This window comes from Bidens hawaiensis, unplaced genomic scaffold, assembly GCF_021521415.1.
Source record: "Bidens hawaiensis isolate Kalapana, Puna unplaced genomic scaffold, B.hawaiensis_p1.1 tig00020030_1, whole genome shotgun sequence".
NCBI classification, from domain to species: Eukaryota; Viridiplantae; Streptophyta; class Magnoliopsida; order Asterales; family Asteraceae; genus Bidens; species Bidens hawaiensis.
The window spans coordinates 9,441-81,127 of NW_027493045.1; the positions used below are offsets into that span (position 1 = coordinate 9,441).

General features: G+C 34.9%; 7 protein-coding genes across 7 annotated transcripts; 4 read left to right on the plus strand and 3 right to left on the minus strand.

Annotated features, from left to right (window-relative positions):
• Positions 1–5,284: 5,284 nt before the first annotated feature.
• On the plus strand, positions 5,285–13,164 carry LOC143559746 (protein VAC14 homolog). Its single transcript, XM_077048226.1, has 20 exons — positions 5,285–5,400; positions 5,465–5,578; positions 5,645–5,710; positions 8,156–8,245; positions 8,322–8,441; positions 8,537–8,565; positions 8,655–8,797; positions 8,877–8,971; positions 9,058–9,144; positions 9,273–9,380; positions 9,493–9,584; positions 9,778–9,859; positions 10,209–10,274; positions 10,379–10,494; positions 10,600–10,720; positions 10,816–10,977; positions 11,068–11,196; positions 11,305–11,373; positions 11,798–12,019; positions 12,822–13,164. Exons 1-20 carry the CDS (start codon positions 5,308–5,310, stop codon positions 12,924–12,926), a joined length of 2,109 nt encoding a protein of 702 aa, XP_076904341.1. The 5' UTR covers positions 5,285–5,307; the 3' UTR covers positions 12,927–13,164.
• A 2,840-nt stretch (positions 13,165–16,004) lies between these two features.
• LOC143559748 (ubiquitin-conjugating enzyme E2 variant 1A-like) lies at positions 16,005–18,237 on the plus strand. Its single transcript, XM_077048228.1, has 5 exons — positions 16,005–16,046; positions 17,385–17,524; positions 17,599–17,724; positions 17,799–17,925; positions 18,041–18,237. The coding sequence occupies exons 1-5, from the start codon at positions 16,019–16,021 to the stop codon at positions 18,097–18,099; spliced, it is 480 nt and encodes a 159-aa protein (XP_076904343.1). The 5' UTR covers positions 16,005–16,018; the 3' UTR covers positions 18,100–18,237.
• A 146-nt stretch (positions 18,238–18,383) lies between these two features.
• On the plus strand, positions 18,384–19,994 carry LOC143559747 (plasmodesmata-located protein 6-like). The gene is made up of 3 exons (XM_077048227.1): positions 18,384–19,289; positions 19,586–19,693; positions 19,835–19,994. Exons 1-3 carry the CDS (start codon positions 18,572–18,574, stop codon positions 19,843–19,845), a joined length of 837 nt encoding a protein of 278 aa, XP_076904342.1. The 5' UTR covers positions 18,384–18,571; the 3' UTR covers positions 19,846–19,994.
• Positions 19,995–44,273: 24,279 nt separating this feature from the next.
• Positions 44,274–44,693, plus strand: LOC143559738 (uncharacterized). The gene has a single exon (XM_077048219.1). It carries the CDS (start codon positions 44,277–44,279, stop codon positions 44,667–44,669), a length of 393 nt encoding a protein of 130 aa, XP_076904334.1. The 5' UTR covers positions 44,274–44,276; the 3' UTR covers positions 44,670–44,693.
• A 1,287-nt stretch (positions 44,694–45,980) lies between these two features.
• Positions 45,981–53,077, minus strand: LOC143559745 (mediator of RNA polymerase II transcription subunit 23-like). The gene is made up of 19 exons (XM_077048224.1): positions 52,879–53,077; positions 52,774–52,811; positions 52,279–52,378; positions 51,238–52,206; positions 50,919–51,153; positions 50,618–50,835; positions 50,337–50,544; positions 49,976–50,253; positions 49,817–49,900; positions 49,637–49,731; positions 49,142–49,550; positions 48,880–49,050; positions 48,694–48,807; positions 48,483–48,608; positions 47,793–47,941; positions 46,724–47,703; positions 46,467–46,648; positions 46,276–46,379; positions 45,981–46,199 (listed from the first exon to the last, which is right to left on the minus strand). The coding sequence occupies exons 1-19, from the start codon at positions 53,062–53,064 to the stop codon at positions 45,998–46,000; spliced, it is 4,848 nt and encodes a 1,615-aa protein (XP_076904339.1). The 5' UTR covers positions 53,065–53,077; the 3' UTR covers positions 45,981–45,997.
• Positions 53,078–55,888: 2,811 nt separating this feature from the next.
• LOC143559751 (uncharacterized) lies at positions 55,889–60,320 on the minus strand. The gene is made up of 6 exons (XM_077048231.1): positions 59,723–60,320; positions 58,633–59,072; positions 58,131–58,577; positions 57,328–57,998; positions 56,382–56,448; positions 55,889–56,269 (listed from the first exon to the last, which is right to left on the minus strand). Exons 1-6 carry the CDS (start codon positions 60,318–60,320, stop codon positions 55,889–55,891), a joined length of 2,604 nt encoding a protein of 867 aa, XP_076904346.1.
• Positions 60,321–63,154: 2,834 nt separating this feature from the next.
• Positions 63,155–67,077, minus strand: LOC143559752 (cysteine-rich receptor-like protein kinase 43). The gene is made up of 6 exons (XM_077048232.1): positions 67,011–67,077; positions 66,754–66,890; positions 64,950–65,157; positions 64,634–64,868; positions 64,388–64,538; positions 63,155–63,832 (listed from the first exon to the last, which is right to left on the minus strand). Exons 1-6 carry the CDS (start codon positions 67,075–67,077, stop codon positions 63,371–63,373), a joined length of 1,260 nt encoding a protein of 419 aa, XP_076904347.1. The 3' UTR covers positions 63,155–63,370.
• Between the last annotated feature and the right edge of the window lie 4,610 nt (positions 67,078–71,687).

Consider the following 71,687-nt stretch of genomic DNA (forward strand, 5'->3'; position numbering starts at 1 on the left):
ACTCAAAGGTTGAAGGTGGATTTATTTCTTTCAAAGCTGCCAAGTAAGACCCAAGTTTACTGTAGTGCTCCCTCATTGACCCATGAAGCATCTTAAATGCACATTTCCTGGCATTGTAAGCCAACCGTTTGCGTTTAAGCACCTCATGTTTCTCTTTAACTGCATCCTGGATATCTTTACCACTCTATCGAGGTTTAGCTTTGAATAATGGCAAGAAGTCTTTAGCTATAAACTTAGCAGTCAGTTGCCTATTCTTTGCCATGTTTCTCTGACAATTGTGCTTACTATTAACAGTCTTAACCATATAGCAACTCTTGCCCTTGTGAAATGAACAATACAGACTAAATGGACACCCTTTCACACATTTAACACCTACACGTCCTCCTCTACTCCTGTTGCTTGTAGCAATGTAAACATTTTTACCATTTGAGACAGCATACTTTCTAACTGCTTCTTGAAAGCATCCCTAGTGGCAAACTTTATCCCAACAACCCATTTAAATTTTGACCAGTCAGTTTCTTCACTTACAACTGGAACATCTTGTTTGTGTTTCTTACCTCTTATGTCATCATCTTCACTCTCTCCAGGTGTGTCAATATCAGCATCAGAATCTTCATAACTACTAGATGCTTCTTTAATTGCATCAGCAGATTGTTTTGGACAGTCTTCAAGTAACTTCTTTTGTGTTTCAACATCTTGCTCATTCATCTGTTGTAACTTAGCAACTGAACACCTCCACTCTTCATCATCTTTGTCAGATCCATCATCATCATCATCATCATCATCATCATCATCCAAATCACATATATAAGACTCATCATCAGAATCATCATCTTCTATCTGAATCTGACCCACCACTATCTATTTCATCTTTATTTGTGTTAATTGGTGGTGATTTAAGTGTTGTGTCTGTAACCTTAACTGGTGATCCAAGTGATAAACTAATAACCTTAGCTGGTGATTTAAGTGGTGTACATGTCTCCTTAGTTGGTGATATATTTATGTCAATTGGTGGAACTTGTTTTCTAGCTGTGAGCTTAGAGTACCTCCTAACTCTTGAACTAGGGCTCCTAACTCCTGAACTAGGGCTCAAGTAAGCTTCTGGTTGGCTACTTTGCTGGGCTACATGGATAATGGGCTGGGCTAGAGATATAATGGGCTGGGCTTCAGGGATAATAGGCTGGGCTGGAGAGATAATAGGCTGGGCTTGAGGGCTATTGGTATTGTTTGTGGGTTTCCTTAACTTATCAGTTTGAACGTATAAAACCATACGTTGTGCAGACCCGGAACTGGAACCAATCAAAGACAACACCTCAAAGACTTCTTTATCACTAACTAATAGTTTTAAACGACCATCATCTGGAATCTTGCAATACAACCAAAGACCAACTTTCGATTCGTATGAACCAAAATCCTTTGCATAATCCAGTAGCTCGAAGTATGAAAGCTTGTCAACATCTAACATGAATGAAGTTTTTTTTCCACCAACATACCTTAATATCGGTGGTGCAACGTCAAATGCCTCATTGGTGTGGAAGGAAATCCGTATTTGATTATCCATTGTTAAAGATTAGGGCTTGCTGCTTTGTTCGTTGTTAATCGATTGGAGTGGCATGTAATTAGGGTTCTGGACATTAATTGGGGATTTGATTTGGGGATTGTAATTGAGCCGTTGAAGAGTTAAGGATCTGGATATAAGAACGTTATAAGTTATAAGTATAAACCAATAAATCACGGTGGCTGCCACGTAAGATGTTTTTGACAACTTAGATTGACACGTAAGCAAAAACATAACGGAGCAACTGCTCCGTCAGTCGCGGACTGGTGGAAGAAACGAATGTTAAAGTTGGGACCGTTGCCAACCAAAATGAAAGTTGGAACCGACGCCGGCAAAAATGAAAAAGTTGGGACCAATAAAAACCAATTTTTCTATATAAAAAGACGCAAATGCAATACTAAAGAATTGAATTTCGTGCACCAAAGAAAGAAGGCAAAATAGGTTAATGTGACGGTCCATCATTACTGTAGCAGTCACCAAAGAATAACAATTAAAAAAAACTATGAAAATTACTAAAATGCTCTCGTTACTGTAGCATGCCATTCTCCTTTAATATATAGTATAATACTTTTAAGCTTTAGTATATCCTTTAATAACAAAACGATAGTATATGTTACTGATATACGATGATTGAATTAAGCAAATCAAACTTTAAGCATTTAAAATAAATTAAGAAAATAATATATTGAAAAAGTTCGGACTATTAGATTCGCGAAGGTTATCTAGAAGGCATTGGTACTAGAGAGAAACGATAACTCCAATAGTTTCTTTGTTCTCAACGCTTCTAAAATTCCAGAAATAAGTCAAATTACTACAATCCCTTTTTTAAAAAGGTGGCTTAACTAACGAAAGAAAAATGGAACCAGCACCATATTCTGACTTTTTTGGACAATATCCAACAAAAGGTTTAGAAGACCTCTGTCTTATCCATTAGACAAATTCCTTTTAGTTATCACCTTGTTCTAGCCGATCTCACTATTGGTGTTTTTTAATATAACATATTATATGAAATTTATATATATATAGAGCAATGTTCAATGTTGAATAAGTATCGAAAAAGCTTTACATGAGTTCAATTGCAACAACTCTAAAATTTTGTTATTGCAATCTAATTGAATTTTTGAAGTTAAGTTTATTTAAACATTCAATTGCCAAGTATATGCAGTGATACGTTGTTTATAATTTGGATAAACAATAGGTTACTAATGTAATTAACAGATAATGTAAATATTATGATTTTGTTATGGAAATCATCAAAATTTTAAATTTAAAAAACAATCCATAAAAAGATTTGGATATTCTTAAATAGCTTACAATACTAACAACAATAATCATACTCGGTGTAAAATTTTCTTTTAAGTTGTATGTTGTTTTGTTGTGACCTCTAGCGGCTTGTTAGTTTTGCCTTATAATGAAAGTTGTTAGAAAAAACTTTAAAATCTCACACATAACATCAGTTTCTTTATACATAACATCATCAGTTTCTTTATATTTGAAGTTCTTACATTCTAAAGTCATTATTCAAAACAAAAACACGTCTTTGCTATACTTTTTATCCGCATAATCTTATAATATTTTTAAAACTATGACAAGCGTTTCCTATAATAGAAATATAAATAAAATCTTGTCATAATTGCTAAATGAGTTATTATACCTTTTTTCAATTAAATCCTCATATATCATTTTTTGTACCACTGCATTCTCGGGTTTAAAATAAAAGGAAAAGAAATGATAAGATTGGATAGGGAAAGAAATGAAAAGAAATTATATATTTAAAAGACATTCTCGAGTTAAAATAAAAGATAAGAAAAGAAAGTGTTAATTACATTATTGAGTTGGATAGAAAGAAAAGATAGGAAAAAATTATAACTTTACAATAATGTCCTCATTATTGAGTTAGATAGGAAGGAAAAAATAGGGTAAATTAGTAAAATTGTCATGACTATAAACTTTCCTTCCGAATCCGGCCATATTTGGCTGGAAAGTTTTAGAGGAAAAAAACACTAACTTTTCTTTCAATTCTCTTTCTTTTCTTTTAAACCTTTAAATAAAAAACTCAAGAATACAATAATAATGTAATGGTCAACTTTTTTTTTAGAGATATGGCATTTAGTTGTACAAAAAACGTGACATTGTATCTTAATTTACTATGAGTTACCTATTAATATTGCCGCTGTTATTATTTTGATTTCAAATAAGAGAATGCCATCTATCATTATCAGCATCTCATCTAGTTGGCTAATCCCAAATTATGATGACCACAAACCCTTCATTCCTCATCACTGTCATCAATTACGGCCTAGGCTGAATTTTAAACGGACTTTGTGTGACACCTTAGGTAAATCCTATGTTTTTATACAACAAAAAATAATTTTAGGATTGAGATATTATGCCACAAGGGATATGTTATCTTTCGGCCTGTTTGGTTATAAAGGAGATGGCAACTCCATAATTAAACGCAGCATGAATGAGAAAAATTTCATGATACAGATAGTAATAGTAAATGGCAAACAAAGTTTTATAGATATTCTAGGATAAACTAAGTTTTGAGCTCTTGATAAAAAAAATGAATAATTTTTGTTTTAAGGTTGGTATCAACATCACTTCCCTTTGTTTGGGATGGTGATGCAAATCATCAAGGACATCTCGATCAAGTGGAGGATGACTACAACGTCTTAAGCAAATCTCAAATCATTCATATAGAAGAGAGATACATTGCATCGAACTTTGGATGAGAGAAGAACTTAACAATTTATATATTCAACATGTAAAATATTAAAATGGATAAGCTCCTACTTATTCCGTAAGCCATACACATAATAATTTCAATTCATTTCTATTAAACATTGGTCATATCAAAATTCCAAGGCACTAATCGGCATGCGCTATTCTCTATAATAGTAAAACTCGCATACGTCTAAATAAATTTGAACTGTTATTATTAAATAATTTTTTTTTTCCAAAAGTGTCTGATGTCAATTTTCTTATTATACACTTTGGGATGTAAACGAGCCGAGTTGCTCGCGAGCTAATTGAGATCGGTTTGTAAAAAAGCTCAATTAAACCGAGCCTAAACGAGCCCGATCCTAATAAATGAGTCTGAGCCCGAGTGGCTCACAAGTCTATATGTTCAACAATTATAAATTAATATAATATATAATGTTATGAAAAAATAACTGAATAATGCATAAACATATATTATGCTATGTATAAAATTATAATTGAAAAAAATATTAAAATAATTCTAAATATATAAAAATTATTTAATAAATAATAAACGAGTCACGCCTAAATAGCTTAAAAAACTACTCGAGCTTTATATATATAGTTTGAAACGAGAAGAGCTCAAACTCAAGATCAGTATAAGTTAAACAAGCTAAGCTCGATCTTTGCCGAGCTTGGGCTCGGCTAATAATAATAATAAAAATAAAATTATGAGGAATTTACATAAGTGGCCTTGGGTTGAAAGAAAGAAAGAAAGCAAGCTGGCAAAGGTCTGTGATCAACTCCCAAACTTATCACGCGTTACTCCTCTTTCTTATTCATTACAATTACAATTACAATTACAATTACAATTACAATTACAAACCCTTGCAGATCTCCGGCCACGGACTCTCTTCATTCAGATCCTCCAATTCCATGACGGAGATGTTCCGATTCCAGCAGGAGAAGATCAGAAAACGACTTTAATTATTATCATCCGCGACTACACAAACCATTTCATTTTATTTTTCCTATTATTATCTGATATGGCCGCCGATCCTTTAACAGCCATTCCGGCCGTCGTCTTACGAAACCTCTCCGATAAGCTATACGAGAAGCGGAAGAATGCAGCCTTAGAGGTTTATTTATTTTATTTTATCCAAGTGCCATTATTGTTTACATTTCTTAGGGTTTTGCGTTTAGGTTGAAGGAATTGTGAAGCAATTGACAGCTGCTGGTGATCATGATAAGATTACTGCTGTCATTAATTTGTTGACTCATGAGTATACTTACTCCCCTCAAGCCAATCACCGAAAGGTATAACCATACTGTCACTAGTTGTGATTAATTGCATTGTTTATGATTTGGTGGTGTTGTTTTTAGGGAGGCTTGATTGGCTTGGCTGCAGCTACCGTTGGTTTGAGTTCTGAAGCTGCACAACATCTAGAGGTTTTGATTCATTATTTCATTTCTTTCTTGCAATGCCTTTTCGTATGCTTTATTTACACAAGTATAGGGTTTGAACTTTAGTGATACACTAGTGACTAGTTAGATTTCTGCACTCGGTGTATCACTTATGCTAACTGCGTCATCACATCAATCGGATTGACGACCCAATGATATGCTGATGGTCTGGTGTTCGAGATGTTACTTGTCACTCTTGATTGATTTGTGTGAGCTATTTTCGTTATTAGATTGTATTCGGTTTCTAATTTCACCTGAACAGCCATGTGTATTTCTTTAGGCTGTGTATTTACTTTGTTAAGGTTCCTGAAGAATAACATACATACATATTGGCACATTATAGAGGTGACTTAGTTTTGGAATGCCCTTAAGCATTACCTAGAATCTAGGATCTCTTTGGCTTAGATCTTGAAATGAATCGCAACAGTGGACTTGTCAGATTATGAAATATGTTCTAAGAAAATGCACGTGAGCTAGTGAATAGTCTCTCCTAGTTATTCCTTCAAAGAACGAAGTTTGTAACTTGTATGGTACCTATGGTGGCTTTGTAAGTTGACTTATTGGTCTATAACTGGGTACAATTAATAACTTAGATGATCAGTCAACTTACTTTTTTCTTTTTTGTATATCTGTGTTTATTTGCTAATTCCTTGTTTTACTATTTATTACTAAAACAACAGTCTTTTATTTAGATTTAGTTGGGTAGGCTCAATTGAGACTATAGAGGTGAATCAGTAATGGTTCCAGGAAGTGTCTTAACATTAAGTGACTGTGCATGCCAAAGTCTACATTGTAGATAATTTGTATATGATTATAGCATACACAAGCTTTATTTAGATGTGATTAAAGTATTAAACTTATATACCAAATTCATAAGCAGAATTCTCCAAATTAATTGAAGGGCCATCTGGTTCAACTGTAGGTGTTTCATGTCCAGTTTACATATGATGGTCAGAAGTTGATTCATTCTTTGTTGTTGTTCTTGAAATGCCTATTGTCTCTTCACCAATGTAGACTTGCTTACTCTAATGAAAACTTTATCAATATGGAGGTTGGTCTACTTTGGATCTGGGGTTTGGTAATTGGTTCCTAAAACTTTCTTAATTTATACTCGAGCACATGCAAGAATTTTGTCTGAAACGTTCAGTTCATGATAAAACAGTGACGTTTACAAGTTTGGTTGATGGAAATCTACTTGAAAGTGTGTCGTTGAATTCTGAACTGTTTTGACATCTCTTTTACATGTGAATGTGCAAGATTATTCAGTCTTCTCAAATTCTTTTAGCCCCATCACATTTAGTTTTATAGTGTCCAATATTGATATATGCTTTTAGGGTACGATTTGTTAATTTCTTTGCCATTTTCGTGCATGATAACAAGGTGAGACACAAAGGTCGGTCAATATTTTGAAGAAATCATAATATAATGGTGTTATACTTGTACTAGACATTAAGTTCTCTATGTATGTTCTCCAGTTCTTCTTACTAATTCATTAATTTGTGTGAGGCATTAGAGGCTATGGCTGTTATATTGTAGTTATATGTCTTTGATAAAATGTTTATGTACTAATTACCTTACTATTTTTGTAAGCTAAAATTTTATAGGTTTTCTTTATTATAAGGGATCATTGCTATTTCAGATCATTATTTCCTAGAAAAAGGACCAATAGGTTTGGGAATTTTGTTTTCACATGATTGACTGAACCATATAGAAGTTGCTTCAGCAAGCCATATATTAACTACCAAAATAAGAAGTCTGTTTAATTATATCTTTATAGACAAATTAATATTTCAGCGTCTGAACCATCCGTCCACCATCTTTTATTAATGTGCTTAGTAATGTTGTAACCAGCCTGCCACTTGTTCAAGCTGTGTGAAGAGCATGCAAATGAAGTCATTTTTGGTAGCTATAGCATGTATTTCTCATGGCGATTATAACAAGGCACTTCATAAATTTAGAGGTGACCCTGTGCTTAGGCCTTTTAGATATCTAAAGTTCAAAACTCAGGTCATCTATATTTTTGTAACACAAATATTGATATGAGGTGGATTAACAGTATATGACCAAGCTCCATAAATGTCACTTAAATAAGTAAATATATGCTTTGGTTTAACCTCTATGCTGCTGCTGCTAAGAATAATTCTGCCTATGGTTTCCCTTATGGCCTTATTTCTCTTTAATCCATTTGAAGGATTAGAAAATTGCAATTTGGATCTGTTTTTATAATATCAATATAATTCATTTTTTCTCCAAAAGACACTGTCATCATAAGCATATTTCACATGACTTGATGATAGAATTCGTTCTTTATTTTATATATATTTGCTTACTTAATAGTAACTAGTTAATGCGAACTTTGCATAATATTACCGACTAATTTGATAATGTCTATTCTTCTGTTCTCTGTTACTTTTCAAAAAAACCTGCCAGCAAATTCTACCACCAGTGATAAACTCTTTTTCTGATCAAGATAGCAGAGTTCGTTACTATGCTTGTGAAGCTTTATACAACATCGCAAAGGTGAGAATGGATTCAAATTTCATCAATCAAGCTTTCTTGATATGAGACATTTCAGCTAATCTCATGCCTTTTGCAGGTTGTTAGAGGAGAGTTCATTTTTCACTTTAACAAGATATTTGATGCATTGTGTAAGCTTTCAGCTGACTCAGATCCTAATGTACAAAGTGCTGCCCATCTGTTAGATAGACTTGTGAAGGCAAGTATTGTCATCATACGTTATAAGTACTGACTGTTGACCATGTCTTATGAGGCTCTAACTACTTATTTTCTGTTTTACTTGTTGGGATACAGGACATTGTTACAGAGAGCGACCAGTTCAGGTGACTATTTTTGGTTTTATGTTCGCCTGTTTGGTTCTATTTTAAATTTGTTTGGAAATTTTGATTTAAGTTTTGTTTCTTTTTATCAGCATTGAGGAATTTATACCGTTGTTAAGAGAGCGGATGAATGTGTTGAATCCTTACGTCCGCCAGTTTTTGGTGGGATGGATTACGGTATTGGACAGTGTTCCAGACATAGATATGCTGGGCTTTCTTCCTGATTTTCTTGATGGTAAAGGGATTTCAGTTTAAAGTTAATAGGATGCTATTTGTCACTTCACTTGTCCTTGACTAACATGATGTTTTTCCAGGTTTGTTTAATATGTTAAGTGATTCCAGCCTTGAAATCAGACAGCAAGCTGATTCAGCACTTTCAGAATTCCTTCAAGAGATAAAGAACTCTCCAGTTAGACTACTTTCTGTTTTTTATTTCAAATTTTGTGATATGATAAACCGTATCAATGTTAATCTCACATATATTTACACTTGAAGTCTGTAGACTACGGTCGCATGGCTGAAATACTTGTACAGAGAGCAGCTGCTCCTGATGAATTTACTCGTTGGACAGCAATAACATGGGTAAGGATGAAAGATATTATGACGATTTATATTCATAGTTTACCTTATAGTTGAACTTGTATATGGGGATTATAGGAGTTACTTGTTCGTATGTTTGTTGAGGGTTGATTAGAAAGCTACTTGTGCAGATAAATGAGTTTGTAAAACTTGGTGGAGACCAGCTTGTGCCTTATTATGCTGATATATTGGGAGCTATCTTACCTTGCATAGCTGACAAAGAAGAGAAAATACGAGTTGTAAGTTTTCAGCCTTGAAAGTTTTTGCGTTGAATTAAATATTTGACTGATTTCCATATATATGGTATGATATTCTGTATATTTGTTTAATATACTGAGTTATGACTATCAGGTAGCCCGTGAAACAAATGAAGAGCTTCGTGCAATCCAGGCAGATCCTGCTGAAGGATTTGACGTTGGAGCAATTCTCTCCATTGCGAGGAGGTTGGCTTTAGCACTAAAGTTACAATGATTTGTTATTGAGAATATATTAACATAAAAACAAATACCATAGTAAAATTATAGTGATGTGGTTATCTTGCAGTATGGTGATGAATATGTATGCATTTAGAACATACTAGAGTGTTTGTGTTGGATATATTATCTTGATTTTTGTTTTATTATATCAATCTATCAGGCAGTTATCTAATGAGCACGAGGCTACTCGAATTGAATCATTGCACTGGATTTCGACCCTTTTAAACAGACATCGCTCAGAGGTAACACTTAATTATCATTATATGGACCTATGTTACCATGTTGGTTTAGATCTTTTAATTTTATACTCTTTAGTTTGTCCTTTCTTAAGAGTTAATAATCAGTTTATTTTTGCTGTACTTTTAGAAGTGTACACTAGCTGACAAGTTTTATGCGTATGTGTGTGTATTGTATTGTATTATACTATTCACTTTTTAGCATTGCCGGTTCCTTGACTATAAGTGAGTTTAAATTATATTTGAATGGGTCATTTTACATCAGGTTAATTAGTGCTCTTTCGCTTTTACACTTGTCAACTTTAGGGATTTTATTAAGGAAGTAAGTTCATATGTGATCTCATGTGTTTAACAGGTTCTCACTTTTCTGAATGATATCTTTGACACACTTCTGAAGTCACTATCAGATCCCTCTGATCAGGTAATCTTGCTTTTCTTTTTTGTCTGGCTTCTTTATCTGTTTATTATTACATATGCATCACAATCTAAATATGTTTTTTTTACTGTTATATTGTACTTCTGCAGGTGGTCCTCCTGGTGCTTGAGGTGCATGCAGCCATAGCAAAAGACCAATATAACTTTGCGCAGCTTCTTGTTTTCTTAGTTCATAAGTTCCGGACGGATCACACTCTCCTAGAGAGGTGATCTATGCTTATTAATATATATATATATATATATTTCTTATGTTTTTACTTTTCATTTTGTGATGGATTTCTTTGCTGACCTATTATGTTTTGCTCTTTCAGGCGAGGTGCTTTAATTATTCGCCGACTTTGTGTGCTTTTAAATTCTGAAAGAGTTTACCGAGAGCTCTCTAAGATTCTTGAGAAGGAAGCGGACCTGGATTTTGCATCCACTATGGTTCAGGTTCTTGTTAGCTTTTATATTCTTATAGAATGTTAACGTGACCAAGAACTTAAAATTATTTTTAACATATCCGGGTTTTGTTTTACGTATTGCAGGCATTGAATTTGATTCTGCTTACGTCTTCTGAGTTATCTGACCTACGAGATCTTCTAAAACTATCACTAGTTAATGCTGCTGGAAAAGACTTCTTTCTTTCACTATATTCCTCATGGTGCCATTCATCAATGGCCATAATAAGCCTCTGCTTATTAGCACAGGCAAGCCCCAGAACTTTTGTTGTAATAACATAACCTGATAGCCTACTAGAATATTGTTCATGCTAAATAAAATCTTTTGGTTTTTGACAGGCTTACCAACATGCAAGTGCAGTTATCCAATCTCTAACCGAGGAAGATATTAATGTTAGATTTTTAGTCCAGCTGGACAAACTGATTCACCTCTTGGAGACTCCCACTTTTGCTTATCTTAGGCTACAGGTGCTTTTTCTGCTGTTTATACATCTTAGAATTTTTTTTTACAGTTGGTTCATTAACTCTCCTTTTCGTCTTTTCTAGAGTAATTCAGTTTTTCTATCTTACATGCAGCTTCTTGAACCTGGAAGATATATACTGCTGTTAAAAGCTCTATATGGTCTTCTCATGTTACTTCCTCAGGTTGGTTTAACTATTTAGAGCATTCACATTGGAATCCTTATATTTATCCATATAGTTTAACTTATATTTCCATAAAGTTTGTTTATCTTTAAAAAACCCCCTACATCCGATTCCTCATATTTATACATATTCAGTTAAATAATGCTTATTTATCCTTTATTATATTTTATCTTTCTTACACTTACAACAAATATATCGAATGAATGTATGGAGTCTGGAATCACTATTCAGTCAATATATTTTTATCATACTTTCGGGAATCGGATGTAGCGCAAAATATGATAAAATCCTTTTTTCTTAAATTATATGTTTGGGATGATATACGCTTTCCAATGTGAATGCTCTTAATCATTAAATCCAATACAAAACCAGATCTGTAAATCCACAGTATCTGATCTTTACTCTTGGTGCTACTGGTGTTTAGCAAAGTGCTGCATTCAAGATTTTAAGGACTCGTTTAAAGACAGTACCTTCATATTCCTTCAACAAGGAGCAACCGAATCATTTCTCAGAAGATGGTAGCATGAATGCAGAGAATGGCATAAACTTTGAATCTTGGCTGCAACGATTTCAACAGACACAACAGCAGCATCACCTGCATTCAAAATCACAAGCACTGTCCCGCAACATTTCCATTTCTGCAAAGGTTTCTTTCTTCTCCATTTATCTTAAAAACTTGCTACAAAACCTGCATATATGCCCAATATTGAGCTCGGCTCGTTCATTGTTTTCTTGTTATTTAGTTATACACACACATATATGGTATTAGGAGAACGTTTATTTTAAAACCAATTGTATGTTAAGAACTGCGATAGCCACATCAACTCTTGTACAATTTATTATGTAAATTGACTAAAATGTATGTAGATTTCAATATTTTAAGATCTCGTTTTAAAAAATATAAAATTGATAGTATTTCATCTAAACGCATATATGCACATCTATATGCATATGCACACATTTTTATTTAATATATAAAAATTCAGATAAATCAAAGAAAGAATGAGAGATAAATAAACATCTATATTTCAGTAATTAAATCTTTCAATGAAGCAAAATATGCAGATCTTAAAAATCAAAGGATGGCTGCACTTGCGTTTCTTGTGGTTCTCAACATACTATTGGTGTTTAAATGAGCGTGCCCTAACGTATTGTAGTTTTTATATATAACATAATGATATTGGTTATTTATTTTTATCGTAATGTTATATATAATAATAATTATTATGTAAATATATATTTAATACGAAACATAAAAGTTATATATATATATATAATAGGCTTGTTTAGGCACGTGAGCCTAGTAACGCTTGATATGTGTAGCTCTTTCTTGAGTTCATTTATTAACTGAACTCCATTCGGCTTGGTGCGAGCTTCTAACGAGTCGATCTCGAGTAGCTACTGAGTGACTCGGTTCGTTTATACCAGACTTATGTGATTCTCTGTAGGAGGTACAAAAACCGGAAGAAGTGAGGGGACCCGCACCTGGGGCAGAGATTAGCAGGCCTCCTTCAAGATCATCTCGTAAAGGTCCAGGACAACTACATCTATGAAGGGTTCAGCATGCAATGGGTATTTGTTTGGGGGGGGGGGGGGGTATAAAAGTGTAAATTGTATATCGTAGCAGTTACTCTTTATGTTCAACTTCATGAATGGGCGGTGGTTGTTTTTTGCTTTATCTTTCCCCATTTCCAGAACGATAATGCTGGGACGTTGGAGCTATTTGTTTCTCCAGATGTTTGGCCTTTGTGGTTGTGTTATTTTTATTGAAAACCACAGGGCTTAAAGGCATTGCAATGTGTTACTGTTCTTGTATTAAATAATCTAGTCATCTTATGTTTCCAATGGTTTTTGCAAGGTGGCGTTTGGTTTGTATTTAAGACTTTACCATGGGTATGGATTTGATGATATGGCGGAATGAGAATGGGTATGGTTCGTATGGAAATGTATCTGAACAGACCTTTTAGGTGCGTATGTAGGATACCCACTTGTATGTGTATCAACTCCGTTTTGTCAAGCCTGACCTTTAATGGAGCATTTCATCGATCGATTCTACCAGTTGTTTCGGTCAGCTTTTGATCTACCTGAATCCAAATCAGATGGAAATTTAAGTTCATGGGCTTGAAAGGTTTGTTTCACTGTATGAGGCTATGAGCTCCTACATCTGTGGGAAAATCTGTTTGATATCATAAAAACGAGTTGATCTAGGCTGTAGAGTTGCATAATGTTTTAGGCGGTTCAAGGAGACTGCACGATTGCAGAGTGACCAAAGCTAACCAACCATGTATCGGTTAGGTCTTCAGTTTTGAATTTTAGGAAATTTTAGGTTTGGGCTATGTTCGATCTGGTTTTGACCCGGCAAACACTCTACATGTGGAGGTTAAGTACTTAGCCTCCTTTGATTATGAATCTTCTTTTGTTCTTTTCTGAATTTACTCACCACAATCGCTGCATAGTACTTTACCTAATTTGAGAGTTGTACATGAGTCAATTAAATTACTCAGCCCACAATTAGAAAGCATATGAAAACCTACAAATTTCTAAAATAACTTTCGGAATTTTCGTTTTCAATGCGCATTTCTTGTTGAATATTCATGTGATGATCACATGACTTATTTTAACTATTAATGATTTGGTTTCTCTTTTTTTTAAATATTTATTAAGTGTTCATTAGCAAACTACATCTAATTACTTGCAATTCCAACAACTGTGGAGTTTTTATTTTACATGACTAAAATAATTAAGTATGCTAACAGTGGTTTTATAATAATATTCCATTATAAAAGGAATATTGGTTTTAAATAATCCCAACTATGGTCTATTGGTAAATATCAGTCCCAACTTTATACTTGCCTGCTGACAGTCCAAACTATTGATGCATTTGTTTTTAACAGGCCGTGACTAACGGATGACTAACTCCGTTAGTCTAATGCTTATGTGGCACGCCTGGTTGTCAAAAAAATCTACGTGGCAACATTGCATGGCATATGGTGCTGAGTAGGTTGCCTTGTTGGACTTATCACTAAACATGAACTTCTCATCTTCATAGATCGTTATCAACCCACAACAATCATCAAATCAACCCCCAAATCATACATCTCCACACTAATTTAGGGTCTAGATCGTGCCTCCTTCAAGATCGACATTCATTTCCCCTTTTTTAACCCTAATTCGGAACAGGTTTTTGTCAAACTAATTTTTGATCTAATTGTCGCTTTCTTTATGATCTTCGGCGACGATTTTAGTTTAATTCCGGAGATTCAGTTGAATGGGTAGGAGAGGGTGGTGTTTCCGGTGATGGTTGCAGACGAGGCGGTGGCGGCGGTGACACAGAAATCGAGCGGGTGTTGCAGGTACAAAAGCCGAGCAAAAGTTGCAGGTGATGGCCGGAGAACATGGTGGTCTCCGACAATTTCTGTTCGAATCTCCACCGCTGGTGGCCAACGAATAAGATAATGGTGGGGGTTGTGGGTTCCGGTGGTGGTTGTAGGGAATGGACATGGTGGTGGTCTTGTGTTCCGGCAATGGTTGCAGGGGTGGTGGGTTAAGAGTGGATCTAATGAAGATAATAAGTTTGTGTTTATTGATTGTCCAACAAGGCTGCCTACTCAGCATCAAATGCCACGTAATATTGCCACGTAGATTTTTTTTGACAACTAAGTGTACCACGTAAGCATTAGACTAACGGAGTTACTCATCCGTTAGTCGCGGCCTGTTAAAAACAAAAACACCAATAGTTGGGACTGTCAGCAGGCAAGTGTAAAATTAGGACTGATATTTACCAATAGGACATAGTTGGAATTATTTAAAACCAATATTCCTGAAAGATGCTTTGTAGTACACAGGGTAAACCAAACCAAGCCAAACCACATGGCTCTATGATAATTTACTTAATACGTCCATAAGTTACTAAACTAATATTGAAAGAAATACTAGTTTAACCCTTGGTCTAATTACTTAGTCCTTAGGTTAAGGTTAGTCTTTCCCACGAGAGTTAGAGTATAATTCGGCTGATGAGAGTGAAATCACCTACAAAACAAAACACCGAGAGCTCGTTACGAGAAGGAAACGTGGGTCTTCTCGTAACCGCCCTTCGGCGTGAGAATCAATATTAGGGACTGAATCGCGGAGTGTGAAGAGTATTCTCGCGCCAGAATCTAGATGGATTTACCGTTGGAGGTGGAGAGTTATTTATAGCCGGATAGGAGGAGAGAATGTATGTGTCACCTGTCATGTAGCTGAGTGATTGTGACGTTTGTACTATATAGTACTATTGACAACGCGATGACTGTCATGCTATTGTCTGGAAGTTGTTTTATCCAAGATACTTCCTTTTGCCCCAACCTAGAAAGATCTTTAGAGTCAACTTTCCAAAGATGTGAGGAAATGTTTGACGCTAAGTTAGACTCCCAATTCATTCAGTCGTATTGAAAACAATAACATTCTTCATGAAGGACCAAAAGTGTCAAATCTCTTGAGATCAAATTGTACAACATCCCAAACTCCAGGGAGTGAGTATTACCAAACCACATACGCTTGACAGATGGTACAAGACGCATAACAACACGTACCCTATACAATCAATGAAAACCCAAAGGAAAGGAGGAGTGAAAGCTGTTGCCTGCCAGAAACCCTAGGCGCAGAAATGGGATCGGAGGGATCAACGGTTATCGGTAACCTTCTTCTAATTGCTGCTAAACCTAAACCTCCTTTATTATTATTATTATTATTATTATTATTATTATTATTATTATTATTATGCGATTTGATAATTTGTTGCTCATCGATTTGACTTGTTTTCATATCACTCCGTTGTTTAGGTTATGGAATTTGTTTTTTAGATGTGTTAGATTAGCAAGTTATATGGTTATTAGATGTGTTAGAATGAAGTGTTTCAAATAATAATTACTCTAGGTAACCTACAAATAACTAGACTTTACTAGTTTACTTTACATTACAAAAAATGAATAATTACTCTAGTTCCAAAATAATAAATACTCTAGTTCGAAATCTGTAGAATAATAATAATAATAATAATAATTACTCTAGTTAAACTACTAATAACCAGTAGTTATTATTACACTACATATTTGAACCAGAGTATAATTGCATTGAAGCAGTGCAATAATAACTAGTTCAATAGTTACTCTAGTTATTTGTAGGCTTCTCACGTTAGGAGTTGTTTGTGTTTGATCCTAACACTACTTCAGGCTTATTAGACTCACTAAGATTTTCTATTTCCTATAACTATCTTGACCGACTATTTTTATTCTATTGTTGCTACTTGTTAGATTATAGTTCCTCTCCTCCACTTCAGAATTTCCTTTATGAAATGATTGATTGGAGTTTAAGACTATAGTTGTTGCAAATTGGGCATGGTTGTTGTGAAAAGGTAAATGCACAAAAGCCATAGTAGGTCAGGTTTTGTTAAAACCACAATTCTTCAAAGAGTATTATGACTCGCTTCTAATGGAAAGCCAAGTACCATATTTGGAAAACTCAACTGCTCATAAAGTTTTTCACGAGTGGCATGCTAGATGATGTCTGCTCATTCTAAGCAAGATGTGACTTTTTTCAAGCAAGTTTTCTTCTATTTGTAGAATGTATGCTAGTTACTAGTTTTGATATGGAAACATATACAAGTTTTTGAGTGTGTGTATACATTTTAACAATTTAACTAGTGGATGGTAAGGCCTTGATTCCAGGCAGAGAGTTACTGTTTAATTGTTGATAATAAATGTTTACCACTAGCATGGATTTATAACGGTTAAAGTGGTTGCCATTTTTACCATCAGATCTGTTAGATTGAACCTCTGTTTTAAACCTTAAAAGCAGGCTATTTGGTCTCGAAAGTCAGGATTTAGCATGATTCTGCAGATTAGAATATTGATAGTATCTGCATAATTTAATTAGAAAATATACAAATTCTGTTATTATTTTTTTTTTGTCAGCTGTTATTATTTGTTACTTCTGCTGGCCATGATGTTTAACATATATTCTATTCAATCTAGTTCCAAGAAGCTTTAGATTACTAGAAGAACTCGAACGAGGAGAAAAAGGAATCGGTGATGGAACTGTGAGCTATGGGATGGATGATGCTGATGATGTATACATGCAATCATGGACAGGAACAATCATCGGTCCTCCTAATGTTAGTTTTCTTAAAATGTCTTTCTACCATCAAACATATTTATTTTAATTAATTTCATTGATGTTACATGCCAGACCGTTCATGAAGGACGCATCTATCAGCTGAAACTATTTTGCAGCCATGAGTATCCAGAAAAACCACCAAGTGTGAAATTTCAGTCGCGTATAAACATGACCTGTGTGAACCAGGAGACGGGTGTGGTGTGTAATATTTTCCTTAATAATATTTAGGATATTTAGACAAGAATAATTTCATGGTGGCGTATATTTGACAGGTGGAGCCGTCTCTTTTCCTGATGCTTGCTGATTGGCAACGAGAGTACACGATGGAAAACATATTGACTCAACTCAAAAAAGACATGAGCTCCCCACAAAACAGAAGGCTCACTCAACCTCCCGAAGGTGCCTTTATTATTATTGTTATTGTTACTGCTATGCTACGCTACTTGCGAAACCTTAAAATGCATGGTGATAGATTATTTAATTTTTCTCGGTTTTCTGTTTGGTATTGTTGCAGGAAATGATGAGGGGAGGGTGGACCCGAAGGGACTAGTGTTGAGGTGTTGTATTATGTAAGTAAAGCATCTTAGATGCAGTGATTATTACTACGTATATATTTTACCTAAATTAACCGAACCCTGGCTGTTAAAACAGACTGGGACGTTGGTTAAATGTAATCTTGAACATGATCAATGTCAGAAGAATGCATTGGCTACTAATTAATATGTATTTGATCATCTGTGATTCGTTGTGTTGCCTCATTTGACTAATATAATTATTGCATCCGGAAAGTAGGTGTAACACATATCTATAGGTTCCTATGAATCAATTATACAAGTTTAAATATAAAATTACTTAAATAACCGTATGTATTTATTTGTGGATATATAATAGGAAGTCAATCATAAGTCTTTAAATTTTAAAAAGCAAACATTAAACTTTATGACAAATTCAATCAAAGTCACTCAATTATTGCCCATCACCTACAAACTTCCACAACAAAAACATACACTTGTATTCTCTATCCCACAAACAAAACTTACTAAAAATGCATCAGCCAACTCTCTGCCTAATTTCATCCATGATCATCTTCCCTCTCATCATCCACATATCATCATCTGCCACTGACACATTCATCTACGGTGGATGCTCACAAACGCGGTTCACACCCGGTTCACCCTACGAGTCCAACGTCAACTCAATACTCACTTCCTTAGTCAACTCAGCTGCTTTCTCCTCCTTTAACAACTTCAAGATCTCGGTCCCAGGGTCCACCCAGTCTGACATTGTCTACGGCCTGTTCCAGTGCCGTGGTGACCTCACGACATCTGGCTGCCGAGACTGCGTGGCCCATGCTGTTAGTCGACTAGGGGTCATATGCCCTGAGTCGACTGGTGGGGCCATGCAGCTAGACGGGTGTTTTGTGAAATTTGATAGTTCATCTTTTTTAGGAGTTGAGGACAAAACCGAGGTGTTTAAGAAGTGTGGGCCGTCAGTTGGTTATAACTTGGATATTATTAGTCGTCGAGATGGGGTGTTGGCGTATATGGCGGCTGGAAACGGGCAGTATTTTCAAGTGGGCGGGTCTGGCAGTGTGCAGGGCGTGGCGCAGTGCATGCAAGATTTGAGTTTGAGTGAGTGTCAAGATTGTCTTTCAGAGGCGGGTGGACAGTTGAAATCAGACTGTGGGGCGGCCGCTTGGGGCGACATGTACCTGGGGAAGTGTTATGTAAGATACTCTGAACGCGGGTTTCACTCGAGAAGCGGTAAGCGGTTGCGACATCACTTCCACCACCATAGCGGGTGGTTTGTGGTGGTTGTATTTTCTTTATTTGTATGAGCATAATAAATAAAACGTATCAAGTAATATCTCACTCATAGAATAAGGTCTGTCTGTCTAAATACTGATGCAATTAATGATATCTACTAATTTAATTACATGTTGATCATCTATAGATTATCATGTTTACATATATATGTAAGATTTAACAAAGATTCAAGGTCTGGATTAACTTTATATAATATATTGATCCAAAGTGAAAGTATAAATATATATATGCAGATGATGGGGATGTGGACAAAACATTAGCAATAATAATTGGAATTATTGCTGGAGTTGCAGTGATCATTGTGTTTCTATCTTTCTTAACCAGACTTTGTGACCGAAAAGGTACTCGACAACTTCGAATAATTATTAACATATTATACACATATGTTTAAAGCATGCAAACTCATGTTATACATGTGGATGGATCAAAAAGTGTAAGCTAAGCTTGGTTTGTTTTTGATACCTTGTTTTCTTTGTATACAGATGGCAAGTGAATTAAAGGGTGCATCCATTACTGAAGATACACAAGATCAAGTTACTTTGCCTTTTTCATCTTTATTTTATTTTAAGTGGTTCTTTCATGGTGATAAAAAGATACACATTGAAGCAAGTGAAAGGAGAGTTGAGATAAGAACAAAATGTACAAACTATCGTAACATGATAGAGAGGATTTAGGGTTATAATCTTGTACTTATTTATCAACTCATGTACTTATTCACATGATAGAGAGGATTTAGGTTTATAATCTTGAATTTGTCATGGACACCACAAGAAAACAACAAGATGCAGAAAGAGTTGAATGTGTTCACCGTTCACTACATCTATCGTAACATGATCGCCATGGTAGTATTGCTGCAACTATATCATTTTTTTATGTTGCCAAGTATTTGCCTAAATCGCTATATATTTGACAAAGCACGCATGTGACCGTTTGGATTAACATATGTATATACCAAGGCTAGCTCCAACCAAAGAGATGTTAGGTCATAAAGAATGACTGACTTAAATATCATCAACACGTTTTGAATGTAAATATAATAAATGACAGAAACTTTTAGAGTTAAATCATATTCTTGGTGATGAGAACAAATAAATCCATCTAAAAGGGGTCTTCTTTAACAATAAAAAAAATTGTGGTTAGGTTACTCATTTTCGTAATATACTTGTTACCTTGAAGATAAGGTTGTTTCCTTCCCTTTATTTCATTTCTTTCAAACCTAACTATAGTCTTGGAGTCTTGGGTTTTTATTTCTATAGATTATTCAAATGTCATTGTAATACTTAAAAAAACGAATAATATGCATATGATGGTGCTATGAATTATTTGGTTTTCAAGTTTGAGTTAAAGTTTTATTAGGTTACTTTAAAAAAGATGTTTTTGCTTTTTGTTTAGTATTCCAAATGAATCTTTTTAGGTCCATTCTCTTTTTATCCTCTTTTAATTCTCTCTCAATTTTATATACACTTTTCAACGTATTAAACAAACTTAATCGATCTTAACTTCGTATTATAAATGCAAATTCGATTACTTTTGAAGATCCAAAAGTTTTCTTATTATATTTTGGTCTTGGTTATACCAAGCCGGTTCTAGTCACCAAAATTAATCAAAATCAAATAAAATTGTACATGAGATGCTTAAAATTGTAACTACATATACAATACGCCGACATAGCTAACGCTTAAAAAGTATAAAACGAATTCAAAATCAGCTTCTTTATCATTTGACTTACTGTGTTATCATTCAAAAATATACAATGTCATTCAACTGTCAAACACACTAGAACGTTTTTTACCGGTGTTACGTACTAATTACCATATCCGCTTGCTGAGTACTTTGATGTTCTCTTTTACCAGACGTCGTGGGATTAGTAACTAGTGAACATGAATATATATATATGAAATAAAACTACAATAGTATTTATTTTTATTTTTTTTATTGTTTTTTGTTTGACATAATTTTAACGTACACTCGTGTTTGTTTCAAGAAAAAAAAGATTCATAATTGTGTTGTACTCATTTCTAGAATTAATTATAAAAGTAAGAAGATTATGATGTTAATATTAAACCATTAGTTTATATAGGATTAATTAGAGACAATACATGTTAGTGTTATGTATAAATACTATGATGCAACCTTATTTGTACTACTAGTTTGAACTCCGTACACCATACAAATAATTCATGAAAATACAATATCTAATAACTAACTGATATACAATTAACAATAAACCTATCAAACACAATTAATACACTATCATTGTGCTATAGCTTTTCAAACACTATTAATACACCATTATTGTACTATAGATTTTACAACAATTTTAGAATTAACAATACACCAGTAGACTTGTTTGTCATTATCGATGTACAATAAACAAAAAACCTATCAAACACTACTAATACATCGTCGTTGTACCATAGCTTTTTTCAACAATTTTAAAATAAGCAATGCACTATTAGACTTGTTTGTCATTAATTTAAATAGACTTTCAAAAAATTGATCGTACAGAATGCTAACAATGAAGGTTAAAGAATATATATATGACACCCGATATACATATTTATTGTTTACAGAGTAAAGATCTATTCAAGAATTATTCATCTGTAATAATCGATGTAAGAGATAGGAAATAATATTATCTTTGTTTTTACATGTAGCATATGTTTAATATTTAATTTTTATAAATATTGTATTTATGTATTTTGTCTAAATACATATTTGTCACATACATGATATGTGCATGTACTTGCATATATGCATTTTATATTTTGTAAGAAAACTTAAACAAGAAGAAATACAAATTATAAAATAAAAGGTAATGGTAAATAAGTAAATCATGGTCTTATACAATTTTATATTATTCCGATGCATTGAAGTGACAATATTAAGTAGTGGTCTTCTCAATATTATATTATTGATTCTAAAAGTAATGTTGCCTTATTAATAAACGTTTAATTAGATCGACAAATAATAATAATAGATAATTATAGTTAATTATTAAAATTGTAAATGTACGTTATTAATAGTAAGGAATTAAAAATATACAATATTTAAACTTTAAAGATTGACAAATAAATAGTATTAATCAATACGTACTACAAAAACGTCCATTAACATCGGTCTAAAAAGTGATTTATAACGGTGTGAGATCCAACCGTTAAATATAATGCAGAGCACCGTTTTATTTTGAACAATTAACCCAACCCGTTGTAATAAGAAGGAAACTAGTGTTGTTTTATAGACAAAACCATTAACAACGGGTTTTAACCATTATTTTTAAAGCGGTTAGCATCTTCACGTTAGATTCCGTTAATATATTCATTACTTGCAACGGTTCTACAATAACCCGTTCCAAAAACTTAAAATGTTTTGTAATAAAAATGGTTGTAATACTAAACCGTTGGAAATACTAAACCAATTCTTTTTTTAATAAAAAAATATGTAATTTTACACCTGTTATAATGTAAACTGTTTTATAAATTTAAAATAGTTGCACATTTACAAGTTGAAATAGATGTATCTACAGTAGCGATTTAAAATTTGAAAGGAAACACATTTATAATAAATGATTTTTAATAAGGTAGGTGGTCCATTTGCCAACTAATAAGAATTAATGTCGATTAAATGGGTTAGGTGCAATCATAACAAAATCATATCAATAATTAGAAGATCGATCACTTTGCAAATTTCAACTTGCAAACGTACTCCTCCAATTTACCGGGGTACTTTCAAAATTCTCCAATAATTTCCTCATGCAAAATCACCCCTTTACCAAATTACGTATAACATTATGTTACGTCATCTTCCAAAGCCACCTCACTATAGGTTCTTGAACTTCCGTTGGAATTAGCGGTCTCGGAAATATAATACCTTTTGAACGGCCTATTGTTTTTTTCGATTTTTAGATCGATTCCAAGCAATGAAAAATGGAATGTTATACACATTGGATGAGTGTATCCAATGAGTTAGCTTATTACTTTCTCCTAGATCTCTATTAGATATGGAGTTATATGCTTTCAATGGTGTCCGAAGGCTTGACTTTAGGGGTTATTTGGCTAAGCTTAAAATTGTTTAATCTTAAACTTAGCTCAACACCCTCTAAGATTGATGACCGTGTGGCTTGCATATGAAATGCTAAATGGGGTATATCGAGGTAATCGTATTGATAAACGTGTACCCGAGATCCCTAAATGTTATTTAATGTTGGAGAATCATATCCAACTAATAAACTATACATCGGTGTAAGCGTGTTGATAAACGCTACCTGAGATACCAAGATGTTATTCAAAGTTGGAGATTCATATATATCGTCATGAAAGTAATGATATATAATGTCATATTATTCATCGGAAACAGATTGTTGATCTTATCGTTGGCGTCACGGGTAAATGCTAATATGCATTAGTGAAATCATGTAGAAAAACACATACCCATACGAAATTCCAAAGACTATTTTTCTTTAGAAATAGTACTATATACTATGTAGGTGGAATTTTGAAATGTGCATGTGTAAGTTATTCATGTGCATGTTCATTTATGTACAGTGTAAATTTATCGGCGCTATTGAATTTAAAAACTATTATCTGGATAAATGTATGAAATTCAAATTACGAGAATAAAAAAAATAATATTGATAAATCAACAAAATAGAATTTGATATAATAAAAAAAGCAAGAATTATATAGGTTGATTTGACTATATTTTAAAAAATATGAAAACAAATTAATTGTAACTTCTTCATACATTATGATCTACCAAATATGAAAAAAATCACTTTTTACTATAACACCCTTATCATTAAATAAATAATAAAATAAAGGTAATTATTGAAAATAAATAATCTCAACGTTTGTGTATTGACTGATAATAATCCCAACTTTAAAATAACTATCAACGGTCTCAACTTTCAACTATTTTTTTCTCAATGAACCTCCATTAAAAAACACTTAACGCCGTTAAGTTTTTTTCCGATTTTCAAACTGATGTTTTAGGGATTTTAATCGGAAGAACAATACGATACGACTGATGTAAAACTTATCACGAATTGGTGATCCAAGTGACGAAACAATGTTTCAATTCGGGTGTTTGAATTTCCAATTAACAAAAATCAAGTCATTTGAATCACCGTTTCGTAATAAGTTTTACATCAGTCGAATCGTATCATTCTTCCGATCAAAAGCCCTAAAACATCCGTTTAAAACTTGGGAAAAAACTTAACGGCATTAAGTGTTTTTTTTAACGGAGGTCCATTGAGATAAAAAATAGTTGAAAGTTGAGACCGCTGGTATTAACTTTTAAAGTTGGAATTATTGTCGGCCAATACACAAAGTTGGGATTATATATTTCCAATTTGCCTAAAATAAAAGAAAAAATGTGATTGGCTATATTCATTTCTCGCACTTCTCGCAATAAGAAACACTTCTAAAATGAACCTAATCCATATATATATATATATATAATTTACAAATATGGTTTCTAAGAGAGATTCAATGTTCATTCAGATTCTTTCAATAACGTATATACACTATGCTTTGTATGTGGTATTTAGCCTTACCACTTTACACTGCCATAACCATCTAGTTATACTCCTCAAACACGGTTGATTTCTCCAAAACAGTTGATGACTCCTCTTCTTCATCCAGAACTTTTCACTTTCCTCTCTCTCTCCCCCCCCCCCTCTTTCTTTCTCTCTCTCTTTATCTCTCTCTATGTTTCACCCCTTATACCACTGCTACGATCGGTTTATTCTGGTACATGCGGTTGTTTATGGAGGCGATGTGGTTGTGGATGAAGTTAGAGGATGACCGATTATGGCTCCGATTTTTTGTTTCCAGGTTCCACTTTGGAAACCCTAGGAGACAGCGATGCCTTGACTGTTTCCGGATTCATTTTGGAACCCTAGGAGACGGTGATGACGGAGACCAATGGGTTTCGACCACCAGTTGTTTCTATTTCAAGGGCAACTGTTTTTGGTTTAATTCACTGGGTCTCTGATCAGATTCTAATTGATTGAAAATTGAATTTAAAACGATTTCTTTGTGGCTTTATTCACCAGGACTGTGGTAATGCTAATGGATGAAAAGCCTGGTCTTCTATGGCGTTAGCGAGCTTCAAAACACAAATTGGGGGTTGTTTCTTTGATAAATTGGTTCAAGGATGTGATGATTATTTGGGTTTGGTGTAACCTCCGTATTTTGAGAACGATAATTAAAAGAGAATTTAATTACGTATTGTGTGTGTCGTTATTTAATTTCGTTAAGTATAAGAGATTTGAGTGTTGGGCCGATGTCACACCCCGTTAAGCGAATTGCGGAAGCGTAAAACGGAAATGCAACAGATACAACTGGTATCAAATACATTGTTCATAAAGAAACATTACTAACTAATTTACAATATATTATATCGTTCTAACATCTTTTACCAACTAGGTGATACAATCAAACCGGTTCTTCAATTACTTTACTTCTAACTCAAATGCCCATGACATCAATCACCAATCAGACACGTAACGCACAGGAAATTACTTCTCATATCTGATTACCTGAAAAGCATGTTAAAACAGGTCAACTATGAATAGTTGGTGAGTTTCATAAGTTTAACGAAATCAGTTCTGCATACCACACAGTCGTAGTTTGTATGTACGCGCGTATGTAAAAATATGTATTTACGTTTGTATAAATATGTACAGCCATATCCTTGTGTGTGCATATGCACACATGTAAGTTTATAATATGAATTCGAAATTTCGGTAAAATCGTGATTGTTTGTTCGTACTACCTGTTTCCAATTTCCGTGTTTAACCAACCACTGTGGACCCCCTTCCTCCCACAACGATTCCACGTAAACTCAAACATTATATAGTGTACATGCAAATAATTAGTATATTCTACACATAGTATTTCCTACGGCTAATCACATAGCATGTATATAGACACATATACACATATAGTATTTATCACGTATCACCAAACACTATGGCTCCCCATCCGCCCACAATATGCATAATTACATTATTTTCTTAACATTCATGTCATAATCAAGTTAGTTCGTTTAATAAGTTGCAGCAGAACTTGGCTCATAGACCATACTCAACTTTAGTTTATAAGTTGCAGCAGAACTTGGCTCATAGGCCATACTCAACTTTAGTTTATAAGTTGCAGCAGAACTTGGCTCATAGGCCATAGTCAACTTTAGTTTATAAGTTGCAGCAGAACTTGGCTCATAGGCCATACTCAACTTTAGTTTAGTACTATTGTGGCCCCCCCTTCCGCCCACAATAGCCCCATGGTCATTACAGACCACATTATTTCCTCAACCTGTTGTGTTTAGCATTATATAGCGTATTTGTATAAACAGGTTGTCACGTATGATTTCATTATGTTTTGGCATTCGTAGTGTTTCCATTTAATATATCAATCACGATAATAATCACCTTTCCTCAGCACGTAGTTTATCATTATGTTTGTAGGAATTTTTCATATATGAAGGTTCAGGTATTTTTCTTTCTGAACCGTTTTCAGATAGATAATGCATATGAACATGCTTTTCACCCCAAAAGTTTGTAAACAGTTTGAAAAGAGGGGTCATGAAACTCACGGTTTTGTAGGCACTCAGTGCAAGATCAGCTCGGGGTTCGTTTCCCTTGCTATCACTTAGTCCCTATAGTCCATATTATAATAATATTAATATTTTAATATTATTATAATCTCGGTACTAAACTGGGCTGTATAACTAATCTGGGTATAGCTGGAATACCCAGAAAGTGACAATAGGCTTAGGTTGTGATGTTGTTCAATGTCTAATACTTAAAACCGAACTTGGCTCAGATTCTCGTTTTCCCAGCTGGGCCAAGTTGTTTGTTTACGCGTTCAGAAAACAGTTATGGGGAAATAAGCTTGGGTAAATGTATTGGTTAATAAAATGATTAAGTTATAAAGAAGGATCACATACTGGGGTGCTGGATTAGCCTCGGGGCCCGTTTCCGTTTATTCAGTTTGATTTAAAAAGAAACGTGCACAATCTATCCGGATTGTCCAGGTTTCTCATAGAAAATTTCGTTTTTACTTAATTAATCCAAAAATATTATTTTTGATCACTCTTGGTGTTTTGATATTCCCGCAGGTTCGTTAGTCGCGAACTTGCCGGTTTTTATAAAAACTGAATTTGTTTAATCTTTAAATTAGCATAATTAATTAACCGTTAATCATTAAATTATGAAAATTTAACCACTTATCAATTAACATATGTAGATTTTTATAAAAATATTTCTGGAAGTATTTACTGATTTAATAATTTATAAAAATTCATTTTATCAGCTATATTTCGCCTGAAAATCGTCTGTTTATCCCAAACAATTTCCAAAAATTCCTGAATACTCAAATCATATCCTAAAACAACATGTATCAATTCCAGAATGTAAAAAGCTTGTTCAATATTCTTTTCGGCTCAAATTCGGCTATAAAAATTCGCATAAACGCATATGTACAAAACACCTTTAGACTTATCCAAATGATCTCAGAATTCATATGTGATCAAAATACATCAAATCTGAGTTCCCAGAAAAATTTCATAATTTTTGAAGTATTTTAGCTATTTTTCTTAAATAAATGTCCCAATTCGGTAATAAATTCGCCAAATATTCTCGGATGGTCAAATAATTACCAAATTTAAACAGGGACTTATTGACATGGTCCCTGATATTCCTGCAAAATTTCAAGGCCTAAAAATATGCACATCACAGCCTTAACCTAAACAGCCCGTAATCGAGTAAATCAGTATTACCTTTGCGGTTTTGGTTCGTTTTCGCTCTCTTAATCCAATTTTCGGGTTCTTGTGCTTCTATATAAGCTAGGTACAGGTCCTATATAATAAACCAAGCAATTTTTCATCAACATAACAGCCCTTAACTTAGGGTTTCGGCTAGTGCACAAAAATGAACTTTTGAACCGTAGAAACGCCGTTTCAACCCTTTAATCCGTATTTATGGCCAAAAAAACTATCAAACCAGGTTCCTCACCATGTGTATGTTCAAAACATGTTTATGGACCATTTTTAGGGTTTTTACATGGTTAGGAATGATTTTTGGCAATCAAGACATGTTTATATGTTGTTAAACGAGTTTAAACAAGCCGAAAATCGATTATTTAAGACTTCTTTACCTTGTTTCTTGCTAGTTTTGGCAGGAGAAGAAGAGTTCCAGAAGTTGAATGTGGAAAATTATGTGAAAATATCTAAAATCTAGTTTATATGTGAAAGGAAAATAAAGGGGTAAAAGTCTTCTTTGGCGGGCTGGGCTCGTTGGGTCCCCTTTTGGGCCCATTTGGCCCACTTTTCTAGATTTACGTGCCCGAACGTGAAATGCCGAGTCCAAATTTATTTCGGGTTTGGTTTTTGGTGACAAAAATATATCGGGTGCGACAAACGGAGCGAAAACGAGTGTTTCTCGGCTAGTTTTGTGTAAAATTATAAAAACATACTATACGTTTGTAAAAATCGAAAATATTTTCACGGATCGCTTAAAACATTTCAAATAAGTGTTTGGTAAGTTTTTTTTGGCTTAACGGATGATACAATGCTTGGTTTGTAACTATCTTTCGCGTTTAAATCTATAGCGGGTAGTTAAACGAGCATGTTTTCGTTTAACTTGTTTGCTATCGAACTAAGGCCATATTACTAATATTTTAGCTTATATTAAACGTATATCACTTATAGATGGCACCCCGGGATATCCGGACCATAACCAGACCCGTTTGGTTATTCGTTTGTTCGTTACGCAATAAGCGGTTAAACGCTTATTCGAATTTGTAAGTACTAAGGTGTACTCGGTTTTGCCATGGATGTCACAACCGAGGACTTATGAATGGACTTGAGAGAATGCATACGGGCCCAAGGCCCATAGGGTGGGGTATTTAAACCTCAACCTTGTCCACTAACCCCATTTTCTCATTCTCTCTCTTTCTTTCCAAACACACACTCAAGAACACACAAATATATTTCTCTCATCCCGGATCCAAATCCGAACCAAAAGAAGGAAGAACCTAGTGTGTAAACACCATCAAACAACAAGAAACACCATTAGATCCTCGGGTTGTCCAGATCTGACCCGAACACGAACCAAAAGGTGAATTCGGCTAAAAGGTTAAGTTATGGTCGGATTCGACATGCAACTTGATATATTAGTAGATCGGGTTGTAAGAAGTTAGAAAAATGTAAACTTGATGGGCTGAGTTTAACGGTTTCGTTATAGGACAAATAGGTGATATCCGAACCTTGTAAAACACGGGTATACAAAGTTGGTACAACCCAAAACCCATAAAAAGGGTAAAATCAGGTCCTAAGGAAGAGTCACGGAGGAAAATGAATTTAAAATGGCAAAAACTGAAGAAAGGAGGTTATATTCGCATAAGACGACTTCGCATCGCACAAGCCATGCGAATCCATGCATTCGCATCGCTCAGTCATGCGAAGCGAACCTTCCATGCGAAGCGAACTTCCATGCGATGCAAACTTCCATGCGAATTCTTTCAAATTGTTGAAAAACGTGACCCGATTCAATTTTCTGATGCATTTTTTGATAAAGGACTATTAAGGAAAATAAAAATTTTCCAAGCTGACCTGGCAGCTCGACGCCAGCCAGGGGCTCCGCCCCTTGGATCCTGCTACCAAGGGCGCTGCCCCCGGACCCCCGTTAGTTGAGGGTTTCATTAACGTAGATGTATGAAGTAGTAGTAATAAATAATTGACACTCATAATGTGTTACACAGTTAGCCGTGCACAGCTAAGGAAGGGTATTGCCATTAACTCATAGAGAAACCGACTCCAGGTGAATTCTAGCCCCTTTATCTGTTATGTTTTCAGGGCTGTGTGCATACTCCTATGTGATAGATAATACACTTACTTGAATGACAAGTGTATGGTACGTGTATGATTGTTTATTTAATGTTATTATTACAGAATGTTTATATGAATGAGTAAGTACATATATTTTATAACTAGAAGATATGTAAAGTATGCACGTATGATCAAATGTATGGATAATTGACGAGACAGGTATGGTTATTCGAGACAGAAGGGACCAGACCCTTATAATATTTGTGATGTTAGGGACCAGACCCTCATAATATCTGTGATGTTAGGGACCAGACCCTTATAATATCTGTGATGTTAGGGACCAGACCCTCATAATATCTGTGATGTTAGGGACCAGACCCTTATAATATCTGTGATGTTTAAGATAGAATAGCTTATGGTATACCATAGGGTTTTATGAAGGGAAGTATGTAAGTACGTATGCATGTATATAAAGTATGTATGAAAGAAGTAATAGTAAGTAAGGTATGAATACGTATCTTCGGACACGTATGAGTAAGGATATGAATGTAATGTATGTTAATTGATTATCTAGAACTCACTCAGCGTAGCTGACTTTTAGTATGCACGCAGGTAAATAGACTGAAGGAGTTGGCTTGAGGATGGCACGTGGTAGGGACTGGAAGACTGGCATCTCGGGAAGAAATGTTATGGATTATTATGTTATGTTTTAAGACAAGTTAACTTTTGTTAAGACAAGATTCGATGTTTTGTAATGTAATGCATGAAGTTTTAATTATTCCGCGAAAGTTTTAATTAACTCTGATTTTAGAACTGTGTTTATGAGTAAATCCAACACAAAAGTAGGGTTACCGGGAACGGGGCCTTACATTTGGCGTGGCAACTTTTGTTGCAGCTAGGATATGGTTCTAAGCCTTTTTTTTCAAGTTTGGTTGTCACTCAAGATTAAACCTTTGTATGGAGTACGCTGTAATTTTTACTTATTTCATTGTATTCTTTGGCCACGTGCAACCAATGTTGGTGAGAATGTGACTGATGATGATCTAAGTCTGGAATTGTTTGATAAAAGGTTTGTATGATGCTCCTACCCCATCTGAGCCTCCATAGCTTTTATATGTTTTGGTTGTTTTGAATATTGAAAGCCAATAGACTATGATGATGGGTTGCTTTATGTTCTTCTTGGGTTGTCGCTTAAATCTTCAATATCGGCTATGATGACGCTATACTAATTGGCGTGTGTAACATCTCGGATTTTTCGTATTTGAATTCATTTATGTATAACCCGAGTTGGGAATAAAATTCGGATCTTATGAATTATTTAAATTTTGTATTTATTAGTATTTAACTTGATTTAACATATTTTATATTCTCATAACTATCAAATCGCCAAATAATGCTTAGAAACTCTTAAAACCGCTTAAAGCGGCTACAAATCGCGTTTATGGAAGTACATGGACTAATTTTGCCAAATCTTTCCTATTTTCAACTAAATTAGCAAAACTTAAACTCCAAGAAATGTTATAACATGTCCAAACTCATTTTCTTGTTGTTAAAGTTGAAATCCCTATGTTATTATACCCGATTTTGTCATTAATTGATTATTCGGTTTCCTTAAACGAATTATTACCAAATAAACAATTTCGGTGTATTATATACTTAATCAAAATTCATTCCTAAACCCTAAAATATTCTGTAAACATCAGCCTCTATCTCAATTTCGTGCATATGGTTTTCCATTGGTGTTCTTCTCAACAATCTGTGTTATACGGTTTGACTTTCAAGCTTCAAGATTCTTTGACTCGTGTTTTCTCATTGTTCCGTAATCTTTTCGGGCAAGTTGTCTTCATGAAAAATATTGGTTTTTATCTAACTAAAAAAATTTCTCAATCAGTTTTACTGATTGATGGGGTTTTGTTGGTCAATTGCTTTCCGACCCGTTTAAGGGCATAAATGTCAATTTTAATGGTTTTTCAATTACTATATCTTCTGATTAGAGTTAGCTTTCGGGCCATAAGACTTTTATGTTTATTTTGAGATTTTGAGTGTACCGACCAAAATCCGACTCCCAACTCGTAGTTTAGATTCTGGTCAGTACCAGCTCGCTTATTTACTGAAAATCTTATAACCGGAGTTCTATATGTCCGTTTGGATTGATTCTAGCGGGTATGTTCTCGGTTTTCTCTCTATTTTATTTTTTATAAGTCTCAGGTTTGTTTGGGTCATATCACTCATAGCGTTAACTTTGCTCTTTTATTATTTCTCTTGGTTTATTCGCTTAATCGTCAATGTGAGTAATCACTCCCCTGTTTTACAGGTTTTAATCCTTTTGGGGACCTTATGCGTACCTCATGATACTTTTGTATATCTTATTTACATCACTTACAAATCTCAAATATTGTGTTGTTGATCAATTGAATGTTATATGCTATTTGTTTACTTGTTTATTTTATTGCATTCAGAGAGGTCCGTCATAATCACATTATAGTATGATCATTATGACTGTCATAGTAGCCATAGCCTGTGTTCGTGAGGCATGGTCAACCGACACCATTATTTGTATTTATTTCATCTTAGTAGCCATCGACCGTGTTCGTGAGTCATGGCTAAATGGCACCAATTACTTTCTTTCATTTGATTGTTGATACTCATGATATTGATTTGCATATTTCATATATAATATATTTATTATCAAAATCTGGTGATTACTTACTCAACATGTGTTGTTGGCAAACCTATTTTTACGCATATTGAAGGATGTTTATCTTGGATGCTTGAAGTTATTGAAGAACTTAGTTTATTTGGCTTTTAGGATATTAGAATAAACAAGATTATTTGATTTATTCGGCTATTTGTAAATTATTTTGATTATTGTGTACTTGATTTGAATTTAATAAAATAATTAGATATTGTCACTAATATTATATGTTAATGCCTTGTGAGCTGTGAACCAGCAGTTTGCGCCCCGGCATTCCGCCGTAGATTGGGGTGTGGTAGCCTATATTGCAGCCATGGTGGAGATCTAAGCCTTGAGTAATTTCATTCTTCGAGTTTTTTGGTATTTATGCACCATGTAACGATTTTCGATTACTGATTTATAGTTTGGTTATGCACTTTTTCATTCGGTTGAAATTTTCCATATTTGATATCAAATTGCATTCAGTTTTGGCTAAACAAGAACATATGGTTCAAATTATATATTTGATTTTGTTATAGTTAAAAGGTAGTTTGGGAACACAAAGTCAAATTATATGGTTATTCAGTCAAATTGTTAATGTCAAGTGTTTTTTGGTTATTTGAGCTCCTGGTCATGTTTGGCTTTCCTTGGTCAAATATGACACAAGGAACATCTAAAAGGTATGGATATGTTTTGACAATAAATCTAGAGCTCAGGCTTGAATGAAGTGGGACTCATAGAGCGGCATGAACCATAAACTAAATTAAATAATTTATAAGAAACTAATGGTGCATCAAGGAATTGATAGACCATGCACATTATCTAATTCTGCCCATGGTTAATCTAATTTTGATGTTGCTAGTTGTCTGATGTCCCTGGTCCTGCAACAGAGCATCTCCACCTAGCCTTGTCGCCTCGCCTTCCATCCACTCTCTGTTCTTCTCGGGAGCTTACAACCACCTTTAGCTCTATTTAGACGTGGTTTTGATCATTGAGAAGCTTTGACATATATTAGAACACAAACTTAATAATTAATAAATGTATTATTCATGATATATAATAATTTGTTTTCGAAGTAAATAAAGAATGTAATTTTCACTATTTTATCAACACAATCCATGAAAGAACTCATGTTCGTTTGTATATGATATCATGCGATCACCATGTCTAACATATAAAATTTTATTTTTTTTAACAATTAAGTTCAACTGGTTGTCAGAGAACTTCAAAAGGCTTACCACCCACATACAACCTATCATACCCGAGTTTGAATTGCCTTATAGTGGTGGTGTCCATGTTTTAGTGTGCAGATTTGCACATCAACACGTGCGTCATGAATCGAACTTGAGACCTCCCCGACAGAAACCCCATATAAGTGAGTAAATCTTTTCACCTCCTACCAGTTGAACTGAACATCATTGTTGACTAACATATACCTGAAATCTATTTAAACAATTGTCATTGATTTCCTACGACATTATTAACAAATAAAAGTATGACTTAACACATAATTAGCTTCTGAAATATATACGCATAAACAATTAGTTATTTTTTATTTTCCAAGGACATGATTAACAAGATAAATGGTAGAAAAACAATGCAATTAACAAAGAGTGTGGAGAATCTTTTGTCGTCATCCACTATGCACACCTTTGGTAAACAATGATAAGGTTCCAATCAATTGTATTCTTCCTTCGTTTTTAATATGGCAAATTTATTACTTTTAATCGTGGTTTTATGTTTGCATTTGGCCTTAAAATCTTTGACCAGTGTGTATATATTATCATTGATTTATTTTGTTTATATCATTGCTCGACCAATCAATAAATAAGCTATACATTTTTCATCGCTTCATAAATCAAATAAAGTAATTTTTAGCTTTTACTGCATTTATTGTAAATGAAAAACACCAAATATGATATGTGAATCACGTTTGAATTCATTACAAACTACACCATCATAGTTAACATTAAATGCGTAGATCATATAAAGCTAGATGCGTGGTTGTGCACATGTGATGCATGTTGGTGACGAATGCTGATATGGTTTTGTTTAGAAGATACGCATGTGGCACACCTCTATCAAGTGTTCGTACAGCCGAATTCTTGCATGTTTGAGCCCTTGACTTCAAATCAAAAAACTGGAAATTATTTGGGCAATGTTAATAAGCATAGGCTTTGTGTTATTACAACATAGTTAATTGATACATAACACTAACAATTGATTTATTTGTAATAAATTTAAACGAGTAACAATTTGAATAATTTAACATAGTGTAAAATAATGAGAGCAAGGCGTATAAAGTGGGTATTTAAATCCTTTTTATTGAACAAGTTATGGATATGCATGGAATAAAGTGGAAGGGGAGGTGGGGTGAGGGACAATTAGTAATGGAAGTTGCATGGTGTATGTACTAAATATTAATTTACAAATCACCAAAGTTTATACCATGGTCCTCATAAAGATGGACAATTTTTGTATAACATTAAAAAGGAAAAATTGATATAGTTAGGCAAATGGAATATATGTTATTATTAAAAGAAAATACTTTATTTCTGATTTCTTTTAATATGCGTTAGTTATAAATAAGTCAGAGCATCAATATATAAACTACGTACTGAATTAATTTTAGAGTAAAGCAACATCTTTACTTTTTTTGTTTTTTAACAAATGAAATTTTATATAAAATAAAAGGCAAAAAAGTGATATTTGTAATTGACAAAATCAAATGGTTATTTACCATGTAAGTAATGATCTATTATAAAAGTCTAAGAAAGTATTTGGAAACAATAGAATAAGGGGAAAGTGAATACGGTGTTGTTAGCCGTCTAAGCATACACGCAAAACCCACTAACTAGATAGTTTTGATTGAAGCACCCTAAACCTAATTAAACCACTTCACAAAATCACGCCCCAATTTTGTTTGTATCATTCGTTGTCTGCTTGTTGATAAGCATCATCCTTATATTTATCACATAGATAAACACAAGGACTTGTGATTCCAAAGTAATTTCATTTGGTATATATAAAAGGCCAGTCTAAAATTATTTATATATCTATGAAACGGAAATTAATTTCATTTTGGATTTTAGATCGTGCACTTGAATTAAAATCTGAACTGGATTTAAGGCCGGCGAATCTCGAATTCCTTGAATGTTTGTTTTTAACTTTAAGGTTTGTGATATCAGGGTTCTTGAATTAGGAAAAGTTGAGAACCAGGTTTGATGCAATTTTTCCAAAAAGTTAATTACAAGAGCATTCCATAGGATTACCATCAAATTAATTTCTATCATTTATGTTATTGGTAATTGATATCAATTGAATAAACAATTGCAATTACCTTACCTACATGCACTATAGTTTGATGAATAAATACAAAATAACCATAAAATTAATTCAACTATAAATGGAATGGAGGTGATTTCATGAATCTTGCTTGTCAACGAGAAGCTGAAGGATTAGAACAAATTAGGGGCTTGATTTTGTGAAGTGGTTTAATTAGGTTTAGGAATTTTAATCAAAACTACGTAGTTTTGCTTGGTTTCGCTTGTAAGGTTAGACGGCTAACAATACCGTATTCACTTTTCCCATAGAATAAAGGTTACTTAATGGTAAATTATTAATGATTTTATTCTTTTATATTTAAAAAGAAAACTTTCCTTGTATATGATTTTCTCACCAAATCTTATAAAAACTTCATACCAGGCAGTTTCTTCTGAGTTGCTTAGTTCTTACTAGTTACAAGTTTACAAGAAGTTTAGAAGTAGAACAATCCAGTCTCAAAAACTAAAATATCCTCCATAATGGGCCTGGCCCGTACCACTACGTTGACACAAAAGCCCAAGTGTTATGGGTTTCCAACTAAAGGCGCCTCGGATCGGAGTAGGGATGGCAATGGGTCGGGTTTAGCTATTCTCAAACCCATACCCAGTTATAAAAGTCAGTTCCAAACCCGTTCCAAATCCATCGGGTTTTAATCGAGTAATTACCCGTCGGGTTTCCGGTTTCCTATCGGGTTTTGATAAAATACCCATCGGGTATGCCAGGCTCAAAACCCACCAGGTTTCTACCGGGTTTTGACAAAATATAACTAATCGATTACAAAGATGGTTCCCATAAAGATAAATATCTCAAATAATTGACATAAACAAGTTTTGACAAATAATATATTTAGAATATAGTATACATACATACATACAGGGGATAGTTCAGTGGAGAAATCATATTAGTGCGAGAAGTGTGAGAAATCAATCTGAGTCATTGATATTTCTAATCAATGGTATATAATTATGATGAAAAACTTGCAATAAATAAAGAACAAAATATAGAAGGTTTTAAGAGAAGGGTATTTTGGCCTTAATGTTTAATAAGGAATGTATGCTTTTAATTAATAGCATCTACAATTTACCCCAAAAAATTATGCACGTGACATTTCAATATTTTTTCAATCCCAAATTAGCTAATTCAAGAATATTCATATTTATATTTATAAAACAAAAATTCAAAAATACCATAACGTCTATAGGATAACATTCTAGGTTTTTGCATGTGTGTATTATATATAACACATTTTCCTTGTAGGATATGTTATATCGTTTGTGGAGGGTATGATTAAATACTATGTAGGATACCTTCGATTAACCATGTAGGATATATTTTGGTTATTTTGTGATGTGTAGGACTACCGTGTAGGAATTATGTTTATCGTGGATGGAAACCTATACAAGTACAAGTGTGTTACTTTCCACCAACTATGTAAGATTATGTAAGACCCAAAATCCCAGGAATCCTACAGTTGGTAATCACATCCACAATTTCACAAAATTTTAAAACCAAACAATTCGTTTTATTAAAACAAGTTCAGAGTAAATAACAACGGAAAAAGTTTAAGTATTAAAAATCCCAAACACGGGTACAAGTGTCCAAAATCAAATGTAAATAAAATATCTGTTTTATTTGAAATCCTCGACCAGAAATGACTTCAACCTTCCGAGTAGTCTCCAGCACGTCCAAGCGATAACCTCCAATCCTTAACCTGAAAGTCAATCTAGCATACACACAAAGTCAGCTAGAACTGAGTGAGTTCAAGTTTTCATAAACAATAATCATAATTTATTTCAAAGTTATAGCTCTAAAACAGTAGAGAGAATAATAATAAAATAAATAAGTATATTCCACCAAATAATACATTCATCGTCGAACACGCGTACATGAGCCTCTTCACCACGAGTCAAGACTCGAGTAATATATTTGACCCGGACACGATAAGACAGACCTAAGCACGTGACATGAGCCTCTCCACCACGAGTCAAACCCGAGTAATATATTTGACTCGGTCACGGCTTACACATCCAAACACGTGATACAGGCCTCTTCACCACGAGTATAACCCGAGTAATATATTTGACCTGATAACGGTTTAACATACAACGGGCCTCTTCAACACGGGATTTTAAAACCCGAGTAATATATTTGACCCGCCAAAATGATGATCACGCCACACGGGCCTCTTCACCACGGGATTTAAAAACCCGAGTAATATATTTGACCCGGCCGTAATCACCATGCACACACACATCAATAAGCCTACTTACATCATTCTTAGCCACAAGGAACTAAATATTATCACACAACCGTAGGCTATAAGGTAGCACATGCTCATACATATATATATAGATGAATATATATAATCCCAAAATATACCATATCACAAGTAAGCCATACTTAGTCACGAATGACTAACTAACATCACTAATCATAGGCCATAGGGTAACGCATGCACATACATACATATATATATATCATCCCAAAATATACCATATTACAAATAAGCCTATGGGCCATAAGGTAATATATAATAGTCAGTCCAAAATATGAACTAAGTAAATAAGTCTACTCGTATTCAATTAGTACCAAGCCCATCAATATCCTCGAGTCTAGACCATAACCATGTATATAACCTTAAGGAATTTATGACCAAACGAGTCTAAAATATCCTAAGGCTCAGAATATAACCCACACTGGATTTTCATAATTGCACAAACATTATCAAAACAATACAATGATCTTCAAATTGTTTTAGCGAGTAAAATCGGGTAAAACTGTAATTGAGTGTGTATACCAGCCCAAAACGTAAAAAGAGTTAAAACGGGGCATCAAGAACTCACCTGACACAAGGCACGAAATCACCACGAGCTAGAGAACCCCTAAGTATGCCCACAACTCAAACGCTTTTCGGTTTACATACAATCATTACTAACGATACCGAAAGGACTCGTTTATCCTACGAGGCGTTCTAACATGGTTCGAGTTACCTAAAGCCTCGACCTCATCAAGTTCAATTATAACAGCACCCGGGGCCTTATATTCATCAAAACCACACTTTGAAAATCTCGGGAATAAAGAATTCCCAAATTGCCCCCGGGAGTTGCTAGAGCAGACGAATGTGCGTGTTTAAGAGTTGTTTAGGCACTTAACATCCAACTCAGCCCCGTGTGGACCCAATTTGATAAATTCATAGCCTACTAGCCCACACGACACTACACGAGTTGGATGGGTCGGTAACTCGCAAGCACAACGCACAAACCACCAATAAACGCGAATTTGCATTGTACCGACCCGTTTGAGTAACCGACAACCAATTCAGGCCCATTAGCATAAAAATTTAGTTTTTCACAGCCCGTATAACATACCGAGGCTACACAATCTGAATTGGTTGTTAATTCCCTCAAACAACGCGCTAAACGCAACAATCAATAAACTAAACAAACGAAATCCTAGTTTTCCAATCTATTGACAATTGATCAATCAAACGAGCTTCATAGCCCATGATACTAAGGTAAAACACATATGACATACCTAGGAAGATGACGGAGCAAAACCTCACTTCAAACAGCCCCGACAAGAGCATAATTTGAACATCCACCGGTTAAGCCTAAAACGAACTTATCGATCAATAACTAGTATAACATGCAGATTTTAGCATGCGAAGATGAATTTAGTTACATAGGAAAACCATGGAAATAAATTATGAAATTTTTACCAGAGTTTAATAAATGTCTTAGGCTTTTAAAATTATTTTTTTTATATTTTTCCAATGCACACAAAAATCATAAAAATTCCTTCAACACAGAAAGGTACGTGCAGCTACTTCAGCGCGCAGCAAAAGTGTTTTAATTGTTTAAAAATCATTACCAAACCAATTAAGTGATTCCAATTGGGTTGTAATCTTAACTCAAAATGTGAACTTTCAGAAGTGGAATCAACCAATTTGGACTTGTCAAAAAAGAGTTATGATTCCGGGAAGACAGACCAGAATCCGTCACCCCACATCAGCTTTGACACTCGTTTGTATAAAATCATAAAAATCATTCAAATCTCATCCAAAAATTACATATTATACCTTTCTGTAAACTAGACTCAAAGTAGAACATCATAGAAACAAGAATCGATCAAAAACAATAAATTTTCATCAAGTTACAGACCAAACAATAAACGAGTACGAATATGTCAGCAACTGTTTTAATCAAAACTCAACCCTAACATGTTCAACAAAGGGTTTAATGGTGAAAAAAACTTGTATTAGGGTAGAACCGACCTTGAATTAGAGTTTTACACTTTGGATTTGGCTGGAAAAAGAAAAAAAGGATGGTGCTTGAGCTGCTGCTGTTCTGCGATCGGACCAAGAGGAGTAGAAGTTAGGGTTTCTTGTTATAATATAAAAGTTACACTCTAGCCCGTCAAATTTGATAGATGCAGCAACTTGGATGAGAAGTTAGTTAATTTAACTTACGGGAATGGCAAGGTGATCCCCGAAGAATGTCGGATCAACTCTCTAATATAATACAAACTTTACAAGTGTCTCATGCTGATAAACAAAAATGTCGGGCGCTACATACTAATCTAACACTTTAAGTCATAAGAGGCGATGTTTTGAGCAAAAAGATGGATAAACGAACTTTTAAAATGTATTACAAGGCTCTAATTTAGAAAGACGAAACCCCGGATTTTAAACAAACATTTATAAACGATCGAGCCGATTAACGAAATTTACGAGCGTTACAGATTAATATTTTGCTTAGTGTGGAAACCTATAAAATACAATTGTGTATGTTTTCCTTATATATAACATATTTTCCTTATAGGAAATGCTATATCAGTTGTGTAGGGTATGACCAAATAATGTGCAGGATACATTCTATTAACCGTGTAGGATATATTTCGATTATTTTGCACTGTGTAGGATATAATCGGACTATCCAAAATAATACTAATGTTTTAATATTTTTAAATTAACAAAGAGGTAAAATAGTTGTTTACTAAAATTGAAACTCACCGAAAAAATAAATAGTTGCCATATAAAAAGAATATGTGTTTTACTATTATACCCTTATATTTAATTAAATAGAAAAAGGAAAAGAAAAAATTTGATTGGTGGAAGGATTTCTCCAACTTCTCACACTAATATGATTTCTCCATTGAACTCAACCTTATATATATATATATATATATATATAGGCAAAGTATAGAATGAAAACTCATTTGAGTTGTGAAAACCCTATGTAACATCGTTTTTCTTTTTTTGTTACATGTAATATATGTTGTTACATTTAATACAAAACATCGAAAATATAAAAAAAATGTTTTGCTATTTTTTTACATTTTTTACTAATTTTTATATATGTTTTCAGGAGAGAGAAAATGTAAATTAACTTTTACATTTATTTATTAACTTTAATTATGAACCATAAGATTTAATCTTTAATTAAAAACATGTGGTTGAGAATGAGTTTCTAGAGTTTTCACAACTCAAGTGAGTTTTTATTCTAACATAACCCTATATATAATAAGCTATATTTGGTACATCGAGTAGATAATCGGGTAAATGAGTTTATGTTATCGGGTAATCAGGTTGGGTAATTGGGTATATATTAGAAACCCCAAACCCGTCCCAAACCCACGAAAAATTTCAAAACTAATCCCAAATCTGTCCCAAACCTTAATGGGCCGGGTATTACCCGTCCTAGTTATGTCGGGTTTCGGGTTTTCCCATCGGGTTCGGGTTTCATTGCCATCCCTAAATCGGAGGTGAATAACTGAACAAAACCCCCCTGATGGTTTTCATTCTCAATTAGTATTCGTTCTTAGCATTCTGTTTTTATGTTAATTGAATCATGCGGTAGCAATAATCAACTAAATACTTAAAGAGTTCATTTTGTATGGAGAAAATTTAGAAAGGAAATTCAACAGATTAGTTTTGTACATTGGTTTCAGTTTTCAACTTTCCGGTTAATTTTTTTTACCAAACTTCTTCAGTATAAATTTAAAATCGTTTTGGTTGTAACTAAAATACCCTAATAATTATTATGCTACCGTAAATGGTCTTCTGATGAAACAACAAATAAAACCAGATCATTTCTTGCTTTGGGAAAACAACATAAAAAGAGTCTTAAGATGTTAACAAGTTGCTTAACGTAATTCCTCAAGATTGGTTGACTAATTCACATGTATTTGTTAACTCATATTTTTAAACTAGGTTTCAGTAGCATGCAATTCTCAAAACACTCATGATTGCCACCGTACCATCTGCAGATAATAAGTATCGGAATACCTTGAATAGGCGGATCAACCTAAGGAAATCAAAACACCTACCCAGGTAAAATTTGTAAGTACCATTTTCACATTTTTAACAACTAAATTTTGTGTTTTTCTTTTTTAGAAAAATACTGGCACAGTTTGATACTCGTGTTTCGGATCATCAGTGTGTGATTGACAGTCTTCAGGTAAGGTCAATGGTATTGCAAAGCAGTGGTTATGCTCACTTGATTCAACGAGTTATGTGGACACCACAAAAAGATTTGACAAAATAATCAAATTGAAACCTTGGTATGCATCACTGCGTGGTTCTAGCCTTTTGCAAAGGCAGTTGGAAAGCCAGAATTGCTAAAATGTCATGACGAAGAAGGTACCGACTATGTGTCCAAAACTTTGTCTTGTAGAAAACGTTCTCCGTAGCAACGCACAGAATAAAAACTAGTTTCAGATAAAATTTGAACTCAATCTTCTTTAATCCAACCAATAAAAGAATTTTACTTTATTTATATTTTGAACGGCACCAAACCAATCAAATACCAAGTAATGGTACAACAAGCATCATCATCATCATTATTATAATTAATAATAATAATAATAATAATAGACTTTGTATTTTATAAATTCGGTTCAGTTTTGTTTGATTATTATTATTTTAATAATAATAGACTGTGTATTATTATTATTATTATTATTAATAGTAATAATAATAAATGTTTGACTTATTCTGATCCTTTTTATTTTATGAATTTAGTTCAGTTTTGTTTCAATAACCGAAAAACATACAAACCGACTAAACAAATAAAAACTTATAGCATATATTCTCTACCCAAACTGAATTCAGTTTTAGATCGGTTTTGGTTAAAAGCCGAAAAACCCGACATCAACCGAAAAAAAACCGAATGTTTATTTTATTTCCTGCTTGTTCCCGGCAAGATCTAACTAAAACCCGAATTCAATTGAAAAAACCGAATGCCTATTTTATTTCCTTTTTGTTCCCAGCAACATCTAATTAAAACACAGAAAAATAGACTGTGTATTTTCTTTCCTCCCTGTTTGTTCTCAACAGGAGGAAAGAAAATACACAGTCTATTTTTGTCAACATACATAAACCCAAGAGTGAATTTGGAATCGTTATATGGATTTGGATGAGCCGATTGAGATTTGGAATCGTGAATCTAGAGATTGGATTGAATGCGCCTTGAAGATGTAAAAACGTGATTTAGTGTTTTGAAAGCGACTGCACATTTTAGAGTTTTGAACCAGAAACAATGACAAAGGTTGCTTAGGGGCCGGGGTTCCCCCCCCCCTGTTTTTTTACGCAGTAGTGTAAATTTACTCGTTTACGACCAAAATTCTTTATACGTGGTGTAAATTTAGCCGTTTTTGACCAAAAATTTGAGCACACCCCCCTTCTTGTGAAATTTTGTATACATTTTGAGCCCCCTCCCCCGGCTCTTGGTGTCTTAATCCAAGCTTCACCACTGACAAAAAGAAACTTGGATATAGAGTTGGACTTTCATACCGTAAGAAAATTGGGTTGGGCTTGTGATTTGTGAAGGTGAACTCGTAGCATAAAACTAATAACGTTATACTTTAAAAAGATGAAAAAATAAAAAAATAAAAACCCGACTATTATCCTTATTAGAAATTAAATTATGTTTATTAACGTAACGTGTGTGTTTTAATTAAATTCGTATATTTGCTGTACATGTCTTCCACGTGTCCACACGTGTCCATCCATGCACCGACTAACGGCCACCATCTTCATACAAACAAACTCGGTTTCATTTCATTTTCTTCTTAACTTAATCAGATCTAATAAATCAATGGCGTTAGAATGGGTGGTTCTCGGCTACGCGGCCGCAGCCGAAGCCGTGATGGTCCTCTTACTCACCATGCCCGGCCTCGGCCCCCTTCGCAAGGGCTTAGTCGCTGTTATTCGTAATCTCCTCAAACCCTTTTTATCCATCGTACCCTTTTGCATGTTTCTGTTTATGGATATCTACTGGAAATACGAGAACCGGCCGAGTTGCAATTCGACTGATTCGTGTACTCCCGCCGAGCATTTGCGCCACCAGAAGTCGATCATGAAGAGCCAGCGTAACATGTTGTTGATTGTGACTGCTTTGGTGTTTTATTGGCTCTTGTTTTCTGTCACTCGGTTGGTTGTTAAGATCGATCAGTTGAATAGCAGGGTTGAGAAATTGAAGAGCAATTGATGCGGTCGGGTTTAGTGTTTGTTTATGTTTTGATGTGTCTGTTTAATCGATAGCTTTTGGTTGTGTTATAAATGAATTTTATGTCTTCTCAGTTCATTTCATGTTTGTGTTGATCGAATTTAATCCTTAGATTTGTGTCATGGCTTCAATTCATCTGAGTTACTTAGATTATTCCTAACCAGGCCTTCATATTCATATTATCGTGAGTGGGTTCCTGAGTGGTTGTGAGGTGGTAGACTTTTATTTATAATTAAATTTGAAGAAACATTATTCTAACATCTACAATTTTTAATTTTTTAACTTTCTTCGAAAGTGAAATTTAAAAAAACACTATTCACCCTCTATAATTTTTAAAAATTTTTAATTTTATCTTTCTTTGAAAATTTGAAAAAACACTATTTACTATCTATAATTTTTTAAAAAAATTTTATTTTATAACTTTTTTCGAAAGTCATTAAAATGAAAACTAAAATGTAATTTAGTGTAATTATAATGAAGATAGAGACATTGCTATAAAGTGTAATTATAAAAACTTTGGTGTAGTTATAAAAATGAAGGTAATTATAAAAATGAAGATAGAGATGTTACAAATGCCGTCTGTTTGACATTATCTTTATAAAAAGATTGTTTTTAAGATATGATTATTGAACATTTGAGCTACTTCTTTTATTTTACAAAACATTCTTAAGTATAATTTATGTGATGATAACAGTTACCAATTTATTAAAGGTGTGAAACCTTTATCAAGACTTTTTATAATTCTTTATCATTCTAGGTGTAGTTAAACAAAGAACCATTTTGGTTTTATGGTGTGATTCTTTTATTATTAATGTTAGTGCTTTGAATTTTGAAGTTTGAACCCTCTATATACAATTCACCGTGCATCGTTAACTGGGTTTCTTAGAAACAAAGTTGTTTTGTGAATTTTGAATCTAACATTGACCTCAAAAGTCATGTTGTTAAAAGACTATTATCACGATTCATTGTCAACTCTTGATGATTAATAATGTTGCAAGCATACAGAGTGATTGCTTCAGCTCTTTACAGCCGCAGCAATATCATGGACTGTGCTTCCAACAGCAATTCTGTTGTTGCAGGCGAAACAGAACATGAAACTTCATGTGAACAAATCGGACAATATTGGCAGATGTTACACACACAGGCAGCGAATATTACAGAGACTACATGTTACATTATACATAGCTGGTTTATAACTAACATCTTACAGCCCGTGCTAAGTCTTAAAACCAAACATAAATAGCTACGAAAACACTACAGTGAAAACTCTATATTAAGAATCACAAGAACCCAAACCTCAAACATAATTATCAAGATGGACTCTGAAAAAGCTTTGGATGGGTAGCAGCATAAATAGAACCATTCGCATCAGTTTTCAAGTGCGAGAGAAGATGCTGCACATCGGCTCTTAAATTTTCAATAGCTCTTCCACATAAGGCTAATACATCCGGTCTCGCTTTTGAATTTGGCTGCACAGGCCCTCCTTGACCTTCATAATGCACAATATGATGACTGCAAACAAACAATAAAAACAATCTTAAAGTTGTTCATGTAACTTTGATCATATGATGGTCAAATCAAATCTTACAGAAAGTCAATAAGGTCGGTTATTTCAGACGCTTCAACAGGAGTTGATGGCTGCGAGTTCCTCCCAAATACATCCACCATCATGTTCAACAACAGTTCTAGCGTCTGCAAAATCAAGCATGTTTAGTTATCTGACTTCATGCTTTTAGGTTTTTGTTTCATAATGTACTTATGACTTGCTAAAGAAGCTACCTTGCTGAACAAGTTATGAGCGTTTGCTAACCTCGGCAGCAACGGGCCCACAATCCGAAAGGCTATTCTCAGCACTGCTACTGATTTTATAGGCCTTAGATGGTTCACAATAAGATGTGTTTTATCCAACCATTCTTGTGGAAGATTACTAAAGAATGAATGAAGCAAAGCCACCACATTTCCTGCATTATCACAAGTTTATAATAAACTTGATAAGTATTACCTCAACTTCAAAAAATACAAAAAACAAATCTTACCAATTACAGTGGAGGTATTGTCTTGAGCAGCCCATGTAGGATCCAACAAAGCATAACCAACAACCGAATCCAACTCACTAACCGACCTCTTACCATCAGTAAGCCACCAGCTCTCTTTAATAACGCGTGCCACCTCAGCATACAGCTGTATATGAAACTCAGCAGGAAGCTGAGCCAGCAGAAGCCCACATGCTTGAATCATCAAACATGACAGTTGCTGACTCGCGTAACCGCTTCGTGTAACAAACCCCATACCCGTAACACCTTGTCTACATCTACCCAAAGAATCCGTGCTCCCGCCTGAAGGCGAAGCTGGTAAAGCCGAACCTTGACCCGAACTAGTCGCAGATGCATGGTAACCATGGTTAGATTGAGTTAGAGTCGGTTGGATATGAATAATAATCTGAACGAGTGAGGTTACAATCTGTTGTGTGGTTACTGGGAGAGAGAGGATTTCTATAATCGCGGTTTCTAGAACAAGTTGTGTGTAGGTCCCAGGATCTTGTATTTGATAGAACGCCTTTTGACCTTCGAAAGTGTTGGTTGACCCAGGTTGACTAGCTGTTGGATTCCGGTTAATGAATGTACGCATACCGTTGTTTAACGGGTCCGCTTTTGAGTTGCATTGAGGGATTACATTATGCACGAGGTTGCATAAAAGAGATGCGAAGTACTCGAGTGGTGGACACATGGCGTTTGATGAGTTAACGTGTTGCGGGAACGATTCGGAAAATGGCATCTTTTTAATATCAAGCACGTTTAGTATCCGGAAAATAAGTTTTGCAGGAAGATGTCCATAGAAATACGCGAGTATATCGCGAACGAATGTAATGTTTAGAGGATAGTAATGAAGGAAAGTTGAATAGAATTGCAGAACTCTATCGGCTGCTTCAGCAGCATCATTTTCAATAAGCCTATATATGATCAAAGGGATAACTGGGAGTAAACGTGCTGCGATATCATCAAAAAACGTTGGATACCTGAAAAAGCATAATATTTATATCACACATATGAAAAAAGAGGAAAAAACAAAGAGAAAAAAAAAAGATTTTTTTTTTCATGACGTCACCTTTCCTTCCATGCCAAATGATTGCCAAGAGCCTTTTGTAGTTCAATACGTTTAAAACTTATAGTTTGAAGCCAATGCTCGGGTTTGCCACGGTTAGCAACATAAAATTTTATCCTTTGTTGAAGCTCTTGTCTTTCAAGTAAATTAACCTGCAATATTATAATATAATAACTTTAGCATAATTAACCTGGAACAAAAATTAAATACCGTGACTAATCATTCTTAGTTAGGTTTAGGATGGATCTAAAATAACCAATCCAAACCTAAATTAATCGACATAACCAAACCCAACCAGAAACTGGCCTGTTCAGTTTTATGATTTTCTAAAAACCAAATCTTTGGTGCGTTTCAGTTTTGCTTGTACCCATAACCCAAAACACCGAAGCGGAAAACCAATACAACAATAAAACACATAGTATGTATATATAAGTATGTATGGCATCATTTAGGCCCATTGTTTCAGGCCCAAATTCATTTTTTTGGGTCAGAAGACTGATGGGTGGAGCAAGAGGTCAAATTACTATAGAAAGAAGAGTTTTATTTCCGGATAGAATATTTAAAGCCCAAATGGCAAAAAAACTGAAACCGAATGATTTTCGAAAATCCAAAAACTGAATTTTCAATTTTTGGTTCGGTACTTCGGTTTGAGCCCAAAACCGGCGCGCACTCGCCTAATTCCTAGTTACATACCACAATACGCAAAGCATGTGGATCATCATCACGATCAATCAAAGCAAGAAGCAAAACATCCAATGGAAGCAGCTCATGGTTCCAAATAAAATATGAAAGATTTGCACATGCCTTCATTATAAGATCCTGATAAATTAAAAAACAAATTATGTAAAATAAGTAATAGTTACCACGTAACCAGAAATGTGTGTGCATATGATTAACAGATCACCTGCAAGGGATGTCCATGCTGTGACTCTAATTGCATATTATGCAGAAGGACGTCCACCATCGAATATATATTTGCAGTCACCTCTTCAGGTGAAAATTCTCTCAGAACACGACCCTGTAAAAATTAAAATAAGAGACCCAAGTTAATCAAAAACTAAACCATAACAATTATATATTACAATATTACCAGATTTGCACTGTTTATGTTCTCGGGATGACCACGCATTAGCACCCATGCTCCAGCACACAGATATTGTCGGTGTTGAGGAAAACTTGTATTAATATAAGTCATGACATAAGTAGGGTTAGCTGATGGTGATAGCAACTGTGTACACTGATTGATAACAGTTGCCTCTGCCTGTGAATCAGCACATAATATGTTACATTTTTGTTAACTAACTAAACTTTCATTGTCATTGTTTTTAAATTTATAACTAAATAAAACCGACCTGCTGCCATGCTTGAATTGCTAGGCCCCGTTTATCTATCCTGCCAATTAACGCATCACATAAAACAGCTGGAAAGTAACGAAGGGTTTTCGCGGACCAAGTGTGTTGACTGGTGGCCAAGATTTGTTCCAACATCGTTTGAAGATAAAGAAGGTGTTCAGCATCAGCAATTCCACGTGTCTTGATAATAATAGCAAGGTTCACTACAGTTATGCGGTTTAATGTTTCTGTGAATTCAGTGGGACCCTTTCCTTCTTTTCTCACAAAAAAGAATTCTCTCAATGATAATATGAGATTCATGCACAGGTTTTCTGCCAACCGAAACACGCGATGATCACCACGTTTCCCTTTAAAAGTTGAGAGAATTTTGGTAACATCATACATTAATGTCTTGCTCTTTCCTTGATACCTAAGTTTAGACAGACAGAAACATATTTATGTAACCAATACTCAAAAGTGAAAATGAAATTATGAAAGATGAAAAAGAGTAATCACCTGTAAAGGGAAAATAAACGGTAGTTGAGGATTTCAAGTACCAAAAGTGTAGCTGATGGCTTACTTAAGATAGCAGGATTCTTCTGATGCAAATGCTACAAAATTTAAAAACTATATAATTAGTCATGAAAAGCATGAAGAAGTATGAATATCAGAAAACAATGGAGGGAACGAACTTACACTTAAATGTGAACGAAACAATGAATGAGGTTGTATGAGTAACAATCTAGTATATGTTTCTACCATTGCAATGTTAGGCACATGCTGCATTTAAAAAAAAGGGCAAAATATGAGAACATGGTATTATATATTTTAACTAGAAAGAGTCATATATATTACCTCTCCAGAGAACATAGCTTCTTCCATCTGAAAAGCAAGTTTCAAACACAAATTAATTGAAAATCCTGACAATAATGAAATTGGCACAGGAGGAACTTCTCGCATCATCGTTATTCTCTCATTAGTTTGTAGATTTGGGCCCGGTAGTTCTGCATGGCCCGCAGCTGTTAACCAGCCCATTACTGTATCAGAAGCAGGTTGTGCCATTGTGTAAGAAACCACCCAAAACATTCCAACTGATCTCTCATCCATATTCATGTAATCTATCATATGATCCCCTAAGAACAACACAAACAGTCAATCAGAGTATTTTTAATCATTATTTTGTGAATAACAGATACACCATGTAACACGTATATACCTTTAGTTACTTGTCTCCACCATTCATCTATTTGTTTCCCTTTTTGAAGCTGTTCACTATTTAAATATTCGCGGGTAGAAGAATTCAGTGACCATATGCGAAGATTCTGACAACTACTAATGAAATCAAGCAGGATACTTTGAGGATTATTGGGATCCGAGCTGCGATCTTCTTTATGAAATGACAAAACTTTTCTGGTTGTTTCCACCTATAATCATCATACGTCCGATTTAATGTAAAAAGATTATAATAATATATGAACATATGATATGTAAACTAACCTTTCTAGGGTCTGAATTTAGAGCATGCATTACAAGCTCAACACGGATAATCTGTGCAAGTAACCATGTGACATGATTTGTCCTTAAAATCTGGTGATCATCTTCAGCAAGGCGCAAAACTAATTTATCCACAAAATCAACAAAATCTATGCAACCACTTTTCACAAGGAAAAAGAATACATCTGAGTAGACAAGCCACTCCTGCCAGCAGTTTATCTCTGCATCGATTTTGAAAAACAGAATTCAAAGTCAAAGCATGACAACATAAGGTAGTAAAAACTACAAAAGGTCAAAAGCTTACCTGAATTTGTCAACTTCAAGAGTTCAACAATTCTATCAATGTTAGCCTCACAGATCATGTCTGAAGTGAACACAGCACCAGGTGTGAGTCCCTGTGGATGTTGCCGGTTACACGGTGCCACTAGTAGGACTCGCCGCCACCAATCAGGTGCCGGTGTACTACGAATAGCATGTCTGATACAGCGTAGGGCCCGCTCCCAATCTAAACTTCCTTTTTGTATACATACAGCAATATCCTAGATACATAATTACCATTTTATGTATTTAAACAATTGTATGTTAAAAAAGAAATGTGTGATTAAGTGATAAAAAGTGGTCACCTCCCCGTGCAGTGGTTCTCCAAGCACACTTGGATATGTAATAGGCGAATATCTCATATTAATAGCTGCTTCGCCGGCTAAATTAGTTGTAGCTTGAGATAAAAGGCGTTGATTCCCAAATGTTGGACAGTGAATATGTTGATCCAACATTTGCATGTGCATTGCCATCATATCTCTTCTTCTATGAATCTCCAAAATAAGTGTGAATAGCGCCTCGTCATCAGATATGTTTTGTAAAAACTGTAGTCCACTTCTTACTAGTTCATAAAAGGGTACCCGACACTTCTTATCATCAACCAAAAGCCAGATAACATCCAAACAGTTATGCAACCATTCAAATAATGCTTTATCTCGTTTCCATGACTTTATCCCATCAACCTCGTCGCTCCCTTGTTGTTGTTGGTCCCAGTTAACCAACCAGTTCATCATGTGGTTGAAAATATCAGCATGAGTAGACGGTTTTAAGTTAACTTCTAATGCAGAAAATATAATCTTGCAGCACAGCTGGCGCAAGCTGCTTATAGCATTATCTCTTGTTAGCATGTTAGTTCTTGAATGGTGGCCAGAGTTGTTGATATCTGATGATTTTACTGGCGATAAAGGTGTTATTGATAGCTCGTTTGCTGATTGAGATGGTGATCCAATTCCATGAACTGAGATTAAAGGAGACGCAGGACTTGCAGTTTGGAAATTTGAAGACGGGATGGTGGTGGATGATGGTAGCATTCCGGTTTGTGCTAAAGATGTAGAAGATGCAGGTGGCGGTGGTGAAGACATACTAACCGACATTTCTGCAGAAGAAACTGAAGAAAGAAGAGACGGTAGAAAAGTATCCCAGTTTATGTAGCCTATGGTGTACAAATTCCTCAAAGCAAAAAGAAGAAACTCTGCTCTCGGTGCATGATTACTGCACTGGATAACCAGAGAGATAAGAACAGATTCTGTAACAGCTCGTAGCGGTTCCCGGTCCTGACAATTCACTCGTCAATTATCAAATTTATGTAACTGAGTGAAGTAATCACATTTAAATTGCAAACTTACAGGAAATTGATTCTGAAGCTGCTCAAAATCTACAAGAAACTGTTCGTTGCGTGGAGGAAGATCTCTATTAAGCGCAGTAACTCGTTTCTGTGTTTTGTTCCTGTAATTAAAGTCAACCTAAATCTCTAATGTCTGTGTATAAAAGTTTAAAAGAAATAAATAGAAAGGTAACTTTGTTTGTTTGTTTGTTTGATTAATGATCTCAAGTTGATATATATGAGGTTGAACAAACAGTTACTGCAACTGTTACAAGGGATGGTAAAACTGGTGTAAATGAAAGCTGGTAATTAATAATAAATATAGTATAACACTACATGTATTTAGTAAGGAGTTGTCATCATGATCCTTATGAATTGAATTATTTGAGGTCAAACCTAATGATATGAAGCAAGTAAACTGCATTGCCCTAAAATTCATACTAATTTGAGATTAAGTAGCGTGGTGAAATAATAATATAGTGTATTGAAAGTAACAAGGAGGTCAAAGCATGCATACGGAGGTTCTCGGTCTGGCTTCTCGGCGCGGCTACTTCTCTGCAAAATTACAAGATATTTATTGAGAAATGAATGAATAAGAGTAACTAAAAAAAGAGAAACATACGCCGAGGTAGAGATTGAAGAGGTCGATAATTGGTGGACGTGCGGGGTGGAATTGAAAAGCCCTAGAAGAAGCAGCAGTGCGCTGCTGATCCGTCATGTCTGCCGGGGATTGAATTTGACTGCCGATGCTTGACAACGGAACACCACCACCGCCGCCACCGGTGCTAGCTGACGGAGCTCGGAACATCTCAGAAATTGATCTGACTAATAGTAATAACTTGGCAAGCAAGGGGGGAAATAAATTAGGGGTTTTACTCACAACAGCTTTTACCGGTAGCAAAATGGAAAAAACTTCGCCGAAAGACTTAAGGTTGTGTTTGTTTTTAGAATTAGAGATTGGCCGAAAGACTTAAGGCTGTGTTTGTTTTTACTTAAAATATTTGCAGGATGCTTATGTCTGCGGGCGTGCAGACGTAAGTTTCTGAAGACTCTTTGTTTGTTTTTTAAAATAAGATCTGCAAACTGTTTTTATTGTCTTAAAAGAGAAGCTATTGTTTAACTTCTTCACACTTCTTAACATCCCATCAACACCCGATGTCCAACACCACCACCCATCATGCACCGTCGACCACCACCCACCGTTCGCCACCACCACCATCGTCCACCACCACCACCCATTCACACTTCTTAACATCCCATCAACACCCAATGTCCAACACCACCACCCATCATGCACCGCCACCACCGTCGACCACCACCCACCGTCCGCCACCACCACCATCGTCCACCGCCACCACCCACCGTTCGTCACCACCACCGTCCATCACCGCCACCACCCACCGTCTGCCACCACCACCATCGTCCACCGCCACCACCCACCGTTCGCCACCACCACCGTCCATCACCGCCACCACCCACCGTCCACTACCACCAGCCACCACCACCACCACCATCCACCCGTCGGCCACAACCATCGTCCACTACCACCACCCACCGTCCGCCACCCACCGTCCACCACCACCTACCATCCACCACCCACCACCACCATCCATCACCACCACCATCCACCAGTCGACCACAACCGTCGTCCACTACCATCAACCACCGTCCGCCACCACCCACCACCACCACCACCAACCATCCGCCACCGTCGACCACCCACCGCCATCACCGTCCATCACCACCACCATCCACCGTCCGCCACCACCACCACCTACCATCCGCCACCAACACCGTCCACCACCCACCTCCATCACCGTCCATCACCACCACCACCCACCGTCCGCCGCCACCACCGTCCACCGCCCTCCACCAACTATTTTACTATTTTACAAACGTTAAATGACTTCTATCTACTGGATATGTATGATAAGTAACTAATTTTCAGCTTATGCAGACGATACCCAGTTTATAAAACAAACAGTATTATATTTTCAGATTGCAGACCTTCAGACTACATCTTCAGTTGCAGACATGAAATCAGATGAAATTAGATTGCATACAGTTTTTGTCTGAAAAAACAAACAGCACCTATTTATGACTTTTAAAAATGAGTTTTTAAAAAAAGTATTTGGATTAGCTTATGTGGGTACATATGCATTTTTAACCCAAAAGTCACAAATTCCTGACTTCTCAAAATCAGTTTTTTTATACTAAATGAAAAGTTAAAATTTAAAGTCCTTTTCACTTATCCAAACACCTTTTTCTATTTTCTCCTTTTTGCAAAAGTTAAAAAGTTAAAAGTAGGGGAAAATAAGTAATCCCAAACACCCCCTTAGGTTTGAGGCGTTCAATGTCTATGTTCGTTTATTCAAACCGGTTTTATTATATTGGGCTTTCAAGCGACAGCTTTTTTCGAAACACTAGATGGTGGGATTGGGCGACCCAGTATTGAACATAATCGCGGGCATATAAGACCGTCTTTTGACATGGTTTGCCCTGAATAACCGAGCTTTTATTCGTTGGTCGTGGAAGAGTTAGAGCATTTATAGTCTCCATGTTTATCTCTATATTTAAATTAAATAAACATAATTTTCTCTATACCTTGCAAAACCCTCCTCCATCCAACCCTTAAAGATAAACCCTCTTACACCTAACCCTTATCTCTATCTTACTCATACGCATTTATTTTATTATTCTCTTTAATTATATGCCCACAACAAAATATATAATGATGAATATGAACCTCTAAATATAGAGGTATACTTTAGTTTTTTATAAAGTTTTCTTTATTATAGAGTATCCAATGTAACAATGTTTTAGTTATTTTTTTCTATTTTTTCATCCATATCATATAGTAAATATGGATATATATGTTCCAATGTGGTTCAGACGCAAAAAAAAATCTATCAATAATCTATATTTCAAAATGGTAACTCATTTTGTCCAACGTATATTTTTGCATATAACACATAAGAATCACTTACTTTCGTTAATAGGATTAATCATGTCTTTAGTGTATTCATCGACCCGAAAACTTTCTAAAGTCAAAACTCGTAGCATGCCCACATTGACAAACAATTCAATTTCATCACATATGCGTTTGTTTGTGTTAATACATCTATCCAAACCTAAAACACATCAACATAAAATGTCTGGCCCTATGCTAACAATTCAACAACAAAGTTGGTTAATTCCCAACTTACCCTCTACTCGTTGACCCATTTGCAAAAACCTTAGTATATATTTCTACTATGTAGTATATCTTTGAATTCTCTTTAAGCTCTTAGATAATAATTTAATATAATAGGCTCGATTGATCGTCTAGTAGCAACATAGTCATTTTTAACTCAACTTGATATCAAATTCATTCTTAAACTTATCAAGTTTACTTTTTACAATCATTCTTTTTATTTAAATGTGTAACCAAACCATAATCATTTTCACTCCCACTCAAAATAACAAAAAACCACAGGCCAAGATGAGCCTAAAAATAAAAGCTACTAACTTTTAATTTACAAACCACTTACACTGATTAACATCCAATAACCACACCCCATCAAAACAAAGTCCTAAAACAAGTGTTCCTTTTATTTAATAAACAAAACAAAACAACCAATTAACACTAAACCCTAATTACCATTTCCAATCCCCCTTCCCCTCTTTTCACCCGTTGGTGGTGCCGGAGCAGAGTCACCCTCCTCTCTTAGCTTCGCTGGACGCCCACGTTTCCGGCCACGCACGACGGTTTGTTTAGTATCGGACACGTCATCAGATTTGGGTTTAGGAGGTCGGCCTCGGCCTCGCCGGGGCGGTGCATTGGGGTCAGGTTTAACGTAGTTGTTCTTAACCACAATAAGTTCACCAGTTGCTTTCAGTTTGTTGAGGTGGTGTGATAGTAGGGTTGAGTGAGCCGCCGGTAAACTACCGTAGGTTGATTCGATTTGCTTCGATATGGAAGATTTGTTAGCTCCCTTTTTGCTATCTGCTGCCTCAATTGCAGCAAAAATTAACTGGAATTAACCCAAATCAACCAAAATCACAACAATTAAGCTCAAATTATTTGTATTTTCGGTACCACTAACGGCACAATAGAGATGAGCATTTTGTAACGAGTACAAATACCGTATCAATAGATTTGGTACAATATTCAGTGCCCACTTTTTCAAAAATTGTATTGTCAATACCAATACTAGTACGATACCAATACATTATAGAGAGAGAGCATTTTGTAGCAAATGCCCATACCATACAAATATACTCTACACGGTATTTAGTGCCCGCTTTTCCATATATTCAATATCATTATAGGTTCGGTCTGATCCCTAACTCAAATTACAAATAACAAATTAAGGGAGGTGTTTGAGATTGCTTATTTTCTCTCCTTGTGACTTATACCTTATAAGTTAAAAGATGTTCGGAAAGTTAAAGGTTGTGAGTAGATAAGACATAAGTTACAACTTTGTAAAATATAACTTATGACTTATATAAGTTAATAATAACTTTTGTTATTATGGCACTATTAGTTTTTCATTCAAGAACAAGTTACAAAACAAATTGCCTCAATATTAAGGAGGAGTCTTCAACATAGAAAAGAAAAGATACCAGGCAAAATGAATAATTAGGTCACACAGAAAAGGAAAACTTCAAAACAAATATGGAGAGAATAAGTCTTGGCAATAAAACTTGGCCCATTACTCTTGGAATAAATCACGTCCCATTACTCCTCCTCAAGTTGGTGCGTGTAGATTCGTCCCATTACTCCCCCTCAAGTTGGTGCGTGTAGATTCGAAACACCCAACTTGTCCAGTAAGGTTTGTAGGCAATGCGTCCTTAACGGCTTGGTAAAAATATTTGCAATTTGATCCTTTGTGTGAATGGCAGTGGGTTGTATTTCCTTTTATTAGACCCTTTCTCTAACAAAATAACAGTCCATTTCAACGTGTTTGGTTCGTTCATGGAACACAGGATTGTCGGCAATGTGTCTAGCAGCTTGGTTGTCACAAAAGAGTTGTGTGGGCCTAGTACTCGGAATTTCAAGTTCCTGCAACAACCATCGCATCCATAAGACCTCACTAACTCACGATACTCAGCTTCAGCGGAAGAGCGAGAAACAACAGATTGTCTTTTTGATTTCCAAGATATGGGGGCACCACCTAAAAGTAGAAGATAACCTATTCTTAACCTTCTTGTAATGGAGCACCCTAACCAATCAGAGTCGCAATATGCTGTGAGATTAATTTCACCATCCTTGTTAAGGAGGATACCTTGCCCTGGAGTGGCCTTTAGGTATCTTAAAACATGATTAGCAGCCTCTAGGTGACTCTCACAAGGGTCACTAACGAACTGGCTCAAGACATTGACGGAGTAAGTGATGTCAGGTCTTGTCGCTTGTAAATAGAGAAGCCTCCCAGCGAGTCTTCTATATTGATTGGCATTAACACGAGCTTCGCCATCACGTTTGTCTAGTTTCAGATTTTGTTCCATGGGAAACAGGCTGGGTCGGCAGCCTAACATTCCCGTGTCTTCGAGAATGTCTAATGTATACTTTCGTTGACTTAGAACCAATCCACGTTTCGTCCGGGCAACTTCAATGCCAAGAAAGAACTTTAAAGGACCAAGATCCCTGATACTGAATTCTTTGTCAAGAAAATGTTTGGTTTCTTTAATTGTGTTGATATCGTTTCCGGTGATGATGACATCATCCACATAAATAAGAGCCGCTACAAAGACCCGTTCTTTCTTGAATAAGAAAAGAGAGTGGTCGGCTTTCGATTGTTTGAAACTGAGTCCTTACAACGAGGTGGTAAATTTTTTGTACCAGTTTCTTGATGCTTGCTTAAGCCCATAAAGTGATTTCTTGAGTTTGCAAACCCGGTTGTCATCATGTTTCCCAAAACCTTGGGGTATCTTCATGTAAACTTCTTCATGCAAATCCCCATGCAAGAAGGCATTGTTCACGTTGAGTTGATGAATATGCCATTCTTGTTTAATGGCGACCGCCAAAAGGGTCCGAACGGTGACTAATTTTGCAACCGGTGCAAAAGTGTCATGGTAGTCGATTCCTTCGGTTTGTGTGAAACCCTTGGCAACCAAGCGTGCTTTGTACCGTTCTATTTCTCCGCTTGGTTTGTACTTTATCTTATACACCCATTTGGAGTCGATGACGTGTTTACCTTTTGGTAACTCTTCTAACGTCCATGTCCCGTTTTCTTCTAGGGCTTTGATTTCGGTTTTCATAGCTTCAATCCACTTTGGATTTTTAACGGCTTGCCCATAATATTTTGGCTCATTATTTGAAGTAATGGCCGCCAAAAAAAGCTTTATGTGAGTAAGTAAAATTATCATAAGAGACAAAGTATGATATGGGGTGTACCGTTGAGGGTTCTTGATTGGAGCTTGAGGATGAATGCTCTTGGTTTAAAGATGGGGGTAGCTTCACGTCATAGTCTTTTAAGTAACTAGGATTGGTTCTATTTCTCTTGGGTCGTTCAAAGAATTCTGGTTCGTTGTCAACAGCATCATCCTCGGTTATTGGGCCCAAGGAAGAGTTTTCATTGCTTCTTTGATTTTCAGCTTGTGGGCTTTCCATTTCTTCTAGATTAGTTGCATGTGGGCTGGATATCCCACAATTTTCTATGGGCTCATGTGGAAAGGCAGTAGGCTCTTGGATGACATTACTGTCACTTGGAATTTCATTTGCTTCATTTAGTTGTTGTGGTTTGAAAGCTGGTTCATCATCCCAACTTTTTGGCCATATAAAAACTTCCTCTTCATCCTTTGGAACGTCGACATTTGTGAAAGGATAAACATCCTCTACAAACTTTACGTCTCTTGTTATGAGAATCCTTTTGTGTTGAAGGTCATAAATTTTGTAACCTTTCGTGCCGGGTGGGTAACCCAAGAATATTCCAGCCCCCCCTCCCTCATTTCAAATTTGTCTCCTTTTGTTTCCGTGCTTCGATAATAGGCAAGACAACCAAAGACCTTTAAGTGTTCATAATCAGGTATTTGGTTGTATAATAATTCATACGGTGTTCTGCCATTGATTACCTCAGACGAGAGTCGATTTATAATGTGAGTGGTTGTTAAGACACACTCACCCCAAAATGTAATGGGAAGGTTAGCCTCAAATTTTAGTGCCCTTGCCGTTTCTAAAAGATGTCGGTGCTTTCGTTCCACTACGCCATTTTGTTGAGGCGTATGGGGGCACGTGGTCTCCAACATGATTCCTTCTTTAGCATAAAATTCGAGCATGTTGTTGGATGTGAACTCTCCTCCCTTATCACACCTTATTCTTTTAATGTTCTTTACAAACTGGACTTGCACCATTTTATGAAAGTTAATCAAACGAGTACTAGCTTCATACTTATGCTTTAGGAGAAAAACCCACACGGCTCGGCTATAATCGTCTACAATAGTGAGAAATTAGCTTGCTTGCGTGAAAGAGGGTGTTCGATACTTACCCCATATATCACAATGTATAAGTTCAAAACAAGCACTTGTTTTCGTTGTGCTAATTTGAAAGGGTAATCGAGCAAATTTCGCTTTGACACAAGCATCACAAACACCTTTCGAATTCAAAGAAACGCCCTTAATAAAACTAACATCATTAAGTTTAGAGATGGATGCGTGACCTAATCTTTTATGCCACGTATTAACTGTTGTCATCATCGCCTGCCTTTCTTTTCCCATTGTCCCTATCTTGTATAGACCCTTGAGGCATTCGCCCGCTCCAATCAATGCCTTCGAATGCAAGTCTTGCATGACACAAAAGCTTGGAAAAAAGGTCACGACACATTGTAAGTCGTTTGATATTTTGCTAACCGTCAACAGGTTGCATTTAAAATCTGGAACGTGTAAGACATTTTTAATGGTCATTCCATTTGATAGAGTGCAATCCCCACGTCCCTCAACAGGAATTGATGCACCATTCGGTATAGTGACCGGGCCCTTGAAATTTCGTGTTGTTATGTTTTTAAGTATGGAATCATCATAAGTGAAATGCTCGGTAGCACCCGAGTCGATGATCCACTTTCTTTCACGGTCAACGTTTCCTGCCATGTTGGTGACAGAAACCCCATTTTCCTTTGTCCTTACCTTCTTGTTTCCAAAGAAACTTATAAACTGTTTGTACTGATGGTTATTTAGTCCCGGTATGGGATTCGTCTCGTTTTCAACACAAGCAGCCCACGGTTCTGTTTTTTTTTCTTTGCTTGGCCACCATTCCGGGTAACCGATACGCTTAAAACAACCATCTCTATTGTGCCCATCTTTCTTACAAAAAGCACAGCACTGAACTTGTTCACCAGCATTGCGCTTGATGTCTTTTCGTGTAAATTTATATTGTGGCTGACCTGAGTTTTGAAACTGGGTTTGGAATGCAGCGGAATCAGCAATGGATCTCTTGACGTCGAGCACCAACCTTTGCTGCTCGCCATAATCTTTGGTTTATGGTACTAGGTTTTATTTTATTTTATTTTATTTATTTATTTTTTGGATCTCAAAGCTGCTCTGATACCATAATAACTTGGCACTATTAGTTTTTCATTCAAGAACAGGTTACAAAACAAATTGCCTCAATATTAAGGAGGAGTATTCAACATAGAAAAGAAAAGATACCAGGCAAAACGAATAATTAGGTCACACAGAAAAGGAAAACTTCAAAACAAATATGGAGAGAATAAGTCTTGGCAATAAAACTTGGCCCAATGACCCCTTTAGTTAAACATATTAACACCTAGCAAAGTGTATATAACCAGGTTTGGTAATTGATATTACGGGTGTAAATGAGTCGAGCTACTCAAGCTCAGATTAATAAAAAGCTTGAAACAAGCCAAGCATGAGCCTTAAATAAAGCCCGTTTAGTTTTCGAGCCCCGAGGTTGAGCCTTGTATGGGAAGCTCCTTTAGGTCGTCAAGCTTTAACAATCCTTGTGTATTTTTAAGTTTTACCTCATCGGAAATGTATTAATTTCATGGTGCACAACCAAGCTCGGGCCGAGATTTGACGCGTTTAATGTACCGCGCAAGCTTGAGCCGAGCTTAGGTCAATTTAATGTTTTATTTCAAAATATATCAAAAAAAAAAGTATGTAAACTAATTAAATAAATAAAAAACGAGCTGAGCTCAAGCTTGAAAACAACTCACCATTTGAACTCGAGCTTTAGAAAAAGTGCTCGAAACAAGCCGGGCTCGAACTCTCATAAGTCAAAACAAGTTGAGCTCTTGCCTAGCAAATGCACCCGTAATTGAGAATAAGAGTCTAATAAACAAAAATATAATTAAAAAGATATCGATTGCAAAATTGTTCATTTGACCTTATGTTATTGGTTGATTAATTAAATTGTTACTAAGCCGATAAATATTAGTGTGAGTAAAGTGTCATTTTCGTCCTTATGGTTTGGCAAATAATGCGAATTTAATCCAAAAACTTTATTTTTTGCATATGGACCATCCACGTTTTCCAATTCTTGCCAATTACATCCAAAATCGCTAACCACGTTAAATTGAACGTTAAGTCAGGGTTAGACATGTCTTTTCACTCTTTCTTTATTATATGAGTAAAGTGCCAAAATCGTCCCTGACGTTTTGTCACGTTTGTGAATTTCGTCCAAAAATATATTTTTTTTTCGCAATTAGACCCTTGATGTTTCCCAATCATTGCTAGTCTCATCCAAATTGTTAACTAGGTCTGAATTCAACGTTAACTCAGGCTAAGCAGTTAATGCGGAAAAAATATCGGATAGCGGTCAAGGACCGATAGATATCGGTCATCGCGGTGAGATATCGGTGGGATATCGTTAATTTTAATATCATGTAAAATTCATATAGCAATTTAACACTAATAATTCAGTATAGTCTCCTAATATTAACAAATTAACCTTTTGCAAATTGCAAACACTAACAATTGTAGCAAGTAAGAATTGATTAAGACTTAAAACAAAAACATTGAACACTAAAAGTTGATAATTAAGACTTAAAACACTAATATCGGTGATATATCGGTCAAATATTAGTTCAATATCGGTCAATATCGTTGATATTATCGGTACTGATATTCTGAACCGATATATCGCCAAGGGACCGGATATATCGGTGATATATCGACGATATCGACTGCATGGAACTCAAGGGTGCTACTGTCCTTTTACTTTCTTGTTTACATTATTATTATTATTATTATTATTATTATTATTATTATTATTATTATCATCACACTGAGCTAAACCCTTTATATGACTAAAAATAAAGAAGAATAAACAAACAGATACTATATTGGATTTAAACATAGGAATCATGAGATGTTATATATGTCATCGAACAAACACACACTAAATGATAATAATAATAATAATAATAATAATAATAATATAAACAAACATGTAAAAGGACAGTAACATCCCTAAATTAACGTTGAATTTAGACCGAGTTAACAATTTGGATGAAATTGGCAACGGTTGGGAAACATGGAGGGTCTAATTGCGAAAAAAAATATTTTTGGATGAAATTCGCAAACATGAACAAACCTCATGGACGATTTTGACATTTTACTTATATAATAAAGAAAGAGTGAAAAGACATGTCTACGCCTTATTTAACGATTAAATTTAATGGGGTTAGTGATTTGGATCTAATTGGCAAGAATTGGAAAACGTGGATGGTCCATATGAAAAAAATAAACTTTTTGAACTAAATTCGCATTATTTGTCAAACCACAAGGACAAAAATGACACTAGACTATTACTGTATGACTCATTTTTGCAAAATTAGATTTAACGGGCCACCTTGAAACACAGCATACACGTCAAGTGGTCAACAACAACAGCATCCGTGCAATTAACTCTCACATGTTTTATCAACTCATGTTAAGAAACAAAAGAAAATTGTTACTATAAGGCAAGTTTGAAAGTATAAAACATTTAAGTAAAACCAACTACATTTTCATGCAATTAACTCTTTTTGATTGCTATAATCCTCATAATAATTAGCATAGTCAAACTACAATTTACATCAATCTCCCAAACTCTACACTAGTAATTAATTATGCACAAAAAGAATAAGCAATAGCTTCCTACATTCTAGAGTAATAATAATAATAATACTAATGATAATTTACTCTCGCATTGGCCGTTTACCATAAGGATCAGACACGGGGCCCGCAGACGTAGAACCATGGCGCCTATGGTGAGGATCAGAAGTTGAACTTGAATGCCGCCTAGGAGTACGAGGGGCAGTTGTGGTGGCAGTGGCAGTGGCAGTAGCGGTAGCAGCGGTGGTGGACCTAGATTGCGAATTTGACCCACGAGACATCCCGTCTGAAGAAGATGTAGCAGACCCGCGAGACCTTCTGTTTCTTACACCCTGGAATCCTGGTGGAGCCGGTTCGTCAAGCGTGCCCGACTTCCTGGATAGCATCAGACACACACGGCTCATTGTGGGACGTAGATGGTGGTCAAATTGGGTGCATAATAATCCAATCTTTATACAAGTGGCTACCTGATCAGGGTCAGCTCCTGAGGCCAATATTGGCTCCAGTATTTCAAGCACTTTGCCCTTTTTGTACAATTTGTATGCCTGCAAAGAGCGAAAATGTAGAACACAGCTTATTTCTTATTCATACTGATTTGTGCTTATCGGTAGGGGTGTAAACGAGCCAACCCGCTTGTGAGTTACTTAGGATCGGCTCACTAAAAGCTCGAATCCAGCCGAGCTTAAACAACCTCGAGCCTAAAAGCTAGCTTGTTTAATAAACGAGCCAGAGCCCAAGCTTCACTTATGAAGCTCAAGATCGCTCGCAAGCCTAAGCGAGCCTATTATTTATATAACTTTTATTTAATATATATGTATATAACAATTATTATTCTACATAAAAATTTTGATAAATCTAACTAAATCCTATATATTATTTTATGTACAAAAATCATAACTAAAATAAATATAGAAAATCATGATAAATGCATATAAACTAATTAATAAATACAACGAGCTTGGCTAGCTTGAAAAACTACTAACTAACCAAGCTCGACTTTTAGAAATATAGCTCGAAACAAGCCGAGCTCGAGCTCGAGCTCAGCTTAGCTCTTTTACACCCCAACTTAACAGAGATTAAAAAACAATCAAAAGTCTTACCCATTCAAGAAGATTTCCACACTCAGGATCAAGGTCAAACGTATAGTTCTTTTGACCACTAACGAGCTCAAGAACCACCACACCAAAGCTATATACATCCGCCTTGATGGATAAATTCCCGTGCATTACATACTCGGGTGCCAAATACCCACTGAATAAAAAAGAGAGAATTCAAATTAAATTTTCTATATTCTGACAAATTTGGAGGTGAAAGCAAAGCATATGATTAATATGATAAGAACTCACTTGGTACCCGCTACACGAGTTTGCACATGAGTTTGGTCTTCAGGATAGAGCTTGGCCATGCCAAAATCAGCTATTTTGGGTACCCAATTTTCGTCTAACAAAATGTTACTCGCTTTTATATCTCTATGAATAATGCAATCGTGTGCATCTTCATGAAGGTAAGCCAAGCCTCGCGCTACACCACATATGATGTCATATCTCCGTTTCCAATTCAATGTGTCACGCGTTCTAGATTCTGCATCAACAATATCACAATCATCATCAAGTAAAGGAAACTAAATTCCATATAATATCAAGATAGCGAAAAGTATATTACTGAAAAGAAGCTTGTCTAAGCTCTCGTTAACTACGTATTCGTACACCAATAGCTTCTCGGGGGACACACAATATCCTAACAAACTCACAACGTTACGATGTTGAACGCGTGCTAATAATTTGGCTTCATTTACAAATTCTCTTTTCCCTTGATTTGAAGTGTGTGCCAATTTCTTCACAGCAACCTCCTCTCCTGTGCCCAATTTCCCCTGCAATAACACACACCCGAATCACTATAACAAACAGAGCTAAATTATATACAATATTATTAATATCATCAACTTATGATAATATTAGATTCCTAAGAGCATTCGCAACCCATCTCCAATCCCCAACCCTATAATTTAACTAACTAAAAATTACAGGGCAAAAGATAGGGGTAGAGATGTGAATGTTCTAACTTCTAAGAGTTACATAGGGCTTTAAACGAACTTAACGTTCGACGAACTGCTCGTAAACTATTCGGCAGGAAATTTGTTTAATAAACGAACAAACATGAACAAGAAATTCCTTTCGATTAACTAAATGAACGAACACGAACAGAGGCCATGTTCATGAACGCTTGATAACGTGCTTGTTTACGTCCGTTTATGTTTGTTAAACTTCGCTCATTAAATGTTTTTAATGACTTTTCTAATCTTATATCATATAAGATTTAGGCAAAATTATTACCATAAAACAAAAATACATTTGAGTATTATGTGATTAATTTATATGTAAATTAGCGTAAGCATACTGAACCGCTAACACGGACCATTCTCTTTTAGCCAAATCAATTAAAACATTGTTTGTGTTCTTGGACAGTTCCCAAGCAAGTTCATTTCCTTAAGGAAAATTGGTTTTAAATAATCCCAACTATCACCTATTGGCAAATAACAGGCCCAACTTTGCACTTGGCTGGTGGCGGTCCTAACTAAAAGGGTATTTGTTCTTAACGGGCCGCGACTAACGGATGTTAACCCCGTTAGTGATTTGCTGACGTTGACCTTCTTCTCCGGCCGGAAACCTGCAACTCGCCTCCATTCTTCCTAATATCATCACACCGTCTCCCTCCCTCTTCAAAACACATCGGAAATTTGAAAATGAAGTACATTACATCTTCTTCCATAGCCAATCCCTAGATACCAATCCCGATCTTATTTTCAAAAATTCGAAATCAATGTTACACGATCTACAAAATAAGCATAGGGCTTTTGTTAAGGGTGTCAAAACGAGTCAAATGAAGTGTCAATTACCTCGAATGACGCACGATTGACGAGGGTGGACTTCGCTGGAGACAACGACGGCGACACGTCGGTTAGGTTTCGTATGAGGGGAAAGATAAAGAGAGAGAGACGGTGTAACGATATTAGGGAGAATGGAGGCGAGTTGCAGGTTTCCGGCAGGTTTCCTGCCGGAGAAGAAGGTCAATGTCAGCAAATCACTAACGGGGTTAACATCCGTTAGTCGCGGCCCGTTAAGAACAAATACCCCTTTAGTTAGGACCGCCACCAGCCAAGTGCAAAGTTGGGCCTGTTATTTGCCAATAGGTGATAGTTGGGATTATTTAAAACCAATTTTCCTTTCCTTAATGAACGGACACGAACAAAAAAATTCGTTGGATTAGGTGTTGGTGAACCGTTAGATTGTCTGATAACAAGGCCTTGTTCGGTTTGGTTTGTTTACAGCCCTAGAGATACACATTGCAAGAAACAGTAGGTAAATAAACAGAGCATTTGACCCAAATTGTTTGACAAAATTGAGCAAGCACAAACAGTTGAGCAAACCTAACTATCATCAAACAGCAAAGAAAAAGAAAAAGAAACCTTGAAGACAGGGCCAAAACCCCCTTGACCAAGCTTATTATCAGGATGAAAGTTTCTGGTTGCAGAAACTAGGGTTTCAAAACTGAACACTTTCCGATCATGAGCTGCAATCCTTCCCAACTCCTCTGCTTCACTTTCTAATTAACAACACACACAATCTTTATTTAAAAAAAAACAGTCTTTGAACGAATTATTATTATTATTATTATTATTATTATTATTATTATTATTATTATTATTATTATTATTATTATTACCTCTATTTGAATTTGAACTGGAATGGAAGGGTTTAATGATGCTTCGAAAGAAGTTGGATTTCGTCATGCTTTTGGTTTATTAACTTGAGGAGTCCATTAACGAACAAAACTCAAAACATTAAAAAAGAAACCTGGGATTGTGTGAATCGACGGGTGTTTTAAAATAATTGTTTTCCTTTGAATATATGGGATGGGAGTGTTGTGTTGTGTTGTGTTGTGTTTTGTTTTGTAGAGTTTATGGTCGGTCAACAAGGCGCGTTTAGTCTACAACTAAATTATCAGATTGGACATTTATTGTACACCATTTATTCATCCTCCAACTTTTAATTATTTCTTTTACGAAATTAAATCCATCACGTTGCTTGCATCTCACGGAAAACAAGTGTCTAAACGGGGAGTTTGTATATATTTATTTGTTTGTTTAAAAAACGATCATGAAAAACTATATTATGTCTCGTTTGTAAAGTCAAATGCATTAGCACTATTGGCCAATCGAGCACATATTGTTGTTTATGTTAAACATAGAGAAAATTACTGTTTGTGTCCCTGTGGTTTTAAGGCGGAGGCACAATGAGTCCCCGAAAAATTTTTTGAACTGGTTGAGTCCCCGTGGTTTCATAAATGAACCATTTGAGTCCCTGCCGTTATTTAACTTTCATGGAAAACTTTCATTTTACTGAAACCACAGGGACTCAAATTGTTCGTTTCTAAAACCACATAGACTCAAATTGTTTGTTTCTGAAACCACGGGGACTTAACCAGTTCAAAAAAATTTTCGGGGACTTATTATGTCTCCGCCCTAAAACTATAGGGACGTAAACAGTAATTTTCTCTTAAACATATGATGATGTATGATTTCTAGATTTTAACGAGCATGCGAACCCATACAATGCTAATTGCTAAAAGGTATAATTGCCTCCATATTTGATGTTCATTTTTTAATGTATTTGTACACCTTAAAAAAACGTTAACCAACATAGGTTATCTAAGGAAATGAAATTGGACGAGGATTATATGGATTAAACACACGTTTTGTTTAAAGTATAGGGAAAATCTCATAGAATAGTAACCAACTTTCAAAAGTGTTTAAATTAGGTCACTGATGCATATTTTTTCCAAATCGGGTCACTAAATCTTCAAATCAAGTCTCACCAATTTTTTTGTGTGTCAAAAAAGAAATGGAGGATAAGATGTGAGCGTCGGAATTTGCAATATATGTAGTTAAATTTAAAAAACGTTAATTATATTAAAATTTAAAAATAAAAAATAAAATTCACGTCGCCACTCAGCGTTAACTTAAAAAAAAGATAAAAAGATTTCCTATGTGAAACAAAAAAGAAAAAGACTAAAAAACATGTTAAAACCTTTAATTTAATCAAACATGAAAGTTGAGTGACTTAATTGAAACACTTTTTAAAGTTTAATGACCTAATTGAAACACTTTTGAAAGTTGGTTACTATTCTATGAAGTTGCCCCTTATAAGATAAAACTGAAGTTTTAATTGGTTAAAGACAAAGTATTTTAAGTATAAGATTGTAACTGAAAAATTAATCAAAAATAAATATCTTGCATTGACCACTAAGGTCTAAAAGATATTCAATATTCACCTAGTTGCAAAATGCCATTATATAAATTTGGGCATTGTTGTTTACTTTTCATTGATGATTGATCTTTAGATTTATTTGTTTATAGTATTGATTTCGTTTGTTTAATCATTTGTATTTGTTCATAAAATTAAAACAAATAATACAAGCCGACCCATTATGTTTAGTTACTATAGGGAAGTGTAATTTAAAATTGTAGACGGATATTTCATTTCATTTTTATGTATAATTATTATTTAATTAGTTATGAATTTTACTAATATATTAAAGCAAGATGATTCTCTTCACATGTTCTTATTCTAGCTTATTCACATAGGATTTCATATAATCACATTTCCATATCAATAATTTCCACATATTTATAATTATTTTTAATCCACTAAATTAAAATCAGCATTCCAATTTAATTAAATTAATTCTACAATTAAATATATTTATTTAAATTAATGCAATTAACTTAATGATTAAGTCTGTTTATTCCAATTAATAACCACTTGTCAAATGTATGTGTTTCTTTGTATGTGTTTCTTTTTAAGTTCCTGTTTCATTTAAATCTATTTATTCAAATTAATGCAATTAACTCCATGATTAAGTCTATTTATTCCAATTAATAACCACCTTGTCAATGATTTAATTTACTCTTGAGGAAAGAAGAAGAGCCGGTGAATAATGATCAAACCGAATGTTTTTTAAATTTTATTTGTTTATTTATTAAGAAATGACATGAAAAATGCTATAAAAATATAGATATCTCTGAAAATTATTTATAAAAAACACTCTGAAAGAAAAAAGAAAAAAACGTTCTTTAGAACAATTAGGAACATTTAAAAAAAATTAAATAAAGCAGTTTACAAAGAGATTTTCAGAAAATTAATGCGATACAGTTTAAAGCTAGCATGTATTTGTAAACTTAGTTTTCAATTAATATTACAAACTTTTACTAATATGTGTTTTTTTATTCTTTTTTAGGTCTAATGGTTCGTTTATGTCATATTATTTCTTATTCATTGCATTGTTTATTTATAAAGTATTTTCTTTTTATGTTATAGACATAGTTTAACATCTTTTGTAATATCTGAGGATAAAAAACTTATGTCAAATATTTGTGTTGACTGAATACGCAGTTTATATTTTATATTGTTTGTTTAAATATTTTTCATCCGTGTGTAACAAAGGTTATTATCCTAGTTGTTAATTATTATAGAACAGTTGGTCAGCTGAAAAAAAATTACAATAGAACACTATTCACATAAAAATGACGTGACTTAATAAATTATATATGTTAATTACCAAAGTCTACTTTTACCAACAACCATTAGGTTATCATTTTCCCAATATGTATACTATAATCATTTTGGTCGTCAATTTATGTCAAAGACACGTAAACAAGTCAGGATCTTGATCTCAAAATTTCACACTGAAGTCTGAACAATAAAATGGTAAACTCACGCGGTGCTTTCTACAAAATCTACTAACCAAATTACACGAGTAATGATAACTCTTTTCTAACTTCTTTCTAATTAAGTTGAACATTCTTTTTATCCTTATAATATTGTTGGTTCTGTAGAATTTTGCTAATATAATTATAATGATAATTGTATTTTATTTTTTAAATTACTTGGATGGAATAGACACCCTCGGGTAGACTCAAAATTTTCGGGCAAAAACGTGTTAGTTGACGCTACGTATAAAATTTTTCGGAATAAACCGGATAAATTTGCATTACCGACCAAAAAAAACCCGGGGGGGGGGGGATGTTTCAAATGTTGGGCCTTAGTAAGCTACACAATTGGTTTTCCTGCAGTAGCGCGTCTGAGTGAGTTAAGCCTTGAACGTGAAAATCATTATGAATGGTTGACATCTCGTCTAAAAAAAACTCAATCAGGCATTAGCGATAGTTCCAAATACTAGTAAAAAAGATATTATAGTTTACAAAATACAAAATTAAATCTAAGAAATAAATATATTTTACTAAAAAATAAAGTCAAATCAAACACAAATGTAAAAAAAATAGAAAAAATATTTATCAGAAGAAGATTCGTACACAAACTATAAACTAGAGCATTATCAACTTATTTCTTATTCATACTCATATAATTATAAAAAAATAATATTTTTTATATTTTCTTTTCAATTAAATAAGAGACATTTATATATATCTCATTGCTAAGATCATTTATTACATATATACACAACTCTTAATAAAAAATTACATATATCCCATTCTTAAACTATATGTATTACATATTTCCCCATTTTATTAAAATTACTTTATAGAATTACTTTTTTATCCCTAATGAAACTATAATTAATTTATGATTTCCTACTTGTATATCTACACGCACATGACTAATCGATTATCACACACTTAAACCTAACATGGAGACACCCTCAAAACTCATTTCTTTATGGTAAACCGACCTCAAACCATAAATCGGAAAACCTATCTAGAAACAGAAAAGGGTGGCGGCGGGCGACGGAAGCAACAACAATTGGTTTCAGGTGGTTCAAAGCAATGGCATCGGCGGTGGTTGGCGGCGTTAAAACTAGCGGCGGCTACAGTGGCGTTTATGGTACGAAAAACAGGCTGCTATGTCTTTCTGGTTAACAATGGCGAGCGGTGGCTGCTGTCCACCCCGGAGCGGAAACGCCCGAGTGTGACGTGGAGATTGTTCAAAACACATGTGACACTATTAAGTGACAATATTATCATTAATTAAATTATACGTCAAGTACACAAGTTTGAAACAAGAAATACAAGGAAAATAAATACAACTAAACAGTTTGTCCATTGGTTTAAATAACCTAAGTCTAGTGTCTTTTTTGTGTGTTATTTTTTACTAACAGTACCTGTAGCATGAAAGGCCCCGAGCCCGAGTGCTCTACTTTAGCATTGGATTTACTCATAAACATTGTTTGTTACAGCGGAAGTCTATACAAATCGCAGCGGAAATTTTAACTTTTATAAAATACTTCTAACTCTCACTAGATCTTCAATATGGATAGCCTCACGCGCACCACAAGCTGCCACGTCATCAATAATACATGCATGCAAACTAAAAGTCAGCTACA

Bases quoted from the DNA above. Each gene is read 5' to 3' on its own strand.
- LOC143559745 (XM_077048224.1), bottom strand. From the start codon at position 53,064: ATGTTCCGAGCTCCGTCAGCTAGCACCGGTGGCGGCGGTGGTGGTGTT. The intron at 52,207-52,278 runs GTAAGTTTGCAA...GTGAATTGTCAG, and splicing joins AGCTTCAGAATCAATTTCCT to GACCGGGAACCGCTACGAGC. The intron at 51,154-51,237 runs GTGACCACTTTT...TTATGTATCTAG, and splicing joins GAGAACCACTGCACGGGGAG to GATATTGCTGTATGTATACA.
- LOC143559746 (XM_077048226.1), top strand. From the start codon at position 5,308: ATGGCCGCCGATCCTTTAACAGCCATTCCGGCCGTCGTCTTACGAAAC. The intron at 8,972-9,057 runs GTTAGACTACTT...TTACACTTGAAG, and splicing joins AAGAGATAAAGAACTCTCCA to TCTGTAGACTACGGTCGCAT. The intron at 10,721-10,815 runs GTTCTTGTTAGC...TACGTATTGCAG, and splicing joins TTGCATCCACTATGGTTCAG to GCATTGAATTTGATTCTGCT.
- LOC143559751 (XM_077048231.1), bottom strand. From the start codon at position 60,320: ATGGCAGGAAACGTTGACCGTGAAAGAAAGTGGATCATCGACTCGGGT. The intron at 58,578-58,632 runs GTACACCCCATA...ACTCACATAAAG, and splicing joins CCAATCAAGAACCCTCAACG to CTTTTTTTGGCGGCCATTAC. The intron at 56,449-57,327 runs GTCTTATGGATG...GTATCGTACTAG, and splicing joins GAGTATCGTGAGTTAGTGAG to TATTGGTATTGACAATACAA.
- LOC143559752 (XM_077048232.1), bottom strand. From the start codon at position 67,077: ATGACGAAATCCAACTTCTTTCGAAGCATCATTAAACCCTTCCATTCC. The intron at 64,539-64,633 runs GTGAGTTCTTAT...TTTTTTATTCAG, and splicing joins ACTCGTGTAGCGGGTACCAA to TGGGTATTTGGCACCCGAGT. The intron at 63,833-64,387 runs GTAAGACTTTTG...CGCTCTTTGCAG, and splicing joins GTGGAAATCTTCTTGAATGG to GCATACAAATTGTACAAAAA.
- LOC143559747 (XM_077048227.1), top strand. From the start codon at position 18,572: ATGCATCAGCCAACTCTCTGCCTAATTTCATCCATGATCATCTTCCCT. The intron at 19,290-19,585 runs GTAAGCGGTTGC...ATATATATGCAG, and splicing joins CGGGTTTCACTCGAGAAGCG to ATGATGGGGATGTGGACAAA.
- LOC143559738 (XM_077048219.1), top strand. From the start codon at position 44,277: ATGGCGTTAGAATGGGTGGTTCTCGGCTACGCGGCCGCAGCCGAAGCC.
- LOC143559748 (XM_077048228.1), top strand. From the start codon at position 16,019: ATGGGATCGGAGGGATCAACGGTTATCG. The intron at 16,047-17,384 runs GTAACCTTCTTC...TATTCAATCTAG, and splicing joins GGAGGGATCAACGGTTATCG to TTCCAAGAAGCTTTAGATTA. The intron at 17,725-17,798 runs GTGTGTAATATT...TATATTTGACAG, and splicing joins TGAACCAGGAGACGGGTGTG to GTGGAGCCGTCTCTTTTCCT.